Source organism: Nicotiana sylvestris, chromosome 4 (assembly GCF_000393655.2).
Source record: "Nicotiana sylvestris chromosome 4, ASM39365v2, whole genome shotgun sequence".
NCBI lineage: Eukaryota > Viridiplantae > Streptophyta > Magnoliopsida > Solanales > Solanaceae > Nicotiana > Nicotiana sylvestris.
In genome coordinates this window covers 37,268,423-37,340,364 of record NC_091060.1, presented here as the reverse complement: position 1 = coordinate 37,340,364, position 71,942 = coordinate 37,268,423, and the positions used below count along the sequence as shown (strand labels likewise).

Genomic DNA, 71,942 nt, shown 5'->3' with positions numbered 1-71,942 from the left:
TTTCATCATATCTTGTGGTAGGCGTACCACCCGCTCCCATTTTATTATATCTTGTGGTAGGCATATCACCCGCTCACATTTACGAGTGATCACAAAATTACAAGAAATTCCGGCAAGAGAACAAAAATAATATAATAACTTCCCAGCAAGGAAACAACAATATCAAAACAGTCATCCCGGCAAGGAAGAATCAGCTATAACCAAATCCTAACTCATTTTGTACTCAGCTTAATTAATGACAATACTCAATCACAACTAAGATCTACGAGGATAAAATCAATCTTTACTCAATATAGGAGATCATTAATTAAAGCATCTGAAGTGCCATCTAAGAGCACAACAACGTTCAAATTTAAGACTCACGGTCATGCTCGATAGCAACGTATAGATACTCGTCACCATGCCTATACGTCGCACTCAACAAGAAGCAAGTAGCAAATAGGACTCAACTCCTAATCTCTCAAGCTGAGGTTAGACCGAACATTTACCTCGAACTTTCACGGCCAACTCAAGCCTAGAACACCGCTTCTCCTCTCAAATTCGGCTCCAACCCAATCGAATCTATACATAATTGACTCAATATCATCAATAAGTGCTAAACAATCCAATTCCAATGTTCAATTATAACTTTTCAATCATTATTCCCAAAATCCCAAAAATCGACCCCGGGCCCGCTTGGTCAAAACATGAGGTTCGGACCAAAACCTGACCACACATTCGCCCACGAGCCCGAATATATAATTTATTTTCAAATCCGACCCCAAAACGATGTCTAAATCACAAATAATCAAAAAGCCCTAACTCTACCCAAATCCCTAATTTCTACCCTTAATTACATGTTTTAGGCCTAAAAATCTAGTGGGTGTTGGTGGAAAACGAAGAAAACAAGTTAAAGATTACTTACCCAAGAGATTATGGAGAAGACAAGCTTCAAAAATCGCCTAAGAGCTTTGGAGAAGAAGAGGTTTGTGAAATTTTTAAAAAATCCCAAAAGTGTTCTGTTTTTGGCCTTTTTAAAATCACTAGGCGAAAATGCCCTTCGCGTTCGCGACTGACCCTTCGTGTTCGCGATGGTCAGGCTGGGTGAGACTTCGCGTTCGCGTACACGGGCTCGCGTTCGCGGAGAGTAATCTACTCGAGCCCTCGCGTTCGTGTCCAAGGGTTCGCATTCGCGTAAGACAACTACTCCACCCCCTGCCCAGGCCCATTTGGCCTTCGCGTTCGCGTGGCCAGGACCGCGTTCGCGAAGGGTTATCCCCCCCCCAAAGCCTCGCGTTTGCGACCTGAGCTACGCATTCGCGTAGAAGGAAATTCCTTTAGCAACAATTAACCCATCGCGTTCGCGTGGGTACTCCCGCGAACGCGAAGAAGGAAGTACCAGAAGCCCAACAACTGAGAAACCTGCAACATTTTCTTAAGTCCGAAACCCTCCGAAACACATCTGAATCACACCCGAGCCCTCTGGGCTCATAACCAAACACACGTACTAACTCAAAAACTTCATGCGAACTTATCTATGCGATCAAATCGCCAAAATAACCTCAAAAACAATGAATCAAACCTCAAAATCAAAGGATTTTTCTCAAACTTCATAAAACATCAACTTTAGCAATTTAGGTCCGAATCACGTCAAACGGACTCCGTTTTCAACCAAATTTTACAGAAATGACTTAAACCATATATAAGACCTATACCGGGCACCGAAACCAAAATACGGGTCCGATACCATCGCTTTCTAATCAGATTTCATTTCAAAATTCCTTAAACATTTTCAGAAAACAATTTTACTTAAAAATTCATTTCTCGAGCTTGGAACCTCGGAATTCGATTCCGGGCATATGCCCAAGTCCCATATTTTCCTACGGACCCCCCGGGACCTTCAAATCATGGGTCTGGGTCCGTTTACCCAAAATATTGACCGAAGTCAAATTTATTCATTTTAAACTCAAATTTCATCATTTTTCACAGAATTTCATATTTAAGCTTTCCGGCTACACGTCCGGACTGCGTGCGCAAATTGAGGTGACTCTAAATGAGGTTTTCAAGGCCTCGGAAGCACAGAATATAATTAAAAACAGGTGATGACCTTTTGGGTCGTCACATTCTTCACCTCTAAAATAATCGTTCATCCTCGAACGGATAGAAGAAAGAAGTACCTAAGTTGGGGAAAAGATGAGGATAACGGCTCCGCATATCAGACTCGGACTCCCAGGTCGATGCCTCAGGAGGCTGACCTCTCCACTAAACATGAACAGAAGGAAAACTCTTCGACCTCAACTGACGAACCTACCGGTCTAGAATAGCCATCGGCTCCTCCTCATAAGACAAGTCTTTGTCCAACTGGACAGTGCTGAAATCTAACACGTGGGATGGATCACCGTGATACTTCCGAAGCATAGACACATGAAACACTGGATGCACGACTGATAAGCTCGGCGGCAATGCAAGTCTATAAGCTATCTCTCCCACTCGATCAAGAATCTCAAACGGGCCAATGAACCTAGGGCTAAGCTTGCCCTTCTTCCCAAATTTCATCACGCCCTTCATAGGCGACACTCGGAGCAATACTCGCTCACCAACCATGAAAGCCACATCTCGAACCTTGCGGTCTGCATAACTCTTTTTCCTAGACTGAGTTGTACGAAGCCTATCCTGAATGATCCTGACCTTGTACGAACCATCCAACCAGAGATCGACATCGCCTACCATACAAAGCCTCATAAGGAGCCATCTGGATGCTCGACTGGTAGCTGTTGTTGTAGGCAAACTCTGCTAAAGGCAAAAACTGATCCCACGAGCCTCCAAAATCAATGACACAAGCTCGGAGCATATCCTCCAGAATCTGAATAGTCCGCTCGGGCTGACCGTCCGTCTGGGGATGAAATGTTATACTCAACTCCACCTGAGTGCCCAACTCTCGCTGAACTGCTCACCAGAAATGCGAGGTAAACTGCATACCTCGGTTCGAAATGATAGACACAGGCACACCATAAAGACGAACAATCTCCCGGATATAGATCTCAGCTAACCTCTCGGATGAATAGGAGACTGCCACAGGAATGAAATGCGCTGACTTGGTCAGCCTATCAACAATGACTCATACTGCATCGAACTTCCTCTGAGTCTGCGGGAGCCCAACAACGAAATCCATAGTGATCCGCTCCCACTTCCACCTGGGAAGCTCAATCCTCTGAAACAATCCACCAGGCCTCTGATGCTCATACTTAACCTGCTGACAATTCAAACACCAAGCCACATATGCAACAATATCCTTCTTCATTCTACGCCACCAATAATGTTGCCGCAAATTCTTATACATCTTCGCGGGGTCCAGATGAATAGAGTACCTGGAGCTATGGGCCTCCTCTAAATTAACTCTCGAAGCCCATCCACATTAGGCACACAAACTCAACCCTGCAATCTCAAAACTCCATCATCACCTAAGGTAACCTGCTTGGCACCTCTACGTTGCACCGTGTCTCTAAGGACACACAAATGAGGATCATCATACTACCGATCACGGATACGCTCCAATAAAGAAGAACGAGCGACCGTGCAAGCTAATACACGACTAGACTCAGAAATATCCAACCTCACAAACCGATTGGCCAAAGCCTGAACATCCAAGGCAAGCGGTCTCTCACCGACCGGAATATAAGTAAGACTGCCCATACTGGCTGACTTCCTACTTAAGGCATCGGCCACAACATTGGTCTTTCCCGGGTGATATAAGATAGTGATGTCATAATCTTTCAACATCTCCAACCACCTCCTCTGCCTCAAATTCAACTCCTTTTGCTTGAGCAAATACTGAAAACTCTTATGATCCGTGAACACCTCACATGCCATGCCATACAGATAGTGCCTCCAAATCTTCAATACGTGAACAATGGCTGCCAACTCTAAATCATGAACCGGATAGTTCTTCTCGTGAATATTCAACTGCCTTGAAGCGTAGGCAATGACTTTGTCATCCTGCATCAACACTGCGCCAAGACCAATATGGGAAGCATCACAATAAACTGTGTAAGGACCTGAACCTGTGGGCAAAACTAACACCGGTGCCGTAGTCAAAGCTGTCTTGAGCTTCTGAAAGCTCGCCTCACACTCGTCCGACCATCTGAACTAGGCACCCTTCTAGGTCAACCTGGTCATCGGGGCTGCAATAGATGAGAACCCCTCCACGAACCGACGGTAGTAGCCTGTCAATCCCAAGAAACACTGAATCTCTGAAGCTGATGCTGGTCTAGGCCAGTTCTTGATTGCCTCAATCTTCTTCGGATCAACCTGAATACCCACTGCTGATATGACATGACCTAGGAATGCAACTGAACTCAACCAGAACTCACACTTCGAGAACTTAGCATATAACTGACTATCCTTCAGAGTCTGAAGAACCACTTTGAGATGCTGCTCGTGCTCCTCCTGTCTGCGTGAATATATCAAGATATCATCAATGAAGACTATCACCAACGAGTCCAAATAAGGCCTGAACACTCGGTTCATCAAATCCATAAAGGTTGCTGGGGCATTTGTCAACCCGAACGACATAACCAAGAACTCATAATGCCTGTACCGAGTGCGGAAAGTTGTTTTAGGGACATCGGAGGCTCTAATCCTCAACTGATGGCAGCCAGATCTCAAGTCTATCTTTGAAAATACCTTGGCACCCTGAAGCTGATCGAATAAATCATAAATCCTCGGTAATGGATACTTATTCTTGATTGTAACCTTGTTCAACTACTAGTAATTAATACACATTCTCATTGACTCATCCTTTTTCTTAACAAACAACACCGGTGCACCCTACGGAGAAATACTGGGTCTAATGAAACCCTTCTCAAGCAAGTCTTGCAACTGCTCATTCAACTCTTTCAACTCTGGCGGGGCCATGCGATACGGCGGGATAGAAATGGGCTGAGTGCCCGGAGCCAAATCAATGCAGAAGTCAATATCCCTATTGGGTGGCATCCCTGGCAGGTCTGAAGGGAATACCTCAGGAAACTCGCGAACAACAGGCACAGAATCAATAGAGGGAACCTCAGCACTAGAATCATGAACATACGCCAAATAGGCCAAACACCCCTTCTCGACCATACGCCGAGCCTTCACATACGAGATAACACTGCGGGTAGAATGACCAGGAGTCCCTCTCCACTCTAAACGAGGCATACCCAATAAAGCTAATGTCACAGTCTTAGCGTGGCAATCCAAGATAGCGTGGTAAGGTGATAACCAGTCTATCCCCAATATAACATCGAAATCAACCATGTCTAAAAGAAATAAATCTACACGAGTCGCAAGACCCCCGATCACCACAATACAAGAATGATGGACTCAATCAACCATAATAGAATCACCCGCCGGTTTAGACACATAAATAGGATCACTCAATGAATCACTAGGTATGATCAGATACGGTGCAAAATAAGACGACACATATGAGTACGTAGACCCTGGATCAAATAGCACCGAAGCATCTCTATCACAAACCAGAATAATACCTGTAATGACTGCATCTGAAGCCTCAGCCTCAGGCCTGGCTGGAAGGGTGTAACATCGGGGCTGGGCCTCACCACCCTGAACTACCTCTCTAGGACGGCCTGCTGTTGGCTGGCCTCCACCTCTGGCGGCCTGAGCTCCACCTCTAGGACCTCAACCTCCACCTCTAGCAGCTCTACCCCTACCCCTAGCTGACTGGATGGCCTGTGGAACACCTGGGGCCTGAACCATAGCACGAGAACCCTGATACGGAGAACTGCTCAAAGCTTGAGGGCAATACTTAGCAACGTGCCTCGTGTCACTACAAGTAAAACAAGCCCTCGGCTGCTAGGGCTGAGGACCCTGGAAACTCTGAAGCGGTGGTGCACTGATAGGTGCTGGTGGTGCACTGAAGGACTGCTGATCAGAATACTGCATCGGAGGACCACGGCTACCTGAAGCACCATGAGAAACCTGAAGAGCTGACTGAAAGGGCCTAGGAGGATGGCCTCTAACATATGAATCTCTACCTCCAGACGATGTACCACTGAATCTGCCTGAATGACGGGGCCTCTTATCCGACCCATGACCACCTCCCTATGATAGAACCATCTCAACTCTGCGGGCCACATTGGCCGCCTCCTGAAATATGATCTCATTCCCGACCTCCTTGGCCATCTGAAGAACGGGGAGAAACTTCTCCAAAAACAACACTGTAAACTGCTCTCATGTCAAAGATGGTGACCCGGCCGGCCTGGCTAAGCAATAATCCCTCCACCAAGTCTTGGCGGATCTCGACAGAAGAAAGGTAGCAAAATCAACTCCATTGGTCTCAACGATCCCCATGTTCCGAAGAACCTCGTGATAACTATCCAGATAATCCTGGGGATCCTCAGTAGATGCACCGTTGAATGTAGAAGTGAAGATCTTGGTAAACCTATCCAGCCTCCACAAAGCATCTATGGACATAGCTGCTCCATCGCCGGTCTGAGCTACTACACCCGGCTGAACTGCTCCAGCTAGCTGAACTGCTGGAATCTGAATCTGGGGAGCCACCTGCTTCGGAGTGCGAGTAGCAGGAGCCTGAGCCCCTCCTCCAGCCTGAGAAGCGGCTGGTGCTACAGGAAGCAAACCTGCTCGGGTGACACTCTCCATGAGGCCCACCAATCGGACCAAAGCGTCCTAAAGAACTGGGGTGGCAATGAACCCCTCTGGGACCTGAGCTGGGCCCACCGGAACTGCTGGGACCAGAACCTCCTCCTCAAAATCAACTTGAGGCTCCTCCACTGGTGTTGTTACTCGGGGATAAGCTCTGCCCCTACCTCGGCCCCTAGCACGGCCTTGGCCTCGCCCTATGCCCCTCGTAGGAGCTGTTGCTGGGGGCTTGGGCTACTGAGCGGTATATGAGAAAGCGCGTGTTCTCGCCATCTACGAAAGAACGGAGTAGAAATTCAATCAGTATTGGGAAACAGAACCGCACAACAAGAAAGAACAAATGTGAAGTTTTCCTCACTCTGTAGCCTCTGGGGGATAAATACAGACGTCTCCATACCGATCCCTCAGACTCTACTAAGTTGTCTGTGAACTGTGAGACCCATGTAACCTAGTGCTCTGATACCAACTTGTCACGACCCGGATTTCCCACCCTCGAGAGTCGTGATGGAGCCTACTAATGAGAGCTAGGCAAGCCAACCCTTAACTATCTAATTCCTTACCAAATTACTTCCTTTTAACAATTACGAGCAATAACATAAAAACAGCATAACTTTAAATAATTAAGTGGAAGATAACCATGAAATGTCTGAAGGCTGCGTCTATTACAATTTTTAAAACCTCAAATACCCCAAAACCTGGTGTCACAGTGTCACAGACTGTCTAAGAGTTTCTACATACAAGGTTTGAAGAAATGCAACACACTGTTTCTGAACAAAGGAAATGAAACAGAAAATAGAGATAGAGGGAGACGCTAGGGTCTGCGGACGCCTATAGGTCTACCTTGGGTCTCCGAGTGGACTGAATGAAGCCCTCCAACTACTGTCCGAAAGCTGCTCCGGGATCTGCACACAGTGCAGAGTGTAGTATCAGCACAACCGACCCCATGTGCTGGTAAGTGTCTGGCCTAACCCCGGCGAGGTAGTGACGAGGCTAGGACCATACTCCAGATAAACCTGTGCAGTTATATAACATATGGCAGAAAAGTAACAAGTAATAAGCAATTAAAGCTGGGGAAGGGGAACATGCTTCGGGGGTAGCAGATAAAACAGAATATCAAAGAATAATAAGGAAACTACAATTTAACTGCTAACACAGATAAAAAAAAATAAGGCAACTTTCACTTTCAGTTTCATCTTGTTGAAGGCGTGCAACCCGATCCCATTTCTCATATCTTGTGGTAAGCGTACCATCCGCTCCCATTTCATTATATCTTGTGGTAGGCGTACCACCCGCTACCATTTCATTATATCTCGTGGTAGGCAAGGGAACAACAATATCGAAATAGTTATCTCGGCAAGGGAGAATCAGCTATAACCAAATCCTAACTCATTTTGTACTCAGCTCAATTAATGACAATACTCAATCACAACTAAGATCTACGAGGATAAAATCAATCTTTACTCAATATAGGAGATCATTAATTAAAGCATCCGAAGTGCCATCTAAGAGCACAACAACGTTCAAATTTAAGACTCACGGTCATGCTCGACAGCAACGTATAGATACTCGTCACCATGCATAGACGTCGCACTCAACAAGAAGCAAGTAGCAAATAGGACTCAACTCCTAATCCCTCAAGCTGAGGTTAGACCAAACACTTACCTCGAACTTTCACGGCCAACTCAAGCCTCGAACACCGCTTTTCCTCTTAAATTCGGCTCCAACCCAATCGAATCTATATATAATTGACTCAATATCATCAATAAGTGCTAAACAATCCAATTCCAATGTTCAATTATAACTTTTCAATCATTCTTCCCAAAATCCCAAAAATCGACTCCGGACCCGTTTGGTCAAAATACGAGGTTCGGACCAAAACCCGATCACCTATTCGCCCACGAGCTCGAATATATAATTTGTTTTCAAATCCGACCCCAAAACGAGGTTTAAATCACAAATAATCAAAAAGCCCTAACTCTACCTAAATCCCTAATTTCTACTCTTAATTACATGTTTTAGGCCTAAAAATCTAGTGGGTGTTGATGGAAAATGAAGAAAACAAGTTAAAGATTACTTACCCAAGAGATTATGGTGAAGAGAAGCTTCAAAAATCGCCTAAGAGCTTTGGAGAAGAAGAGGTTTTGAAATTTTTATAAAATCCCGAAAGTGTTCTGTTTTTGGCCTTTTTAAAATCACTGGGCGAAAATGCCCTTCGCGTTCGCGATGGTCAGGCTGGGTGAGCCTTCGCATTCTTGTACATGAGCTCGCGTTCGCGGAGAGTAATCTCCTCGAGCCCTCGCGTTCGCGTCCAAGGGTTCGCGTTCGTGTAAGACAACTACCCCACCCCCTGCCCAGGCCCATTTGGTCATCGCGTTCGCGTGGCCAGGACCGCGTTCGCGAAGGGTTATCCCCCCCTCCCCAAAAGCCTCACGTTCGCAGCCTGAGCTACGCGTTCTCGTAGAAGGAAATTCCTTCAGCAATAATTAACCCATCGCGTTCGCGTGGGTACTCCCGCGAACGCGAAGAAGGAAGTACCAGAAGCCAACAGCTGAGAAACCTGTAACATTTTCTAAATCTGAAACCCTCCGAAACGCATCTGAATCACACTCGTGACCTCGGGGCTCCTAACCAAACACACGTACTAACTCAACAACTTCATGCGAACTTATCCGTGCGATCAAATCGCTAAAATAACCTGAAAATTAATGAATCAAACCTCAAAATCAAAGGATTTTTCTCAAACTTCATAAAACACCAACTTTAGCAATTTAGGTCTGAATCACGTCAAACGGACTCCGTTTTCAACCAGATTTTACAAAAATGACTTAAACCATATATAAGACTTGTACCCGGCGCCGAAACCAAAATACGGGCCCGATACCATCGCTTTCTAATAAGATTTTATTTCAAAATTCCTTAAACATTTTTAGAAAACAATTTTACTTAAAAATTCATTTCTCGAGCTTGTTACCTCGAAATTCGATTCCGGGCAAACGCCCAAGTCCCATATTTTCCTACGGACCTTCCGGGACAGTCAAATCACGGGTCCGGGTCCGGGTCCGTTTACCCAAAATATTGACTGAAGTCTAATTTATTCATTTTAAAATCAAATTTCATCATTTTTCACAGAATTTCATATTTAAGCTTTTCGGCTACGCGCCCGGACTTTGCACGCAAATCGAGGCAACTCTAAATGAGGTTTTCAAGGCCTCAGAAACACAGAATGCAATTAAAAATTGGTGATGACCCTTTGGGTCGTCACAGTCTTCCAGTCAGGTATAGCGTTTTTGTTTTGTACGCTATGTATAGCGTATGAATTAAGAACGCTATATATGCCAGTCAAATCGTCAGGCTATATAACGTCCAAATACAAGATGCTATACCTTAACGGCAAAAGTTGCCGTTAAGGTATAGCGTCTTGTATTTGGATGTTATATATAGAAAGATAACTTCTTTTTACACTTATTAATGTAAGTTGAGTCCAAAAAAAACAAGAATTAGGTTCCGAACTCTGTATGTTACTCTATCTTTTTTGAAAAGACTGATTACAAAATTAGGCATTTCCAAAAACAAAAAATATTAAAATATTATGTTACCCAAAAAAGAACTTTCAAAACTACAGAGCTATCAAAACAATCATAATGTCAGTCAGAGTGTCACTCACACAATGATTATGATTAGTGATTGTGTGATTGATATGACCACAAAAGGTCTGAATTTTAATTTTATGAGTTCTGAATTTTAAAATTTATAAAAAAATTATGGGTTTTAAATTTAGTTATTTTATAATTTTTTTAACACAAATATATTATTTGAATAAAAATTATTGTATTTCGCCGAACCCATACCAAAACTTCTAGCTCTGCCCTTGCTGTAGGAACTGTCTATTAGTTCTACTTCTTGAAATTCATATTGTGAATTCCATTAGGCTTTAGAATGAATGCAAAATCTAATTGAAAATTGAATTAAAGACAAATATTTCTGTACATGCAATTTAACCATCATATAGGATATAAACACCATGATCATAATTAATGAAACTATTATTAAAGACTAGTTGCATAAACTTGCATTAATCATGGATATTGTAACTGAAATTACAATTATACGACTTCATTGAGGGGTAAAATCATATGTTGAGCTGTATGCAATTATTGAACCGCATGTATTATTTGCTCAGTTAACCCGCTAACAAGAATTATTAAAATCTCTGTATTACATAAATTCTTGGAACTTGCGGAGTCTCTGAACCCCCTCTTCCCACAACCTACTCAACTACATTGTATGACTCCCCTTTTATTTTTAATTATCCACTTTTAATTTTACACTCTCTTTAAAAAATAATATATTTTATAATTTTACTCATAATAATAATAGCATTTTAAAAATAACAACTGAGTAAAATTTCATTAGTGGGGTCTGGGGTAGTGTGTACGCAAACCTTACCCATACGGCGAAGGAATAGAGAGGCTATTTCCGAAAAACTCTCGGCTCAAGAAAACAAAAAGACAAAAGAAGACAATATTAGTATCACCACAGAAATCATAGGAAAAATATGAACAACATGAAATCCAGAATAAAGATGCAAAGCAAAAGCGATAGCTAGTAAATATGTCCTACACCGAAAAGCGAAATAGTAAGATACAATATTACCACTAGCTATCTTAGATAAAAACCATACTAGACCAATCTCACAAAGGTACAAAGTAAGGCAAGACTCAACTACCTCCTAACCTACAGCCCTAATACTCGACCTTCACATCTTCCTATCAAGTGTCATTTCCTCGAAAATCTGAAGCCTCGCCAAAATCCTGTCTGATCATCTCTCCCCAATACTTCTTAGGTCATCCTCTACCTCCTCTCGTGCCCTCCACAACCAGCCACTCACACCTCCTTACCGGAGCATCTGGGCTTCCTTTAAACATGTCCGAACCATCTGAGTCTCGCTTCCCGCATCTTGTCATCAATGGGAGCCACGTGCACCTTCTCCGGAATATCATCATTCCTAATCTTTTCATCCTAGTGTGCCCGCACATCCACCTCAATATCATCATTTCTGCTACTTTCATCTTTTCGATATGTGAGTTCTTAACAGGCCAACACTCAGCCTCATACATCATAGCCGGTCTAACCACCGCCTTATAGAACTTACCTTTGAGTATCGGCGACACTCTCTTGTCACACAGGACTCCAGATGCTAACCTCCACTTCATCCATCCTACCCAAATAAAATGTGTGACATCCTCGTTGATCTTCCCTCTCCCCTGGATAGCATTTTAAAAAGTACTAAAAAATAATTTGGAGAATGAGTAGTTAATGATAAGGGTAAAACAAAAAAAAATATTGTTTTTTTTTATTTATTAAAATGGACAAGTAAAAGTGAACATGTATTCTTAGTATAATGGAAAAATAAAAGTGAACGAATAAATTATTAATATAAAAATTATTAATGGAGTATTAACTAGTGGTGTATATTTTCTTCTTTTTAACCTTGTGAAATTAAATAAATTGTAAATAGTTTTTTTTACTATAAAAGCACGCAACAAGAATAAAATAAAAAAAATTAATGTAAAATTATTAATATAAAAATATGTGATTCTCTTAAAAACAAATCAATAAGAAAATATAGACACAAAAATAGTAATAAAGGATTTGTGTACATATATTCAAAACAAGTAGTGTCTTTTTTCTTTTTAATAATTTCATGTAGTTTAGAATTCCCTGCATATTTAATGTAATATACTCCCCGTTCACTTTTACTTGTATACTATTTTAAAAATAAATTTTTAATTTTACTTGACCACTTTCGCATATTAAGAGAATTATTTCTGTTTTGCCCTTAACATTAATTACTCATTTCAAATTATTTTTTAAATTTATTAATACTATATACTAATTAATATGAGTATTATGGTAAATTATATATTTTATTTATCAAGGAGTGTGCAACGTGAATAATGGACGAGTAAAAGTAAACGGAGAAAGTATCTACTATCTAATAAGAGGTAGTTAGCAGGCAGCTGGACGACATGCCTGCTTGCTGAATAGGGGTAAAATTGGAATTTTCTCTTTAACATGTTGTGCTTAATAGGTACTTTCGTGATGTAATTATGGTACCCTCCAATGAATACTTTGAAGTTCCGTATGCGGCGCATCACCTTACATTGTATTGTAAACGCGTGTGGGTCCCATTGATCTATGGTTTATATCACAGAAAAAATTGAAATAAAAAAACATTACTTCATGATATATTTCTTTTCTGAGCAAATTTTTTTGCCAAAACATTTCTTTACGTATATTGAAACCGCACTCCTTTTGCCAACTATTTTCACGTATATCATAATATTGCACTCCTTTTTTCTATTTATGTATTTTTAAGTTTGATTAGGTATAACTTATATATATGCATAATTGGAAGGATAACATAATGCATCAGATTAAATCTCAATATTATAGCGTTACAAGTTAATTTATTTGCAGCCAAATTAAATTCAAATTATGTAACAAAACTTATACAAATTTACGTAATATTTTTTAGGGAAAACTGATAGAGCTATAAAGATTAAAAATGAAAATAAGAAAGGTTAAAATGTTTGCGTTAATGTTTAATTTAAAACCAAATTTACTTTTGATGGGTTATTCCCATTAGTTAAAAATACAACACAAATTCGTAAATATGCTCTAAAGAATAACCTTTAGTTAGATTATCTAATATGGTAAATGATTGCAAGTAAAGATAAAGAAATTATGAAGATATAAAATTGTATCCTACAAAACTACATGACCAACCCGACAAATGAGGTGAGAACTTGCATGGTTAGTTACTTGATTAATATTATTGAAGTGTAAATGCTTGGATATTATGCGAAATTTGTAGTGCTTTTAGACCAAATTTTTTGCAAACTTGGAGTATAGTTCAAGGATAATAGCAAATGTATCATAGCGTTACAATCTTATAATTTTAAACTTTTAATTGGTTTTAATTGGAGCATAGACTGTTGGTAGATACTCTTGATAACTTTGTATTATTTTTTTATAAGGTTATCTAACTATCTATGCAGATTGATCTTGTTAATCTTTTACGCTCTAAAGTTCGAACTTACATCGTATAAAATGTGAATAGTATAAGCCTAAATTCCTTTATTCTTATAATTCTTTCGGTATTCTTTATACTTCCGATGGTCCATGTTTTTATCTTGACCTGTTAAATATTTGACTTTTGACTCAACAATTATGTATTAGGGTAAGTATATATATTGGAGAGTTGATAACTCAGGAAGAAATGTACAATTCAGAACGACTTGAAAATTTTTCGTGTAGCAAAATATTTTTCTTTTAAATTCAAAATATTAATTTAGGACATTTAGAAAAATACTTGACATAATTTTTGTCAAAAATTTTGACGGAGCATCTTTTCAGTATTATGGTTGAAAAAATTGGTGATCGTCAGAATTTTTGGTGCTTCAAATATCGTTAAACGGGATTAAAATATAAACGATGATTTAGAAAAAATCCATCAAACATAATTTCTTGCTAATAGTAAGAGATGAAAACACACTTGCATATTGCCATCCAGCATCTAGTACAGTAATAAGGGTCACCTCAGAAGTGGCAAGGGTCATGAAGAAGTGGGAGGACGTGGCGGGGTGGTTTGGGGGTTCAAATTTGATACTGTATGAGAGTGGGGCTCATTATAAAAACGGAAAAGGGCCAAAAATGTTCTTACACTATTCGAAATAGTTCAAAAATATCCTTCGTTTGTTTTTTTGTGCCAAAAATATCCCTGTCGTCTATGTTTTGGACCACAAATGCTCCTAAACCGTTAGTCTTGCCATTGAAGCTGACATGACAGTCTAACTAGGTTAGATTTGCTTGCATGGCCATCCACCTAAGCAATCTAGTATGACAAAATAGTTTTTTTTTGAAAAAATTATTTTTCCGAATTTTTTTATTAAAATACAAAATCAACATTTATTCCCAAAAAAGTAAAAAATATTCGAAAAAATTATTTATTTTGGAATTTTTTTATTAAAATACAAAATAAACACTTATTCCGAAAATAGTAAAAAAAATTCATAAAAATTTCATAAAAATTATTTATTATTAAAATATTATATATAATATACAAAATAAATTATTTTGGAGCGTGCTTTAATATATTGTTCCGGAAATTTTTTACTTTTTTCGGAATAAGTATTCGACCGTAAAAATTTTAAATTTCACTTAAAGTTAAATTTCGGAAAAACTCCAAAAATTATAAGAACTTCGGATGAACCAATTGATACTTACAGTAGAGGTGTGCCTTTTGTGAAGCTATAACTGATAAGTATCTAAAAATTTAGATCAAACTAATCATAAATTCATAAAAGAGAACAATGGAGTTTTTTAATCAAATCATAAATCTCAATCAAGAAAAAAAAAATTGGAATTTTTTTACTATATTCGGAATAAGTGTTGATTTTGTATTTTAATTAAAAAAAATCGAAATAAATAATTTTTCTGAATATTTTTTACTTTTTTCGAAATAAATGTTGATTTTGTATTTTAATAAAAAAATTCGGAAAAATAATTTTTCTGAAAAAATAGTTTTGTCATGCTAGATTGCTTAGGTGGATGGCCATGTAAGCAAATTTAACCTAGTTGGACTGTCATGTCAGCTTCAATGGCAAGACTAACGGTTTAGGGATATTTGTAGTTCAAAACATAAACGGCAGAGATATTTTTGGCACCAAAAACAAACAAAAAATATTTTTGAGCTATTTCGAATAGTTCAAGCACATTTTTGGCGCTTCAGCGAGCATTCATTACTGTGGAGTAGCATGAAAAAAAGAAACTAGAGAAAAAGAGACCCCTTTTTAATTTGAATGGCTATAAACCTGAAAATATTTTACTAATACTGTAATTGTTATTCTCTATAGAGGGTCTCTTTCAAATTTTGTCTTTGTAAGGCTTCATCTTTGAGTATAAATACCATACTGTATCTCCTGTTCCTATTTAATTTGCTTTCTTCTGTAATTCTTGAATTTGAGTGCTGATCTCTTAGCTTGAAGATATACACTCCCTTTCTTGTAAGTTTCTCTCTTCTTTTTTCCTCTCTTTCTTGTTTTCCTTTCATTTCTCTGTATATTCTTTTGAATTCCCTTTTTTATTTGATGTTTTTTTGGGTTAAAAAACCTGGTATATATGCTAAAGATCACTTTTTGGCATCTGGGGTTTTCTTCATTCTCTCTTATTTCCTTTTTTTCTCCTTACTTTGTTTTGGTATTGCTTTAAAAGCTTCTTTTTTTCATCTGGGGTTTGCCCAAAGTTTCAATCTTTTCTACATTTAGTTTTGTTTCTGTGTCCTTTTATGCAATGTTAATTCAGGGATTTTCTTTATTTTATTTTTTGGTCATTTTCTTGGATCGCTGTGTATGTGGTGTTTTTGTCCCCATTTGAGGTTTCTATATGCTAAGAGCTTATATTGTCGTTTGTTAAAGTTGTCTCATTCTATTAAGTTAAAGTCTTCCTCTTTTTCCTCCTTCATTTCGTAGTGCTTGTTTCCTTGTAGTTTATACAGATGAAACTAATCAGCTGTTATGATTCTTAAATAAATATTTGGTATTCTTGTATGACTCTTGCCTTTATTTGATAGTGCTGCTGTTTATATAATCTGTTGGCTTTTTGATAATTCTTTAGAAACAACTTGTTGTGTTCTAATTTCAGACCATTCAGTTGGAGAATAGATTGAGATTGTTGAAGGCATAAGTTTCCGTCTTATACATATCACCAGAGGATGGGGGATCACTTTGTTTTCCTGGTTGATCGATTGCTGACAGAATCAACTTTAGAGGCTGCAATTGAGAGCAGGAATCAGAATCAGTTAGCATTATGGACAATCAATGATGTGACAGCGAATTGCTCGTCCCAAGATTCTGCTGCTGTTTTGACTGCAGGGAAAATGGTAGAATGTAGGATATGCCAAGATGAGGATATGGATTCAAATATGGAGACTCCTTGTTCTTGCTGTGGTAGCTTGAAGGTTTGTGGACCTTTGTCTGTCATGTTATTGTTTTTTCAGTTAGAGTATATAAAGATGTTATTAATTGATGTTTTAGTCTTTTGATATGCTTTTGCTTCTGACAGATTAGTGTAAAATTTGGTATTTTTTTTTCTCAGAATCAAATATGAATTAGGCATGCAAATCATAGTTTATCTTTTCTTCCTACTAAAGAATATTTCTGTTTCGGATGGGCGCGATAGGTTTGCTTTCACAAGCATATTTAAATTCAGACGAACCATCAAGTATTTTGAGTACCAAGAGATTTTGCCATAGAGTGAATATGGCCATGTATGGAGGATATGCTACTTCATATTCGTTCTTGCTTCTCAAAGAATTTGTTTACAAATGTGATTGAGTGCGCTTATATAACTATATTACTGCTTCCAAACATTGTATTTGTTGATACGTCTAGACTTGAAAGTTGGCTCCTCTGGGTTCCTCTTCCGTTTCTTCCTTCTCTGTTTAGCCCTTGAACCAGCTTATTATTGCTAAAATCTAACTGTCCACCTTAAATATTGAAGATGCTGAGTCCTACCTTTGTCCTCATTGTTTTGCTTTGAAGGTCCAGAACCTGTATAGATTTTGGTGTAAGGTGGAACGATATTGAAAATGCTTTGAAATTGCTCTTCGTTTACCTTCTTCTGCTTTCTGCGCCGCAGTCCCCTGGGGGTGGAGTTTGCATTTTTTTTTTCCTGGCTCCTTGTAGTAGACGAGGTGGAGCAAGTAGAAACGAAGATATTTAAGAGACTTGAACCTTCTAATTGTCGGGATTGGTGTACGAGTAGAACAAGCATGCATTTGAGCTCTCAACTAGTTTTGCATGTCTAGATGTTTAATAGAAGTGACATGGTGCATTTTTGGCTTTGATTGGCCAAATGGGTCCACATGTGTGCTGATTCACGCATCTTCTTGTTCCCGCATAATTGTCCCATGTTTCTCTATGTTTCTCCGAGTTCGAAATAGCATCAACCTTATGTAATTTCCATTAAAGTTTATCAATATCTTGCCAGAAACCTTTTGTGAATGGTAAAGCTGACACAAGTGGACAAGTTAGATTTACTACTGGAATTACATGATTAGGTTCGCACAGTGATCTGTTACCGTGCTCTCGGCTGATTAGTTTCTCTTCATGAAATTTGATGTTTGATATTGAAACACAGTAAACTTTGGGAGAGGGGAAAGAAAAGGGAAGTTACAATGTCCTAAGCCTTATTCTGTTAAATATATTAGGATGTCTGATTCCTGTATGGTGCTAATATACTACTCAAAGTCATTTTAGATTTAAACTTGATAGTCTTACTCTGGCTGCTCCGTCCTTTCCTAAATGCATTATTATCTTCTCCTTCCATCAATGTTACTAACATTATTTTCTACTTAAACGTGTTCTTACAACTGTTTTTGGATTGTTTCTTTTCTTCCAGTATGCACATCGGAGGTGCGTGCAAAGGTGGTGTAATGAGAAGGGTGATACCATTTGTGAGATCTGCCACCAGGTCAGATATGTTTCTAATTTTCTTTGTCTATCTTAAAGGTTAAACATGATTTGCAGCAACACGACCACTTTTGCTGCATCAAATGATCATTAGTATTTCTTGTTTGATTATTTGGGTTCATTTAGAATGTGCTTGATTGATTCAGTTAGTGTTGATTGCTTATTTACTTATTTTTGCATTTGTGTCAAGTAGCCTTTTAGGCCGGGTTACACAGCACCACCCTCTATTTTTCGCCTTGGTGGCATCCCAATGAATTTAAGGTATCTTTTCTTCTGTCATGCTTTTCCGAAATATAGTAAATATACATATTGGAAATTTGAATATCCTAGCGTCGCATTTCCTGTTGCTTTTCTCATTAGCTCACTTGAGAATGTATATGGTGTTTCTGTTAGGGGGAATTGGCGAATTGTCAGAAGGAACTTGAATAATCAACGTGTGATAGCGGTGGTTTCAACTGATCACAATCTCATTAGTGCCGACTCTGAGGAAGATGCAGTTTCTACATCAAGAAGCATGATGTGTTGTCGTGTACTTGCCATAATAGTAATCTCTCTCTCCCTCTTTCTCTCTCTCTCTCTACACACACACACATGAATATGTGCATAACAGGGAATGTGAGCTATAATAATTATCCTGTGAGCAACAAATAGCCGAACAGGAATGTAATTAGATTGATATGCGACACAAAGTGATCACTCCGGAAAACATGAAAATGTACAACGTTCACTAGATTCTGTGCTCAGTTGGAGAACAAATCAAACAAGTAATAGCATAATTTCTGATATGTAAAATAACATCACTTACCCATTTTGGAATCTGGAAGTAGTTCTTTGTACTCTGGGGAACCAGGTTTAGCAATTTCCTATTTTATATGGCTCATTCTAACTTTTTCTTTTCCACTTTTTCTTGATAGTTTATGCTGCTGCTTGTCATACGTCATGCTCTTCCCGTTGTAGTCAATCAAGCAGGGGATTACTCACTTCCATTGGTTCTGGTAAGGTAGTTGAGTAGGGAAAATGGGAATGTAAGTATGCTATAATACAGAATATCTTCTCAGTTGTTATGCATTGCTTGCAGCTTCTACTGCTAAGAGTTTCAGGCATTGTTCTGCCCGTCTACATCATAATGAAAGCATTGACCTCTTGCCACCACCGGCAACACCAACAGGTTTGCGAAATCATATTTTTTATTTTTATGTTTCACCTTAACATACTTTGCTCCTCCTAAGTATTACATTATTTGTTTGACCTTCACTACAGGCTACTTTGCCCATCTCCTCACCCCGTGAAGAAGCTAACTTGGTGACTCTGCAGCAGGAGCCTCCTGTAATTGCTATCCAATGAATGGTTTTCACTGTTGAACCAAAAAGAAAGTTCATTCTTCGGACATACATCTCACAGCACATGTCGATCTTCATTTACTCTACTGTTATTACTCTCTCTTGCTGCAATGACTATTATGCTGCAGGAGTTGCTGCGTCAAATTTGTGAAGGATGATGAATAGACAAGATGTTATATATCGACGAAATTCAGTGAAGGGATATTCGAAATAGAAGCATAAAGGTAAAAAAAGGACTCAAAGAGATAAAAAAAAGAAGGCATGATATCCATTTTTACAACTAGAGATATCTGAAGGTCTGAATTAGTCAGAGAAAAATCTTTGTACAGTTATGTATATGAACAATTGAACACGTTGAAGTAATACAAAAACTGGCAAAAAGTTGTTACTTTTAGTACTGATATGAGGTCGGAGTTGTATTGTTGGATAAAGTTTGTCAGCCCAACTTGGAAGATGGTAAACATTTGTATGTTGTACTGGTGTTTACACGAAACCAATATATACATAACATACGTCTCCGCATACACTCTTATTGCTAAATCATATTGTAGTTAATTAATACACATTTTCATCTCAATGATAACTTAGCCATGGTAAAGTGGTATAATTTGGTGTAAATATCGGATGCACGCAAGTTTTTACCCATGGTAGATAACCTCAAATCCTTTGGAAAAGCCAAATATTAAAACCTTAAAGGTTGTGCTTGTTATAAAGATCAAATGCCCTTTACAGTGATGAAAAGTAAACCTCATTCCTTTAGTGAGGAGTATATGAAGTTGGGAATCGGTATTTGAAAGTTGAAGGAATGTTTCTCAGACCATCAAAACTGAAATTAAAGCGAAACTATTTCTCCTATCTCTTCTTGATTCCATATCTTTCTAAGAGTTTGAAACATGTAAATAGACATCATGAAAGTAGACAACTTCTTAAATTATATGTGAATTTGTTTATATCAAATCCAGTTAATGCTAGCGTACATCTACAAGAGTACAACCTTAATAATTTCGAATGACACGAAGTTGAGAAATCTTTGGAAATCGATTATGACAGTTAATAAGTTGTTTTTATGTCACCAATAAGCAGTGTTTTAAAAAGCGTTTTCGGGGCGAGCCCTGGGGCGATGCGCACCAAAAATGCTCCGAGGCGGTGGTGTGAGGCGAAAGTCTCAAGAGGCGTACGCCCAGCAATTCGGGGCGTATGCCCGAGCGTTTGAGGCACGTTTTTGTAGTGAGGTGTACGCCCCAGAGTCTTTTACAAATTAAAATAAAATTTGCTGAATAAGTTTTTCATATAATACCCAATTCTCAAAAATCAGCTTGTAATTACTCAAAAGTTTTAAAAAGGAACTGAAATATCAAAATTTAAAAGTCAAGACCTTTTTTATTGATAGGAGCCCTAATTTGTGGTCTTTCCCAATTCTCTATCTTGTCTCCTAGTCTGCTACTATCTCCCAAAAGCAACAAATAGTCTTTTTTTTCGCAAACACAAAGAGAACTTTATTCTCCTTCATAGCAGCAAGTTCAAAGTTCAAATTGCAGGTTAGTCATCCTTTTTGTTCCTCCATGTAGAAAACTTTATTCTTTTCCACTCAAGTTATTTGTTGTTTTGACTAGTTTTTTGTGGGGATGAAGCACATCTATATATTTTCCATATATTTATAGTTTTCTTCAATTTTAATGCAACTTTACCTATTTATAAATATTTACTGTAATTATATTATTTTATGAAATATTAAAAATTAAATACTCATGGGGCTTATGCCCTGTGCCTCGGGGCTTATGCCTCGCTGAGGCATATGTAAAATGACTCGCCATACGCTCGCGCCTTTTAAAACTCTGCAATAAGAATTCATGTTCAGTTAATTCATACATGCACAAATGGAAGGATGAAATGTAAGGTAGCCCACTATAGTTTAGACTTTGTAATCATTCCAAGGGAAAAACAAGAATATATATATATATAGTTAGATATACATTTCAGAACCTACTATCTCAACTCAGAACCCGTAACATTTAAACTCTAGATCCACCGCTTTCTGAAAGAGACTAGCATATTTTATACTGTTACAAATATCTCTCCACTTGTAAAATCAAGAATCCAAGACCAAATGGAAAGAATAGCTGGGGCAGAAAACTACAGGCTCTCAAAACATCATCTTGCTCAGTTACAATTTAAACGTAAATCTGTACACTCCATTTGTGAAAATAGGAGAACTGGTACATGAAAAAGATGTATGAAAAATCTCTAGCAGTGGAGAGTCTCATTAGAATCCCTCTCAATTTGTTTCCTATTTTGAGCATCGTTTGACTTGCTTCTGAATTATACATACATCCATGTGTAGATCTATCTCGTTTAACATACTCAGTTCCAGCTTCTTCTTGGTCTGAAATGTTTCATGTAAGAGAAATAAATAAGACAGCAAGAATGTCAACCTCCAACAATCTCGATCTTCTTTTAAGTTCTTTCTGCGTTTCAATTTTTGTTTTTAAATTATATTGGTTTTTCTATACCTACTTGAGTGATGTCATTATTAATAGTCATATATTCTTCAAAGAGTGTAGATATTTATACTTCCGATTCTTTTGCTGAGAACGCCAAAAGCAAGCGAGCGCTCCAAATGCACAGCTAGCAACTGCGATTGCCAATGCAGCTCCAAGTGGAACCACCACTGCATTTGTTGAGGCCACCAACTCTTCATTAACCGTTTTCTCAGTCCCACCAACTGCTTGCAGTTCTTTCTCCTTGTAGAGATTCACTAGCTCTTTCCCATAGTAACTAACCAGAAACTTAAAGACCTCATCCTCATTCCATTCGATCTTACTATTTTCTTTGCTCTTTTCACCTGGGTTAAGATAGCACGACGGACAAAGCTGTTTTGAAGGCCAAATAACTTTTGGAAACTCAGGATCACCTGTTCCTAGTGATGCTTCATCTTTCATTAGTCTCTCATTAACTTTGTTGTGAGCTCTCCATAACCAAAGTGCATAATCACGCGCTTTCTTGAATGGATTAGATACACTGGAATTGCAAACGTTTAAAATACAACAGTTAAATGACCAGACTTTGATGGTCAATAACAAAAAGACAATGTTCAGAAAGTTTAAGTTGAGAAACAGAAAGAGCCTCGTTGACATTTTACCTTGAACACATGTCATAAAAGTGTTGCCTACATTCCTCACAGATGAAAAAGTTGTGTATAAAATCACATGTAGTTCTGAATGCCATGTTACTTTCTCCATCCTCAACTCTGATAGAGAGTGAGTGTAACAACACCCATAAACCGCAACTGCAAAAGGTAAACATGTGGCTAAGAAAACTGGCAAAGAAAATTAACATTGTAAGTTTGTAAAATCACGTGATTAACTTTTGACATCCACTACCTCTGCTACTGTATCGTTATAGCAAAGGCATTTAGCAGTGAACTGAAATAAATTTGAACCACTATCTTGAGTTGCTGATTTATGTGTGTGGCTGCAGGAGCATTAATCAATCCTTCACTGCCAGCATAGTTTTATAAGCCCCCCACCCCTCATTTCCTGGTTCTACAAACAAACTGCTATGTTGCTCAGACTCGGGTGCGGGTATCCAATCCGGGTGCGGGTCTAGAGGTCAGATTCCTCATCACATAAATTTTAGGATTTGGGAGTCCGAATGCGGATATGGGTGCTGGGATACGGCTAATAAATGTATATTACGACATACAAAGTATATATTTCAGTTAGTTAAAGTTATTGAACTAAAACTAATAATAAAACTTTAATTCTTTATAAACACCAATTTTTATTCATAAGATATCTCGCGTAATAGAAAAGCGAGTGTGTATATAGAGAGAGAGAGAGGGGGAGGAGGGGGAAAGAGTTGACCAAACCCGGTATGGATCCCACACCCATGACGTGCCGACATGGGTGCGGCCGGGATTTTGAAGAGTCCACGCAACATAGTCCAAACCCACCTAAGTTTGTTTACTTTCAAGCCCTCATAGTCTCCCCATCAAACAAAAACCTAGACCATAACTTTTGCTGGTGCAAACTTCACTCCCAAGACATTAATGCTATCAAAGAAGCAAAGTGTTTTGTAGAATACAGGCATTAAGTTCTGCGGTCCACCTATTGATTACACTGTTTTAAATTTATGAAATTTCTACACCACAAGATAAGCACATCCAATTCCTCAACTTCTCTGCAATTTACTCGAAGTTTTTTGAATCCCTGCATCTTTAACAGTACGTATTTAGATAATTGAAGCCTCCAAGATTTAAAACTCAACATGTATGTCATTCAGGCTTCCGATTTTTTTAGTAGAATGGCAAATTCATAATTCCGCATCCTTTGAAAGGAAAATATTTCTAACGTTGATCCATTTGGGAATATTCAACTATTCCCCATCATAAACCAAAATTCTGAATCAAAAAATAATTGAGACAAGAAAAGTGTAACAAATTAAAAATTTTAATATGAAGAGGCAATATGGGTTACAATATCTAGGATGTCTTCATGTCACTAGATCTACAAAGAACGTCCTCTGATTCTTCTCCTCACGAACGTCGATTCAAGGGCTCTTGGTTTGTTCTTTGGTGTATTAGGTCACATCCTTAAATGCAAACCAGCACCAGAAGTGAAAAATAAAAATAACCTAGACGTCGACCTCTCAAATACCCTATCCGATCCCACTTGGCCCTTTAGGCCATTACTCATACTGCCATTGACACAGTAACATCGAAAAAATACCTTAAAGACATCAATAGAATGCAAATCCTCAACTTAATATCTCTATAATGAATTATCTGACTACGAGTTTAGCTGCTTCACTACATTGTTTATCTATACAGATTTTCTACAATCATGAAATTGTAAATGATTTCACATATGAATAATGAGTACATGAATGATCCATTACCTGAAACCTCTGGTATCATTCTTGCTTCCACGACAATACATCTGCATGAAACAGATTATCATAAACGAATCAGAAATGCTTAAATTGCACAGCACAGCAAAGCAACATGCAGAATCTCCTACAAGCTAATATTATCGTATAAAGATGGGGTGTCTTCATGCACAAGACTATACACCTTACGAATTCCACCAGAATAGTGAAAGTTAGGGTCCATTTGGAGAGCTTTTGCTACTACTCCATTTCATGCAGCTTAGAAATATCACTCATGCGAGACCTTATGTAAGTCAAAATTAGGAGTAGGATGAGGAAGGGGACGAGCTATAGAACCACTAAGATACAACAAGCTAAATGAAACTCAAAGATATCTACACATAGACCATATCTCATCCAACTAAGCCATCCCCTTTCCCCATCTACCACCCAAACCCCCACACCCCAGAAGGAAAAAGAAATGAAATGAAAAAAGGGACTTAAAATTGAAACACATAAAAAGATTGGACAATCAAAAGGCTAGCATTCTTATATAGCCAATAGACAGTTACTGAAAAAGTTACAAAATAAGTTTATTAGTCCAGCCACAGATGGACGAACTAAATCAAACTCGATCTATACATATACAATAGATTTCTCATTCAACATATAGCACCAATCCCTCTCCTTCCAACCAACCCCCCCCCCCCCACACACACACCCCACCAAATAACAAAACAAAATAAAAGGACTGAAATATAAACACTTAAAAGGAGACGGTTGGACAAGCAAAAAGGTTAGCTGTCATATATTGCCAAGAGAAGATTATGAAAATAATAAATACTACCATGAGTTAGTTTTCCAGCCACAAAAATATTTCCTAAACACTCGTGAGGATTTATTTTTGTTTTTCGTTGTAAGAACAACAAAATTCACACTTAGTCTCCTTGTCATTTCACCGTGATTTCTATTGACCAGTAACTCTTATGTCATTAAATTTTCGTGAAGTCTATCAATTTCTGCTAAGATTTATGTACAAATTTTCCCAGAGAACTTCAGCTAAGATTGATGAACAATTGATATGAGTACACTCCAAATGGAAGAACTTAAAAATATATAATTTGAGATGCATGCGTTCTTAGTTAAATGTTAGGATTTAAAAATAATAGTGTATCTACTTACAAAAATAAATAAATAATGCGCCCACTCAATTTATATGACACTCTTTCCACAATGGACGTCCCAAAATGTTTTCACTCCATTCATTAAAAAATTCAATATAACTTTAACAAGTTTCAAGAATTTAAATTCATTTAACAAATCAATTTAAAACTTTGAAGTCATGTTTCATTTTTGAAATAATTTTCTCAACCATTACTTTAATATTTTCTTCCACTACCACTAATATAATTACATAAGCCGAATTAACATTTCAAACAACGGCATATAAAACGAGACATAAAGCAGAACTATGGGAGTAATAACAATAATAAATGTAGGAAGTTTTCATCTCAAAAGCTTCAATTTTGTTTCATTATATCTAGAGTTCACAATGTTTATTATTATTTTAACATCTAAGTGAGTTATTTTAACAAAAAGCACCAAGATCGTGTAGATCATTGCTTGCAGTTTATTTACAAATGGAACCCTCTACTAATAAATAAACTAAAGCAGAGAAAACCTGAAGAAAATAGGTGGATCATATGCACTGCAGATGTAGAAAGCTAGTTTATGACTGAGGTGTGGTTGATTGATTGATTGTGCCTTGAGTATAAGTTTCTTGCTCTAGAATATAAAATCAACCCCTCCAAAGCCAGGGTAGGGCAATGACCAACTTCAACTAAATAAACAAGTGAATAACGAGCTCAGTATGCATCAGCTACAATAAAGGAACAAGCTTATGTACCCACCCAATATCCACGAGGAACCTCTTTCCCACAAATTTGGTAATTTCCCAGTTCGCCCTTTTTGCTACAACTGTCAGCCTCCTCATTATTCACCGACAATATCTCTGATGGACACAGATTATCAAAGTCTACCAATATATTTGCACTTCCCTTCCGGCACCTAGCAAAAATATCCAAATTTTACAAGTCAATGAAAAGCAGGATATGCTTTTACAATTCACAAAACACTGGAATGTAGGAGCTAACCTCTTAGAAGGATGATGAGCCACCAAGAGTTGAAGGAATCTTATAAGTGATGCCCGTGTCCCTGATCTAATCATCTGCATTAATTGAGGACCAAATATATCGAACTACGTCATGCAAACCAAAGTTATCCATGAGAGAGAGAGAGAGAGTTAGCTTTTTACTTTATGGTCTAGAATGATGCCAAAGGCAGTGGATGTTGCCTCCTCAACGTCATATATAGCTGTGGCGATCTTCATAAGAAAAGATTTACAGAAGTGAGAGACACACATAAAATGGACAGCTTAAATTTGCAAAAATAGAAATCAGAATTTAATATCATGCTCTCCTATTAACCTGGGCAGGATCTGAAAAGTTCTTCTGAAGATGCTCATTTTCATACTTCCCATCATCAAAGCCATATGAGCTGAAATTTCAAGGTTAATGCAATGAAGAAAATAGCTGATTAGGCATTAAACTTGTGAAAGACGGAGACGTAAACAAATTAAAAGTGAAAACAGATTTTTTATGTAACAGCATACAACTGATGGGTTTACGAAATAACCAGGAACTTTTTTTCTTTACCTTACTGGAAAAAAAATCTATCAAAAAGAAAATAAATTATTCACTGACTATTGCTTAAGTTCATCATTTTTATAGCCAGTATATAGTAGGCCAAATACATAGACAGCCCATTAAACTTGGCCCAATTTTTCATTTTGGCACTTTAACTCAGCCTTGTTCCATTTTCGCCCTCCAACCCCATTTCTTTTGTTCCACTTTGACACAAAAGCTGACTAGATTCCATGTGTGATTTGTCCCACCCTTGTAGGCGCGTGAGAGCCATTTTTTAAGCCAAATTTCATACTCCCAACGTAGAGGCGGATCCAGAATTTAAATCCTATGGATTCAATTTTAATGTTTTTAACATTGAACCCATTATATTTTTAAAGTTATGGGTTTATATCTATTTTTTTTACAATTTTAATAAATTTTTACATACAAATTTTACTCCGCGTCGAAAGTTATGGGTTCAGTTGAACCCGTAGTTATTATTGAAAATATATATATAAAAATATTTTTTCCACGGGAGGAGGGCAGAAAAAACGAAAAAAATAATAATTTGAAATTACAAAAAAAATTGCGGGGGGTGGGGGTGGGGGTAGCAGCTAGGTATTTGCCCTCGCTGCATTTTACCTGGGATAAAAGTTTTTGTGTCAAAGTGGAACAAAAGAACTCATTATATTTTTAAATGTTATGGGTTTATATCTATTTTTTTTATAATTTTTACATACAAATTTTCAGTTAAACCCATAATTATTACTGAAAATATATTAAAAATATATTTTTTTCCCCGGGATGTGGGCAGAAAAAACGAAAAAAAATAATAATTTGAAATTACAAAAAAAAGTAAAAAAAAAAAAAAATTTGGGTTGGGGGGGGGGGGGGTAGCAACTGGGTATTTGCATGCACTGCATTTTTACTTGGGAGAAAAAATTTTGTGTCAAAGTGGAACAAAAGAAATGGGGTTGGAAGGCCAGAATGGAACAAGGCTGAGTTAAAGTGCCAAAATAAAAAATTGGGCCAAGTTTAATGATCTGTATATGTATTTGGCCTATATAGTATTATGTAGCTGTTTATCATGGAAAAGAGTATGTTCTGCAGATTTTCATCCTTGAATAGGAAGAAGCTCTTGCAGATTTTCATTCTTGAATAGGAAGAATCTCTACTTCTGTTAGAGTGCAAGTCTAATTTTACCATTGCATAGTGATTACTACCAATGAGGGTGGGAGTAACGATGTATAAGTAAAAGCATGTACAACTTCCGAAGCTAGTTTATGAGGGAGCAACCCAATTCAGGCCAAAACTGAACGACTTTTATGCTACCTCAGCCTATGGGACTAATGTTTATACTCTACACCTAGCACAACATTAACCAGAAGCCCCCTGGAACTGACTTTTATACTTTTCAAACTATTCATTACCTTTATACCCGTAAAACCCAAAAGTAACTTACCAGCCTTGCACTCTTCCATCAAATTCTATGATCATGTCTATTTCATGTATTCGAGGAACACTCCTTAGTAGACTAAATATTTCTATTATGTCAAAGGGCAATGACTATTAAAGATATTACAGTTTAATTTCCCGTAGAGCACAAAAGACCCAAAGGAAGGCAGCTCAGATGAATTATTGAGAAAGATAATGATTTATTCTCAAAATTGTTACTTTGTGACAGTAGCTACCACAAGACACAATCAGCTTTAGAGCTTTAAACACCATAAGACAGCTAATTTAGGACACGACTTCACCAGTGACTACAAAACTTATGAAGGAAATCATATATACCTTCCAAGTTGTTTGTTGATCCAGCCTAGCAAGATATCAGCTGTGCGTCCATTTTCAATGGAGCGTATTTCACTATTTTCTTGTTTTGGATCCCAACCAGTACCAACAAACTTCTTAGGAGGGCCCCATAGAAGCATCGGGTAGTGCTTCACAGAGAACTTATCACAAAGATTAGAATTTATCTGTGCTGCCAAAAAGATGAATGAGAGGAAAAAATCAGTAGGTATACGTTAAGAAAAAAGGCTCTTAACAGAGTGAAAAAAGAAAAGGCTAATAACAAGAGAAAGAAATAATAAAGAAAAAGTGTCTGCATTAATAGGAGGTAGCAAGTGGTAAACCCATTAAAAATTCACTACAGGTGAAAAAGTAAGGCAATGTAAAATGATTGAAAAGCAAGAATCCCAATCAAAGCAATATTGACTGAGTCCATGCTACCCAATTCAAATGGAAAGAGCATAAAAATGCTGATTAACTTATTAAAAACAAGGAGCGACTGATTAAACTTGTATCTTGTGGCAAAAGATATTACTCATTTGGAAAACTACACCACCACCGAAATAGCTTCAAATTGTCTTGTCATTTGTCTTTGCAAACTGACCCACATCTCTTCTTCCTGGAGGGTGGGGCCCGGTCCTCTCAGAGAAAGACGCAGACATAGAGATTGGGGCCCGGTCCTCTCAGAGAGAGATGCATACATAGAGGCTATGACCCTCAAAGTAACTTCCATATTATAATTTTTTTTTGAGAAGGTAACATATTTGTATATTAATATAAAGACTTCACTAAAATTGTGAAGTCACCCATAATTACAAAGGAAAGTGATCAAACAAAAATACAGACAACTTGTAATCCTTGGTCTTCTCACAAGGATTCTAAAACATCTTAAATGGATTCATGATCCTCCAAAAGCTTTCTTTTACACCAAAAATAAAAAAGAGCTAAACATTTCATCTTTATCTTCTGGATGTTACTGAACTTGTCTTCAAAGCATTTTTGATTCCTTTCTTCCCAAATTATCCACCATATGCAGGTTGGGACGGTTCTCCATCTCTTTTTATCTCTAGAAAGTGTGCCCTCTTTACTCCAGCATGCTAGAATATCAAGGATTCTTCCCGGCATTGCCCATGAAATTCCCCTTAAGCTGATGAAGATTCTCCATATCTGTATGATGAATTTGCAATGCAAAAAAAGATGGCTAATTGTCTTTGCCCTCTCTCCACATAAATAACTTTTAGAACACAATTGGAATCCTCTTTTGGTTAGGTTGTCTTGTGTTAACACTGCTTCTTTTGCCAATAGCCATGTAAAACAAGCAACCTTGTATGGAATTTTAACTTTCCATATCATCTTCCAAGGCCAGCAGCCTACCTGATTGTTGGACAAGTTGAATTCCCTGTAAGCTTCCCTAATTGAAAACTTTCCCTGCCTGTTCCTTTGCCATATAATAAGATCTTGATTAGAGTTGGTACCACTGAACTGCTCCAAAGTATTATGAAACTGGATAATTCTGTCAATTTCCCAATCATTTAGCATTCTTCTGAAAGTGAGATTCCAGCCCTGACCTAAACCTCTTCTATTGTTGCTTGCGGTTGCTAATTCAAAGCATGTATGTCAGGAAATAGCCCCTTCAAGGTTCCTTTGACCTAGCCAATTGTCTTCCTACAGAGAGATCTTCCTACCATTTCCTACTTTGAACTTTGCTTTGTTGATCACTTTTGGCCATAGATTCCTGATTGATCTCCACAAACTGACTCCATATGGACTTCTCACTGCCTTGGATGTCCAATTTCCTTCCTTTCCATATTTCTCCCTAATAACCCCTGTCCACAATGTTTGTTCATCTGCTGCAAATTTCCACAGCCACTTCATCATCAGGCTCTGGTTCTGTACTTTTAAATTTTTTATTCCCAGTCCCCCTGCCTTCTTGCTTGTAGTCAGGTTTCCCCATTTAACCAAGTGGATTTTCTTTTTCTCATTGTTACCTTCCCATAGAAAGTTTCTTCTTAGAATATCAATTCTTTTCAATACATTGACTAGAATTGGAAATAAAGACATCATATAAGTAGGTATGGCATCAAGCACAGAATTAATCAGAATCAATCTACCCCCATAGATAGATATTGATTCTTCGAATTTGCTAGCTTCTTTTCACATTTCTCCAGCACACTGTTCCAAATATCTTTTGATTTGCTCTTAGCTCCCAATGGCATCCACAGATATACAGTAGGTAATTCCCCTACCTTCCCACCAAGTATATTAACCAGACTTTGTAGATGCATAACCTCATTGAATGAGTAAATGAAACTTTTATGCCAGTTGATGTGCATCCCAGAAATAGCTTCAAAAAGAATCAAAATCACCCTCAGCACTTTCACTTGTTCTCTTTCAGCTTCACAAAAAACCAAGGTGTCATCAGCATACTGTAGGTGTGAAATCCTCATGTTGCTATCAGCCCTATTACTCACTTTAAAGCCCCTTATCCAGTTATTTGTCTAAGCTACTTTCACCATGTCATTTAGCCCTTCCATAGCAATTATGAATAAAAAAGGGGAGAGGGGATCATCTTGTCTCAGCCCCCTCTATGAAGTGAAAAATCCAACTGGCTCTCCATTGATAAGCACTGAGAAACTTACAGTGGAAATGCAATATCTAATCCAGCTAATCCATCTTCCCCCAAAGCCCATCCTCCTCAGAGTATCCAAAAGGTATTTCCAATTCAAATGGTCATATGCTTTCTCAATATCCAGCTTACATAGAATCTCAGGCTCTTTGCTTATCTTCCTTGTGTCTATACATTCATTGGCTATTATCACAGCATCCATGATCTGTCTGCCTCTAATGAAGGCCATTTGTTGATGATCCACCAATTTGTTAACCACCTTTTTGAGTCACTCAGTCAATAGCTTGGAAATAATCTTGTATATGCTGGCCTGAAATTTCTTAATTCTTTGGCCCCTACCTTCTTAGGAATCAAAGCCACAAATGTGGCATTCATGCTTTTTTCAAAGATTCCTTGATCATAAAAGTTCTGGACTGTTGCTACCACATCATTTTTAACCACATCCCAGCATTTATTGAAGAATGCCATTGAAAATCCATCAAGTCCTTGTGCTTTGTCACCTGCACATACCTTAACACTGTCCCATATTTTCTGTTCTCCAAATGGACTCTGCAGCATTAAGTTTTCTTCTATAGTGATCATTTGGTTGTTTCTGATGGAACCTGTTGGCCTTCAGTCTTCTTCTTCTGTGTACAGCTTCTTGTAGAATCTGATTATCTCTCTCTTGATGTCTTCAGGACACTGTAAGGTTTCCCCTTCCACTGTCAATTGATCAATGTTATTATATCTCTTGTGTGCATTGGCTGTTCTATGGAAATACTTGGTGTTCCTATCTCCCTCTTTCAACCAAAGAGCCCTTGATCTCTGTCTCCATGCTATTTCTTCTTGAATCTCCTCAAACTCCATGGACAAAGATGTTTTTGTGTAAATTTCCTCCTCAGTCAAGCTCATTTGTTCATGTACTTCTTCCAGTTCTGCAAGTTGATTGAGAACACTTGCCTTCCTTAATGCTAAATTGCCTTGCATAGTTTTGCTCCATTCCTTGAGCTTTGCCTTTAGAGCTTTGAGTTTAAAGGCTAGTATATAGTCTGGCCTTCCTTCACAGATGAAAGATTTCCAGCAATCTTCAACTCTGTCTTTGAAGCCTTCAGTCTGCAACCACCAATTCTCAAACTTGAAATATGACTTTACCGGTTGTTGATTGAGAACACTTGCCTTCCTTAATGCTAAATTGCCTTGCATAGTTTTGCTCCATTCCTTGAGCTTTGCCTTTAGAGCTTTGAGTTTAAAGGCTAGTATATAGTCTGGCCTTCCTTCACAGATGAAAGATTTCCAGCAATCTTCAACTCTGTCTTTGAAGCCTTCAGTCTGCAACCACCAATTCTCAAACTTGAAATATGACTTTACCGGTTCCCAGCTACCACATTGAAGCATTAATGGTGAGTGATCTGATGTAACTCTCAGCATCAATTGTTGTTTTATGTTCCTAAAGTTTTCATTCCATTCAACTGAGATCAGAAATCTATCCAATCTAGCTGCTATTACATGTTTGTCCCCTTTCCTCCAGGTGTAATCACCTCCTGCTAATTGTAAGTCTACCAATTCCATATCTTCAATAAAGCTTGAGAATTCCATCATTGCTCTTGTGATTCTGGAACAGTTCTTCTTCTCTGATGGGTACCTCACAGCATTGAAGTCCTCACATACCACCCATGGTCCATTGAATAGCCCTCTTGCCCCTGCCAATTCCCACCAAACTTCCTCCCTCTTTCTCCTGTCATTAGGAGCATACATAGCTGAAAGATGCCATGTATATTCCTGAATCTTACTTGAGAATTTACAAGTAATTGTGTGAGCTCCAGTACAACAAACTTCCCCCTTCCATATTCTTCCATCCCACATTACTACAATACCCCCTGGTCCCACTAGCCTCCGGTTGTTCAAAATTTACCCATCTACTGTCCCATATCTCTCTGACTAGTTCCCTAATATCCCCTTCTATTTTGGATTCTTGTAAACAAACAATCCCTGCCTTCCAACTTATCAACTGACTTTTAATTGCCCTTATTTTCCTAACTCTATTCAGTCCCCTCACATTCCATGATAATATATTCACTATCATTGATTATGACTAATAAAACTACCCCCTGCTTCTAGTTCCATTACTCTTGAAATTACTTCCAATATCCAATCCCTTCAGCTCTTTGAATCCTTTTTTCTTAGGTGTTTGGCATACCATAGACACTTCTCCCCCTTTGTTTGTTTGTCTTCTACTATCAATTTTCATAAACAATTCTAAGGCTTCTCTCTCGCACCCACTAAATTCCACCCCAAATTCTTTGCTCAACTTGATGATGTTCTGATGCACCCATATTGATGTTTCTAATTCCAGGTCTTCTTCTGACTCTAAGTTGTGATGGTTTAAAGGCTCGACTTCTTCAATTGCCCAATCCACATACCCATCTGTTTCTGCTGTCTGTATGTGCATGTTATTGAATTCCTGTTGATCATCTTCTTTCCTTTCATTCTCAGCAATAATTATCAAGGCATTATCCTCAATCAAATCTTCTTGTTGTTTTCCTTCTTCTTCGTCTTCTTCCTTCTTTTCTTTTTCTTCCTCTGAACTGTCATTGTAAATGTTTTCCTTGAGTTCCTCCGTCACAGTTGTTATTTGTTTTCCCACTGAATAGTCAAACTGCAGGGCCTTTATCTCCTCATCAAAAGGGTCTGTTCTGTGATTTGACATGGGCTTTTTAAAGGCCCTTTCTTCAGAGATTATTTGGGCCAATGAATCTGAGCCCACTTTCTTTGTGTTATAAAACTGGTTGGTCTTATTAGTAAAGATTGAGATGTCACGTGCCCGGTCACATGCCTTTATACGGTTAGGCTGATTTGAACTTCCCACGTGTCCCATCGCTGCTTTATAGTATCGAGCCCCTCCCCCTGCAATTATATTATAATTTTCAAACATTCCAAATGGCGAATGAGGGGGCAGGAGAAAACATAATCCATGGATTGTAGTTAATTGAAAACAACTATAAATTTGGGAAAATGAACATCTAAGAAAGATGAACGCTTTTCATAAATCCCAGAAACCACCAGGAAAAAGGGAAAAACGTTCAAAATACAGTTACTGACTATTGACAGATGTGCACTCAAACGAGGCGATTATGTAACAATAGAGGATCAAAGTAATTTTGAGAAGCATAAATAAAGCATAGAGTAATACCGTCAATGCACAGTCTACCCTTGACATTAATATGATTCCTGGATGACTAGCATCTGCCCCATTGAAGAGTTTTGCAACCTTTTCATAATGTGGCTGCAAAAGTATTGCCTCATCCATTAGAAATATTACAATGGAAGTTCATACACTCTCTCTGTTCCACTTTATGTGGCATAATTTGGAGTGTGAGGGTCAAACCAACTAATATTTTGTGTGAATTGGGACATAGGATCTTCAATTTTTTTGAAATAAAATTTTACATATTTAGAAACTACGTAAAAATTACTATAGGTTACAATTCAAAATATTTAAAAAAATATTTGCAAACACGTAGTAAAAAAAAACTCATTTGATTCTCGAAATAGTAATTGTGTCATATAAAAGTGGAACAGAGGGAGTAATAAGTAGCAGATTCATACCTTATAATTTCTACAAGCAGGGCACCTACGATACCAATAAAAGAGCTTCAAGTGAGAATCACATGGATGCAAACTCGGTACAAAATAATATGTTTACAAATTTAAGATAGAACTTGAACAACATGGAGAAGTTGATCAAAGTATTGGTAAACACACACCAGTAAAACAAGTAGGCAACATATTACTTTTTCTCAAAGTTATGGTGGTGTTAAATTTGCTAATCTTTTCTTACTCCTCTAGAATGTTGATATGAATTCCACATCAAGTAGAGTATAACATATTACATAACCAAGCAAAAGAAGAACTAGAATACACAATGAACAATTATTAGAATTCCCGGATTGCGCAAACACGTTTCTTGGTGAATAAAAAGAACACAACTAACTATATATGAATCATAAAATCAACCAAATTGCAGAATTCTAATAACCACCAAACGCTTTTCTTACTCCTAACAAGTAAAACTTTTTAGTTATTATGAGGTCCTGTTAATTTAGACATGCTGAAACCACAGCACCAACAATTTTCCTTCCCCCAATTAACAAGGTTCCTTTGGAATCAGTAGAGGATGTAGCCTTAGTGCTACTGGTTCAACCAAACCTAGTATTTCTGCCACAGAACATACATATATATGTGAAATATAACAAAATTTCAACAAATATTAGATTCTGAACTCATAGTCTTAGAAGTATAGTGAGTTTAGTGTCAAGAAGTTTAAAGATTGAACCCGTCAAGTTAAATCGTGGATCCGCCTCTATGTGGATGAAATGGGAGTAGAGTTAAATGAGTTTGAATGAACTGGACTCCACTATGCAGAATGGATGTAGAGGTATCATACCCAAATTATTGATATAGCCGACCCCAACCAGTATGGGATTGAGGCAAAGTTATCATTCTTGTGATCAACGAGATTTATTTGAATGAAATTGTTGTACCATTAACTATTCTGTGAATGAAGTAGCCCCTATGGAGCTGACTGGATACAAAAATTCATATAGTCAACCACAACAACTAGCTCAGGGTTGATGTGTTCTTCAAGGTGTAGCTCGGGGTTGAGGAACGAAAACCATGTGAGATAAGGGCTCAAGCCCCTTCTAGGGCAAAAGAAGCTAGCCGACTTCATTCCAATGAGTGTATAAGTTCTATGCACTAACAATGTACAAAATATCTATACAATTAGGTTACTTAAAAGGTAATTGTAGGTAACTCTAATTAATAGCATTGATTGATAAACTAGATTAAATGGTAAGTAACCAAATATAACAGGTCAAAATTACAGCGATGGTGTAAAAAGATCCTTACACTGTCACTCAATGTATATAACTTAAATGTTCGATTCTGATGGACAGAGTTACCTGGTATCCCTACTAGTTGGCCATGACACCACGGTTATAATAAATAAAACTAGCTTGGGATCAAGGGCGTAGTTATTAACACAAGGTTAGATAAAGCGACAGCCAAAAAACTATCAATTCTCCAAAAAAATCAGTAAACTGACCAGTGAGCAAAGAATTCAACAATAGCATAAGGGGCAGGAGTGTCTTTGAGCACTGTATCGAAGTTGGTGGCGTTCAATTCAACACCAAAATCAGGTTTTTCACTATCTTGATTATTGCTAATTGCCCTAAGAATTGCACGCTGAGATCCAGCTGAAATAGAAACCGATTGTTCTAAGGTTGATATAAATAGAGCCAAAAAGAGCATAAATATTGAACAAGACATGACCAAAGATTTCAGTAAATGGAAAAATGGTGTATATGAAGAAACATAGATAGGGAAAGAGGGAAAGAGGAAAAGAGGGTCAAATATGAGTTTTGAAGTTTTATAAGGGAAGACTTCGATCTGATTTTGGTAATTGGCTAATAGAAAATGGTCCTTTTCGGATTTCGTTAGAACAGAGGGACAGATTACCTAACTCCACTGTCCTTATTTGATAATACCTTACAGATTAATAAATTTATTTTTTAGCATTAGTTAGTAATGAAATTGACTATATTAATCTTTACTATCTCACATAAATACTCCTAACACATATTCCAACACTATTTACTCCAAGTACAATATAGGAAAAAAAAAATTAATTAATTCTTGAAATTTGAAAAAATTACTTATTTTGGACCACAAGAAAAAGGTCAAAAAATCATTTATTTTGGACCGGAGGAAGTATGTGCATTAGGTTGGACAAATCTCAGGTTCAAGTTTAGGGAGGCTTTATTTGAATTAATTAGGTCCCAAGGTAGATATGATGAAAAACTAAAAGAATAAATTCATGAGATTTACCTAATAAAATTAATGAAGAAATTCAAAATTAGCTTGATTTATTGCTAATTGAAAATTAGCTATAATTTCAAAATTAATTAAAATTTCGTTATTCTTTCCTACGAAAAAATCTAAATTACAAGAAAATACATGTGATTTCACATCATAACAAAAAATGACCCATATTTTTAAGTTTTAACCGACCTAATCCATATTGTACATATTTTAAAAGAACTAGCAACAACATAGTTGACAACTCCTATTTCAAAATTTATTTTCTTACAACCACTGCTTTTAAAACCTATGGAGTTAAGTGTAGTTGGTCAAGTTTCTCATTTCATTTGATGTTACGGCAAGAAAAGCTTACTGCGAAAACTAAGAGTATTTTTGTTCTAGAGCGTGATGACTTTTGAGACTCTTCACGATTTAGTTTTTTTATTTTCTCTTTTTAATCTTTGAGTTAGATTTTAGATCTGGGTTTTTAGAGTCTGTTAGTTGTTTGGATTAGGTGTTGCTCCAATTGATTGAAAATATCAAGAGGTGTTCAAAACTTAAATGTGAAGTGATTTGCGGTAGATTTGAGTTAAATTTCAAAAGAGGCTCAAGGACGAAGACTGTCACGCCTCCTTTTTACCTACACCCGCAAGGGCTGTATAAGGGAGTTTTTCCAATCAAAGGACAATCGAAACGAGATTCGTTTATTTAAAGATTCAGAGTCGCCACTTGGGATAATTTATGGTGTCCCAAGTCACCGGTTCGAATCCCAAATCGAGGAAAAGATTGACTCTGTATTGTAGCCTGCGAACCAGAAATCCGGGTAAGGAATTCTGTTAACCCGGGAGAAGGTGTTAGGCACTCCCGAATTCTGTGGTTCTAGCACGGTCGCTTAACCATTTATACTTGGCTTAAATTATTTAATTATGTGTTTAGAAACTATATGCATTTTACCTTTACCGCTTTTAATTACGTGATTTACTCGTACTTAAAGAATTATTGAGTTACGCAAACGTATACTCGTGTGGTTTGGCGTGTCAAGAGTCATGTCACGCGTACGTGTACACAATTCACAACACTTAATTTATTTAAGAAAAAAAACTTAGTCAAAGTCGCGCGGACGCGGACCTTAATTTATTTTTTAAAATTCGTAATTATGTCACGCGAACATGTACGCAATCACGATGACTGATTTATTAAGATCATATCTAAAAGCATACTATCGATTTTGTTTTGATGTAAATATGTGAAAGCAAGATTTTCATGGATCAACAGTGAGCCTTCCTCATCTTCGCATTATGGATTAAAATTTCAAAAAAAAAAATTAAATACTTGCATTCTTAAGAACTATGTTAACAGAAAACAAAATATTACCACACAAAGCAACAAATTTTGCTAACATAGAAAACTGAGCAAAACATAAAAAAAAATGAAACTTTATAGTCTTTTGATATTAAAACAAAACTTCAAACAAGTTACCTAACGCACTTTATGGATTATATATCTTAAGCACATAATCTTTCTTCTCCCCTTTTTTTAAAAAAAATATTCCTACCACATTAACACTTAGAAATTTTCAACTTTCATGGATAAGCAGTTTAAAAATTGTATACTCAGAGAGAAAAAATTTTCTTTACGTGAAAGAAACTTACTATAATCTTATAAAAGAAAATTAGTTAGTTTATGGTCTATTCACAAGAATGATTAGAAAAAAATTTAACCAATTTATGACTTAGGGATACTATATAATTATTTCGCCCACGATTAACGATGTTCTATTATTATGAAAGTTTAGCCGAAGTTACGCGAACGTATACTCTGATTTATTTTTAAAGAAATCGTAACCGTGTCACGCGGACGTGTCCACAATCACAATAATATTTTAAACGGCCCTAAAGGTTTCTCTAGGAATATTTATTATTTTACCTCTACATTATGAAATTAACACAAGAGCCATTTGTTACTAAGTGTCTAACTATGGCTTGCCTCAAATTTTTATTTTTTAAGACCCTAATTATTTAACACTAAAGTACTTGAGAAGTCCCTTCCAAACAACAAGGCTTTATTAAACCATTTTATTAGCGGAAGGGCCTGAATATTTTGGCAACGCCGGCTGCAAGCAAGGACTTCAGGATCGAATCCCTGAAGCCATACCTACCAGTGATCTCTCATAATCTTTTTAACCGTTGAGGAGGGGAGAAAAATGAGTCGGGGCATGAATAAGAACTTTATATATATCAATCAACAATAATCCCCTTTTAAACTAAGGCATAAACTATATGGAAACATCAATTGGTTACAGTTAAGACCAGGCAATCTATACATACATAGCCAAAATTTCAGCAGAAGCTATTGTTGTATACAATCTATACCTTGAGCACAGTTGGACAACTTAACACATGAATCATAACAAGAAAACAAAAGTATAAACAGCAGAAGCTAATAGAATTTAACATTCAAACAAGACTCTTATTCAAATTCCAATTCGAACATCCAAATCTGTATACAAATTCAATCTGGTTCCAACTTGTGGCACTTCATTTGTTAGCAAAGAGTATGAAGGAATACCTGGAAATAAAAGTCAAAAGGGGGTGAGATCAGAAGTAAAAACAACAGCAATCACCAGCAACAACAAAACAGTCCCAGTTTTAATCCAAGAAAAACAACTATTAACCCCAGATAGTTCAATGAAACACTATATGGAAGATGGTTTCAGCCAATTCGAAATTGAAAACCAGAAAATAGAAATCAATGAAACAGTAAATTCCATTTTTTTCAGTATTTTTGCAGAATGTTTTCTTGTCTCCCTCTCTCAGAATCTCTTGCAAGTTTTCTTAGCTCTCTGCCCCTGTATATCTAGTGTATCCAGAGTGTATATCGAGTGTATACCGCTCTTTCCGCCCCCTTCTCTTTTTTTCTTCCTCTCTATCTATCCCTTCTCTCCCCCAGAATGTCCCCTCTTATAGGCACTCAATTAATGTCATCCCCATTACTAGTGTCCCTTCCTTTATTTTAATTATCCCCACTAACTTATTTTCTCTAAATTAATCAATTAGTGTTATTCCCATTATCATTTTCAGCTTTTTATTTCTTAATTGTCCACTTAAACTAGCTAGTGTAATTCTAACTCTACCACTATTGAGAAGCTTCTCAATTAGGTGAATACCCTTTTTATTAAACAATCCCCAATATTACCCTTAAGTTTCTGTTTTTAACAATCTCTTAAGTTCTGAATTATCACAAATAATTAAATGCCAAATTAAAAGAAAATCACACAATTTGACTAAAATTACAAAAATATGTTATTTTTTTGAATTTTCATTTTTGTAAAACACCTAATTATTAATTAATTCCAAAAAATGTAAAAATCAAATCTTAAATGTCAATGCTATATTTTTGTATTTTTAATGCATTAATAAAATTAAACATGCCCACAAATATATGCAAACAATCAGGAAAATCGCACAGTAATTCCTAGAATAACACATAATTAAAGAAAAGACCTAATTTTGGGAATTCTTTTGGAGTAATTCATATGAGGCAAAAATCACGTGCTCACAGCTGCCCCTCTTTGTCCGGAAACACGAAGAGTTTTCGTGCAAAGATAAAGTGAGCGGATAAGAGCGATTTTTGCCTGTTTGAATACTCCGTGGGAAGTATTTTTTGAAAGATTTGACCGAACCTCTGCTTCAAAGGTTTCCTACATATCCTTGTCTATAAAGGAATCAGGTCAATGTAGTTCGGAAAGTTTTGGTAGCTGGGACTACCATGAAGCTGTGGTTTTACTGTTACTGCTGCTGCTGATACTGCCTACTGACCTCCTTATTACACCATGACAAAAATGAAGAAGCTAGTACTAAGCTATAATCTATGCTTTACAAAGATTTATTTCCAAACTTGATCTTGTGACTGATGTTGCCTCGTTGACTTGTATATTCCTCATAAGTTCCTTTGTGGATGACTTGAATGGTATTCTTTGAAATGTCTTCCCTTCTTCTCCAGGCGGGCACCTGATTGCTGACCCTTTAAATGTCTTCCCTTGTTACTTGACACTATTTTCCCTTGCACCTTGAACCATTTCCCCTGAAACTTGAACTGCCTTCCTTCGAAACTGCTTTCCCTAGAAACTTGAGTTGTCTCCCTTGTTCTCCAGGTGGGTGCCTGATTACAACAAAATAAACAAATCAAAGAAAATTTTCTTCCCCCAGTTTGCACTAGGAAGATTTGTGAGTTGTCAGCAATATTGTAAATCAAAATATAACTTGAAATACCAAGACTAGGAAGTGCGTCTCCTAAGGGTGGAACATTAATGACTTAAACTAGGAAGTGTGTCTCCTAGGAATAAATTTAAATGACCGAGACTAGGAAGTGTGTCTCCTAGGGGTGAGAACTTCAGTGACTAAAACTCATACGATCCAAACTAGGAAGTGTGTCTCCTAAAAGTGTATCCTAAAAAAACCAGGCTAGGAAGTGCGTCTCTTAAGGGTATAACTTTAGTGCGTGGAACCAGGAATTGCGTCTACAAGGGGAAAGCTCAATGTAGGAAGTGTGTCTCCTAAAACAAAAATATAACCTGAAAAACCCATACTAGGAAGCGCGTCTCCTAAGGGTGAAACTTCAATGACTCAAACTAGGAAGTGTGTCTACCACGAATGAACTTAAATGAACCAGACTAGGAAGTGCGTCTCCTAGGAGAAAATCTCAATTTAGGAAGTGTGTCTCCTAAAACAATAATACAACCTGAACTACCCAGACTAGGAAGTGCGTCTTCTAGGGGTGAAATCTCAATTTAGGAAGTGTGTCTCCTAAGGGTGAAATCTCAATTTAGGAAGTGCGTCTCCTAAAACAAAAATATAACCTGAACTACCCAGACTAGGAAGTGCGTCTCCTAGGGGTGAAATCTCAATTTAGGAAGTGCGTCTCCTGAAACAAAAATATAACCTAGACTAGGAAGTGCATCTCCTATGGGTGAAACATCAATGACTCAAACTAGAAAGTGCGCCTCCTACGGATGAACTATCAATTTAGGAAGTGCGTCTCCTAAAACAAAATGTAATTTGGAAAACTTAGACTAGGAAGTGCGTCTCCTAGGGGTAAAACCATCAGTGACTCAAACTCATATGATCCAAACTAGGGAGTGCGTCTCCTAAAGGGTAAAATCTCAGTTTAGGAAGTGCGTCTCCTACAACAAAATATAACTTGAAAACCCAGACTAGGAAGTGTATCTCCTACGGGTTATGTGTGATCTTCTCAATAGCCTTTGAGTAAGCAGAATTGGGGCATTACACCTGAAAATTTCAAGCTTTCCAGCTTTGATATGAACACAGCTTCTGTCCCTGTTTCAGACAAAGAAAACTTGTGAGTTTAAATATGGTGGTTGGTCTGTGGCCTTGACTTTGCGACCATTGCTCCTTCACTTGCCATTATAACTTTGATTTCACTTTGAAAGACGTTGCTTGCTTATTGACTAACCAATTTCTCTGTCACCCATATCACAAAAAATACCTCTTCTCCGTTCAGACCCAATACCCTCTATCTATTGCATTGCTCATAAACCGACATTTACCAAACCCTTGTGTTTTCACATGAATCTCAAAGTACGACAATTTCCACCCACTTAGTGCGTATGCTGTTCTTTCTTGAATTAAACCACTGGCCTTGGCCTTGAGGTCTATTGCTCCTTCACTTGCCATGCTAGTTTTGATTTCTACTTGGAAAACCTCGCTTGTCACTGGGTAACCATTTTTGTCAATCTTACTACAGAAGATACCTTTGATCTTTTCACCTAATACCATCCACCCGTTGCATTGTCCATGACTTGATATGTACCAAACCTTTGTGTTTCACAAGGATCCCAAAGTATGTTGATTGTTACCAGCTCAGTGCTCTTGTTGTTTTTCCTGACTTGTGACACTTTGATGTGCTAGCCAGACCCCATTTTGTGCAATTGGAAAGCTGGTGGCAAATTTTAAAGTCATTTCTCACTTGTTTTGACCAAACAGACTCAAAGAGAGGGAGTAACCTAGACAAAAGGCATAGAGTATAGGACAAAAGGAAGAGATTATTCCTAACAAGAAAACTACAAAGTAGAAACCTATCAGACGTGGATACCAACTCTAATGGCCATGACATGCACTTGTGGCCTATTTTGTGAAGCAAATATGATGTTCAACTCTTGTTGTACCCTTAAACCATGAAACTGGGCTTCAATGCTCCGATTATCCAATCTGATTCACAATCCTTATTTGGCTTGTAGTGCCCGGAGGGTTTTCACCATCAAGCCTCTCTCATTTTGTTCTTTTCTCTCATCTTACAGTCGCCTCAAGGTGCCCGTGAAAGTTTTCACTAATAAGACTCTCTCACTTTTTATTTCTCTCAGCTTTCATCGCCTTGCGGTACCCGTGGGGGTTTTCATCAATAAGATTCTCTCCTTTTTTTGCTTGAACCAGAGTGTTGCCCCTCATATGAATCACCTCTGCTTGCTCGACTTGGCATGTCTCGAAGACTGGTCGGAAGGTCTTTCTTTGGATCGTAATATGGGATTTTGGATGGAGTTAGGAAGAAATGGTATCAAAAGACTCAAAACAACTCAATTGGGTTCAAAATAACAACTTTCGGAATCAAATTTCTTACAACTACCACAACTTCTGCCCCATTTTCTTGCATGGGGACTTTTGAATTTTCTTTTGATGAGATCGAACCGTGAGGCTGCCTACGTATCCTTAAAAGGAATCAGGTCTAACGTAGTTCATGTCATAGAAATTACTTTGTTGTTGTGATTTTTCTTCTTTTTCTTCCTCTTCCTCTTCTTTTCTTTTCTTTCTTCCTTTTCTCTTTTTTGTTGTTTTATTGTTTTCTTTTTCTTTTTTCTTTTTCTTCTCTTTTTTTTTTTCTTTTCTTCTTCTTTTTCTTCTCTTTTTTTTCATTCTTTTTCTTTTTCCTTCACTTATCTTTCATGCTTGCGTTTCTGATCTTTGCTACTGATTCCGAGGGGTATGAAAGAAAATAAATAAGGCTCAAATGGGTAACGAAGGATAAAGTGTTTAGATAGCAGAACAAAATGTCTTCGTCATTCCAATCTCCAAAACATGTTAAGTGCAAACTACACAATTAAACAAACCAAGGAAAACATTTGTATCATCTTTTGATTGTACCAGACTTGATAACCATATCCACGCATTCGCTTTCTACATCTGTTAACTACAAAGAACTATTAGACAACACCCTCACTCTCATTACCATGAACGACCCCTGTCAATTTGGAGCAAACTTGCTGTTGGCTTCAACCTGATGCGACAGGATGCATTTCAATAGGGTTTCTCTATGTTCTATCTGCCCCAGTTTCACGCAACTCGGGCTTGAAATGATCTCAAAATGCCTTTACTTATTTCTCTCAAATGTCCCTATCATCTATAAAATTGTTTCATTGCTTCATGACTAAACTGACTCTTTTTTTTAAGACCAGGTTGAGAATTACGCATGCATGTCATGTCACTAGAGTCAAGAAGGAAAGAACTGTAAAAAGAAAAGACAACTAAACAAAATGACCATAAATAATAGAAAACGGAAACTTGCATTAGATAGATGGTGAAGGCTTTTGAACAACAAAACAAGCACTAAACTGGGGTTACAAACCTGGAACAACCTAGACAGCACTAAAGGAGTTACTACGACTAAACAAACCAGGCAAAAATAAAAGGATAGAAGGGTTGAGTCACAAGACCATATCCGGATTACAACCCTTGGAATAATCCGGACAACAGAAATGACAACAAAATAAACCACCAAACTCCTTCCTGGCTAACCAAGAAAAGAGCGTCTTTCCAATCACCAAACTCAACATCTTAGCCACTGACTTCTGCATCAACAATACTAGGACCTTCACAAGTCTCCATCACATTGTTCTTAGCAAATTTCTTTTGGGTTCCCTTTGCCTGCTCTTTCTTAGGATCAACCTCTAATAGCGCTGAAAGCTTTGTAGCATGTGGACCTCCGAGGTTCTCAGAAGAATTCTCATATTCCTTTTCAAAATAAATCATACCCATCATATGCATCTCATTATGCATAGGCGATGGACTTTGGCTAGTGTCTGCTGCATCTGGATTTTGCACAACAATGTCGCCTGCATCAATAAGCTTCTGAATTGCTTTCTTCAGATTCCAACACTTCTCTATATCATGCCCCGGGGCATCTAAGCAATATGCGCACCTTTGAGAAAAATCAAACTTCTTTGGAAGAGGGTTTGGCATTTTTATCTGGATCGACTTCAACATGTCGAATTGCTTCAACTTTTGGAACAAACTGGCGTATGACACTTCCAATGGGGTGAAAACCTTTTCTTTTTTCAGCAACATCTCATTCTTAAATGCTTGATTGGGCCGAAAACCTGATCCAGGGGGGTTTCGATAGTCTCGTGGGGGTGGATAGACATTTTGTGAAGCTGGGTACTGAGAGAGTGATGTACGATTTTGGGAGTTCCGTGTAGAGAAGTGGCATTGGGGAGGATCACCAGGTGCATCAGGATATCCATGGGGACGATGTCGAGGCTGGAAGTGTTGATCGGGAAAGCCCATCGGATCATTTTTTCTATTTCTCTTTCTTCCACCCAAGCTTACTGGGATGTTCTGAATGTCTTTCGAACAACTCATGATTTTGCCTGACTTGATTCCCTCTTCTACTAGCTCCCCCATTTTTAACACATCTTTGAAAGGCTTTTCCAAGGTCAGGATCAAATGACTAAAGTAGGTGGGCCCTTGGGCTCGTAGGAAAAGCTCAACCATTTCTTCTTCACCGATCGAGGTATTGACTCGAGAAGCCTGTTCCCTCCATCTGAGCCCAAACTCTCTAAAGCTTTCCTCCGACTTCTTTTCCATTCTAGATAGGGAGGAGCGGTCTGGGGAAACACCTGATCTGTACTGAAAGTATCGAACAAAATCTTGAGCCATGTCTTCCAATGTAGGCCACTTACCAACATCTTGACGAATATGTCAGTCCAAAGCTGCCCCAATTAGGCTCTTACTGAAATATGCCCTCAACAGGATATCTTTCTCTCCAACGCTTCTCATTTCACTGCAATAGACCCTCAGGTGGGCTACCGGATCTCCACACCCATCATACAAGTTAAATTTTGGCACTTTGAACCCCGCGGGCAGGTGATAACTGTGATTTCTACATGTTTTATACCCATTCTTACCAAAGCTTTGTGCATTAACTGCTATAAATTAGTCCCAAAATGCTTACAAGTTGCACTTGATTGCAGGTTTGAGCGACAAGATGACAAATACCAAAGATCGACTCAAAAAGGAGTGAAATCTGCCAAGTGTCAAAAGACAACTGAAGCGGGGAACAAAATGACCTGTGCGGTCCGCACTGATGTGTCACGCGGCCGCATAGGAGAGTTCAGAGGCTGGGTTATTTCAAGGTCAACCTGCGCGGTCCACACTGCTTTGCCACGCGGCCGCGCAGGATAGTTCAGAGACCATGCAATTTCCAAGTCAAGATGCGCGGTCCGCGCTCCTTTCCACGCGGTCCGCGCCCAAGAGTGTCAGAGACTTAGTCATTCAAGGCAAAAGCCCACGCGGCCGCACACCTAATCAGTGCGGTCCGCGTGGATGAAGTTCAGAGAGGGTGGATTTGGACCAAAACACCCTACGCGGCCGCGCGTCACATTTGTGCGGTCCGCGTCCCCAGTGTCAAAAGCAAGATATGAAGACCCAAACCCCTACACGGCCGCGCCAGACCCTCAGGGGTATTTTTGTCCAGTTTTTCCTATGTAGTATAAATAGGACATTTTACTTTTTAGAGGGAGAGTTTTTTTTTGTTTTTATGAGATAGCAGTTGAACTCGAGACTTCATAGTTTTAGCCTATTTTGGGCAATTTCTTCTAGTATTAATGTGGATTTGAGTAGATTAGCATTGTAGTTAATTATTATGTCAATTTCATCTACTATTTCTTCAATTTTTATTTCTATTATGGATAGCTAAACCCATTAGCTAGGGTTGTGGCTCAACCCTAGTGTGAGTAATTAATGGATGTGATTGTTTAATGCATGAATGATGTTGGGTATTTGTTATTGGGATTAATCTTATGTTTTCATTAAGATTTGGTGGTTGCAAACACTAAGTCTAGCGTAGTGAGTCTTGACTCTTCTTGAAAAAGAGAGTCTATGACTCCAAGATTAATTCCAACAAGGAATTGGGATGGACCCATGAGAATGGTAGTCCCAATTAACGGGTTAAACCTCGAGAGAGTAATTACCCAACCTGAACCATAAGTTGCTTGGGCAAATTGGCCTACCCAATTGGTCTCGAGAGAGTCAATTGGGCAAAATCACTCTCTCTACCGAGAGGTGTGAGAGTGGGTGCAAAAGTGCAACGATTATAGTATAAGTCCCATATTCATCATTCTTGCATTAGGAATCTCTACCCGTTAGTTGACCACCTAGGTACATGCCACGACCCTAGTGCCTTTCTCTATATTGCATACAACTTAGAATCAATATCTTAGCCTAACTTAGCTTTAAACTTGTAGTTGATAAATTGTAGTTGATAATCAAAAGAAAACAAAAAATGTTAGAAGATCAATTCGGAGCTAAAACATAGTCCTAGACCATACAAACACTCAACTCCAAATTGAAGCTCCCTGTGGAAAATTGACCCCGATACTACTATTGGGTAAAAGTATTAGCGCCAACTCTTCCTTAGGTTGAGTCCGCTGCGATCACTTTTTGGCGCCATTGCTGGGGAGCTTTACGGTGTTTGACTATTTGTTAGCTAGTTTTGTGTTTTGCTTCTTTTTCCTTCTTTTTACTTACTCTATTTGTGTTAATTCACTCAGGTACCACTGGCTTTAAACGCACAAGATACTATTAATGTGGGAGTGGAGGAGGTGGAAGACGTAGAACAAGAGGAGGTTTTACCCCAAGCACAAAGATGGGGTAGAAATGCTAATGCAAATGTTAATGCTAATAACAACATACCAGACCCTCCTCCACCTCCACCAAGAGTTCTACCCAATCAAGGGTACGCAAGTGCAATAGTTCCTCCCCGAATCCGGGCGGGGAACTTCCAAATCACCAATGTCATGCTCACTTTGCTCGAACAACGAGGGTACTTCACAGGCGCCTCGGACCAAAACGCATACAAGCATTTGAAAGGGTTTGTGGATACTTGTTGGGGGAGCAAGCAGACAAATGTTTCGGAAGATGCACTGAGGTTAAGGCTTTTCCCCTTTTCACTTCGGGGGAAGGCATTGGATTGGCTGGAGAGACTCCCAAATCATTCCATAACTACGTGGGATGAGTTAGCCGATAAATTTATTGCCAAGTTCTTTTCTCCTAGTCATATGGCGGCTCTTCGAGATGAGATTCTAGCCTTCAAGTAAGAGCCGACGGAGCCTTTACATGAGATATGGGAGAGGTTTCGGACGATGCTAAAGGAGTGCCCCAACAATGATATGAATGATGTTATGATCCAACAGACGTTCTATCGGGTTATAAACACAACAAACCAGTGCATTGTCAATCAGTTGGCCGGTGGTAATTTTATGAAGCTTCCATACAACGAAGTTTGTGATGTTCTTGATGAAATGGCCGATACTTCTTCGGCATGGCAAAACCGGGCTAATGTTCCTTAAGGTGATCCTAATGTTATACACTTGCATAAGGAGTTGCATGATCACGGCCAAGCCATTACCGAACTCACAACAACAATGAACCAATTGGCTAAAGCGCAACTTCAACAAGTTCAAAATCCACGCCAAGTCAATGCCATGGAGGGAGTGAATATGATGAAAAGAAGGCAAAGAGGGCAACAACAACGTCAAGAAAATTTTGACAACTATGATGATGGTGGTGGATATTCGAATGAAAGTTTTGATGACCAAAGTGAGGAAGTCCAATATGTCAACAACTACCAAGGGAATAGAGGTAGTCCAGGGAATCAACAATGGAGACCCCAAGGTAATTGGGGCAATCAACAAGGTGGCAATTGGAATTACAATAGCAATCAAGGAGGCAATTGGGGGAACAATAATTTGGGAAATCAAGGTAATTGGAACGGGAACAACAATTGGAACAACAATGGTGGACAAGGTAATAGGGGGCAAGGCTTTCAAAGGCCCCCAATGTATCAACTGTAAGCACGTGATTTTTGCCCTATATGAGAATTACTCCAAAAAAATTCAAAAATAAAATAATTTTTCTTGGTGTGCAATTTTTGTGATATTTTGTGGTATTTTTGTGTAATTATTTGTATGTTTGTCTGTGCATGTTTATTTGTTAAATTAATAAAAATAAAAAAATATGTCGCATTTTGCATGTAGGATTTAATTCTACAATTGTTAGTAATTAAGTTTGTTTTACAAAAAATAAAAATTACAAAAATAGGCATCGTTTGCATTTTTAGCATTTAATGTCCGAATATACAATTTTATGCTTAATTATTACTTAATTGTGCGTTAATTGTTATTGGGAGTTAATTTGCGCTTTTATAACTTAATTTAGTTCTTAATAATAGTTTAAGTATTTTTATAATTTAGTTTTAGAAAAATAAAAGAAGAAAAGAGAGCAAAAAATAAAGAAAGTCGGAATTGGGCCTCTTCTTCAAAATTCAAGCTACAGGCCCAAATAATTGCCCAACTTTCCCCATGACCCGGTCCACTTCAAACCGGATCGACCCGGTCCGCTCCATTAACCCAACACCCCTTCTTCATTTTTGTCCAACACAAAACAAAACCAAAAAAATAAAAAATAAAAGGTGAATTATCACTATTAATAGTTTTATTTTTTGTTTTTTTTATATATAAAAAAAATCCGAAAATATTTTTTTTTATTAAAATATATAATAATTTCGGGAATGATTTAAAAAAATAAATAATAAATAAGAAAAAGGTAAGTATTGAATAAAAAAATATAAAAGTAAAAATAGGTGAAATTCTCTTCTTTTTTTATAAAACAAAAAGTAAAAGAATGTAGAAAATTTTAAAAATAAAAAGTTTTGTGGAAATTTTTAAAAAATTTAAAAGTAAAAGAAGGTTGGGATTAAAAAATAAATATAAAGGTATCTGAAAATTTAAAAAATTTTAAGTAATTGAAAGTAGCATTTTTGAAAGAAAAAGAAAAGATAGTGGTTTGTTTTTTAAAGAAAAGTTAAATAAAGTGAGATTCTCTTTTAAAAAAATAAAAAGTGGGATTTTAAATAAGATAAAGTAATTAAAGTTGGAATTTTAAAAATAAAAGTAAATAAAGGTGGGATTTCTTTTTCTAAAAAAATAAAAGCAATTTGTAAGTGGGATTTCTTTTAATTAAAAAAATAATAAAATAATAAAAAACAAATCTGAAAATTTCGAAAATTTTGCTATAAATAGAAGAGAAAATTTAGGAAGAAGGGTGGAAAAAAAGAGAGGAAAAACTAGATAGAGAGAAGAAAAAAAGAGGGGGCGGAGACAGCAGTATACACTCGATATACACTCTGGATACACAGAATATACAGGGACAAAATTCATTTTGGAGAGAGTAAAAAAGATATAACCAAATTTTCTGAAATATTGAGAGCGGAAGAACACCATAGAGAGTTCAAATCTAGAAAGAAAAACAAAGAGAGATTTCCGCACTATTTTTCTTCTCCATTTTTACTAGTTTTCTCCGTGTTGCTGGGATTTCTGGATTGAGGTGTTGAAGCTACTGTGTTGGGCTTTATGCTGCTGTATGTTGCTGTGTTACATACTACTTTGCTGACCTTCTTCTTCTTGTATTGACAATACCAGGTACACAAACGATACACTGGTTCATCTTGTAAGCTACTCGAAACATGAATGCAAAAAATGAGAAAGATTTGAAGTTGTAGTTTAATGTAGTCTTTTCTTTCTTTTACTGTTTGTATGTAAAACATTCTATGCGCTGCCCATGTAAACTCTTTAAACGACTCACTTTCGAAACTTAACTATAATAACTCGAAAGTATGTAAATAAAGTAGGACATTTTTCTTCATTTATTTTAGAGAAAAACGAAAAATAAAAAATGTAGTCATTCTAAGATTATTTTTTTTAAAAAAAATAAATAAATAATGAGACGAGCCTCGCCAAATAAAAATGCAAATTGCGGGGCCCTCAATAATTGGTCATAATAAATACTTAGAATTCGGGATGGACTGTTTAGTGAATTTCACTGCCTTCCCCAAAGATAATAACGCGTTAGACTCTTTAGACGCGATTTAATTAAATTACTTTCTTAAACTCTGGTGCACATTTATGTGACCCAAATCTAAATCTCAACGGAGTCGAAATGTGTCTCTAATCACGGGTACATTGATTGTGACGTGATCCGAGATGCATGTCCATGACGTTGCAAATTCCTTTAAAAAATAAGAATGAGATGAGCCTCACCGAATAAAAATACAAAATTGTGGGGCCCTCGGTAAATATTTGCTTTAAAATTGCTTAGACTTCGGGATGGACCGTTTAGCAAAATTTCACGGCCCTACCCAAAGTAAATGATACGCTAGTCGCTTTAGGCACGCCTTTTAATAATTTAATTTTCTTAAAACTCGGGTGCACATTTATGTGACCCAAATCCAAATCTCAACAGAGTTGAAATGTGCCAACAACCACGGGTGCATTGATGTGACGTGGTTGGAGATGTATTTCCATGATGTTGCAATTCTTGAAAAAATATATAAATAATGACGAAAGCGGTTAAAAGTTAAAACTTGCACATTAGCTCATAATTGTATAAAATCAGATAAACAAGCCGAATATGACAGTTGAGCGACCGTGCTAGAACCACGGAACTCGGGAATGCCTAACACCTTCTCCCGGGTTAACAGAATTCCTTATCCGGATTTCTGGTTCGCGGACTGTAATACAGAGTCATTCTTTTCCTCGATTCGGGATTAAATTGGTGACTTGGGACACCCTAAATCTCCCAAGTGGCGACTCTGAAATAAATAAACAAATCCCGTTTCGATTGTCCTTTAATTGGAAAAACTCCCTTGTCCCCACGCGGGGGCGGAAAAAGGAGGTGTGACAGCTCTGGCGACTCTGCTGGGGATGATAACCCAGAACCACTGGTTCAGGGTTCAAGAATTCGAGCTTAGAATAATTGTTATATTTGGCTTTATTATCTGATATATATTGCATGTTCTGACATAACATACTAAATGTTGTCTTTTACCGCTTTGATATTATCTGAACTGTATATAAACTGTGCCGAAACCCTTCTCTTCTTACCTCCGGGGAGAAGCTCGCTGGTCGAGGCTCCTTATTCTGTTAGTGTCAATACCTTAAATAAGAAAGAGGACGGATAAGTTACGAAGCCGGATGGCCTTTTGGTTCCCGGTAAGTTGCCCCTCCTCGACTCGAGTTGTCCGCTCGGGTACACAGTCTAGAACATATACCCAGGTTATAAACCTAGTATAACGAAACCTCATTCCGGATCCCTAGTAGGAACGATTATTTGCATCACGTTACATTTGACTTAGGGGACTCAACACTGGGGTTGGGTCCGTCTAGGACTAGCAACCTGAAATGAAAAGACCATTCTGATGCATCCTACTTGCTCTGTACATATATTTGTTTCAAATTTGCATGTTGACCGGTTTCTGAATCTCGGGAATGTTGGAAAATTGAAGAAAAAAAAAGAAAAAAAGGGAAAAAGAATATATCAGTTAGGGAGTTAATTGATTATTTTAGAAAAAATCAATGACCAATTACTGGCGAAACTCTGCCGAAATTTTGAAAAAAAAAGAAAAATATTTTATTTTGTTTTACTAAAAAATATATATAAAAAAGAGTCTTTTATTTTTTGGAAAAATAGATTGTTTTATTGTTTGTTGAAAATGGAATAAAAAAATCGTTATTTTGTCTTTTTCAAAAATAGAAAAGGAAAATAGATTGTCTTGCCAGGAAAAAATAAAAATGGAAAAGAGTCATGTTTTAAAATAGTTCGGTTAATTTGCCCGAACTACGCGGGTTTGATTCTCACCGGATGTGAGATACGTAGGCAACCCTCATCGGGTCCAACCCCACCTTTTGCTAAAATAGCCAAAAACAAATTAAAAAAAACATGTCAAAATTTCAACTCTGTCATAAAGAGGTCGGGTGATGCTGTTTTGTCATAAATAGCCGAATGTTCCCGAAAGGGACGTCGGAAGACTGACTTTGCATAAACAGCCACCTTTGGGTCATTTTTTAAGGTTTGGTCCAGTTGACCCACACAGCCTTAAAATCTTCGTCACCGAGGCGTTGAAAGGCCGTGTTGGCAATATTGAGTTTTCTAATTTGAAAAACGATAAAAAGAGTCATAAATAAGTCAGGTGATGCTGTTTTGTCATAAATAGCCGAATGTTCCCGAAAGGGACGCCGGAAGGCTGACTTTGCATAAACAGCCACCTTTGGGTCATTTTTTAAGGTTTGGTCCAGTTGACCCACACAGCCTTAAAATCTTCGTCACCGAGGCGTTGAAAGGCCGTGTTGGCAACACCAGGTTTTTATTATTGTTTGAAAAAAAAAACAAAGAGTCAGCGGTCAGGTGAATACCGTTTGGATTTTTGTCAAAAATAAGTCGAGCCAGCTTCGGCCGCGTCTTAAACCGTTCTTGCCGAAATAGCCTTAGAGTATCTTTCAGTTGTCGAAAGGCTATTTTCGTAAAAGAACGGACAAGTTTGTAAAGTGTCATAAAATAATCCTCCCCGGCCTCAAAATTCATGTGGAATTTTGAAGGGGCCACGTTTGCAAAAATAATCGTTCAGTTGCATTCGTCAAACGGAGAAAGGAAGCTAGCCATTTGTTTTTGGAGTTTGTAAATCTTTTGATTAAGATATGTGGGTTGTTTGATTTTCCAGTTTGTAGGTCATCTTCAAACCTTTGAAACCCAATTTGGTTTTGATATGAAAATTAAAAGAAAAAATGTTTAGTCTTGTTTATCTTTTATTGGTCCGAACTACGCAAGGTCTGATTCATGCGGGGTCATGATACGTAGGCAATCTCCATAAGATTCGACCACAACAAAAAAAAATTGAAAAAAAAAATCGAAAAAAAAAGGAAAAAAAGAAAAAAAAATCGAAAAAAGAAAAAAAAAGAAAAAAAAGATGTTGTTAATAATGAGGACCGACCGAGTCCATTCTAACCTGTTTTGTTTCGCAAAGAAAGTTAAGGTGGTTGGTTTGTGGTAAGCCGGACAATGACACTCATAATCCTTTACTTGCATCTCATGATACACACTCTGCGGGGATCAGGCCTGATAACAAAAGCACTCGAATCCTATTGGGAACTTGTTGACGGAGGTTGATGATATTGAAGCTGGTAATGGTCTAGGCAATACTGATGCGAAGCTCAGTGGCTAAGATGCCAATTTTGATAAAATGGGAGGACACTCCGTTCCTTGGTTAGCAAAAGAGACGCTGGTGGTGGCTTATTTTGTTGTCATTTCTGTTGTCCGGATTATTCTTAGCGTTGTAATCCGAATATTGTCTTGTGTCAAACCTTCCTATCTTTCCATTTTGTCATATAAGTTTGTTTAAGTTTTGTCGAGGCTGTGTTAGGATTTTATTCTGGTTGTTTTGTTTGTTTTATTATTCAAACCATTTCGCCGGTAGTCTAATACAAAAGCCGATCTTTTATTATTTCCAGTCATCTTTTTGTTTAGTCCTTTTATCATTTTTGTTCAATGCCGATTCTAGGGACATGACATGCGCACACAGTTTGGGCCTAATCTTAAAAGTTAATCATAAAACCCTGGGAAGGTGATCAAAGCATTTAAAGGAAATAAGAACGGTTTGAGATTATTTGGATCCCGAGTCATGTGGAACTTGGGGCAAGTAAAACACAAAGAAAACCGTTAAAAGCAAGATTCACCTTTCATGATAACGAGAGTAAGAGTGTCGCCCAACGGTGCTTTAGAAATGACAAAGGAAAAATAAAATGTGTGAATATAATTGTCAAGTCCAGCACCATCGGGAAAGCTACAAATCTATGTTCAATTGTGTTGTTTGCACTTGGCATGTTTTGAAGACTGGAATGACGAAGGCATTTTGTTCTGCTACCTAAACACTTTATCCTTCGTTACCCCTTTTGAGCCTTATTTATTTCCTTCATACCCCTCATTCGGAATCAATAGCAACGACTAGGAAATACGAGCCTGGAAGGTAAAGAAAAAAAATCAACAAAAAACAAAAAAAAAAGAAAAAAAGAAGAAGAGGAAAAGTGCTAACAAAAAAAAACAAAACAAAGGAAAGTCAAATGAAAAAAGAGGAATTGGGAACTACGTTTGACCTGATTCCTCAAAGAGGATACGTAGACGCTTCACGGCTCGGTCATGGTTTTGAACAATGAAAAAAAAAATCAATTAAGATATCCCCCAGCATGAAACTGGGGCAAATATTGCGTTTGTCGTAAATAAATCTAGTTCCGAAGGTTGTAATTAATAACCCAAAATCGATGCATTTTTAGCCTTTAATACCCTTTCTTTCTAGCCTATCCAAAACCCACATTACGGTCCAAAGAAAGACCTTCTGACCAGTCTGCAAAAAATGCCAAGTCAGACAAATGAGAGTCTTACCGGCGAACATAACATTCTGTTCCACAACATAAAGGACTCTAATCTCCAGCAGAGAGAGTCATACCGGCAACACTCCAAATCCCCAGCTGGAAAGTGATACAAATGAGAGAGTCTTATCGGTGAAAATCTTCACGGACACCATAAGGCGATGAAAGCTGAGAGAAAAACCAAAATGAGAGAGACTTGATAGTGAAAACCCTTCGGGCACTACAAGTCGAATAAGATTGAGAATCAGATGAGGAATTGCCAATTGAAGGTCTTGAAAGACGATTGACGACGGAGGATAGGCCACATATGCATGTCATGACCATTAGAGTCGGTGTCTGCGTTTGATAGGTTTTTATTTATAGTTTCTTTTGTTACAGAGTCATCTTTTTCATTTGTCTTTTATTCTGTTCCCTTTTATCTTTTCCTTTCATAGAAAATTCCCCAGTAGAGTCTGTTTGGTCAGAACCAATGGGAAATGATTTCAAAATAGGCCATCAGTTTTCCAATTATGCAAGATGAGATCTGGCTAGTATATCCAAGTGGTATAGTCAGCAAGGAACAAGCGCAAGACCAGTGTCAAGAAAGATATCCCTAGCAAAAGGGAATTGTCAAAAGGATTGACGAGTGTCAAGAGGGATATCCCAGCCGAAATCAAAGGTTGTTAAACCTCAAGACCAAGGCCCGTGGACAAAGCAAGGAGAGCAGTGAGCATGATTTGGGAAATTCATACGATACTAAAAGATCGGTGAAGTGCAAGTTTCCAGGCTATGTCACAAAAGAAGAGGGATATCCCCAACAAAAAGGGATTATCCCCAGCAAATAATGTCATCTCCAACAAGTTGTGGAATACAGAGCAAGGAAGGAGAAAGGGAAAACCATCCCAGCAGGAGTATCACAACCAACCACCGCGTTTTAAACTAACAAATTTTGTTTGATTTGAAACATGTAAAGGAAATGGCATTGATGACAAAAATGCATGCCACAAGGGATATTGTCAAACTGGGGCAGAAAATTTTCCTTTCATTTAGAAAATTTTCTGGAAGTCAGGTACCCATTCGGGGAAGAATAAAGATAACGCCAGTCTCAAGGGAAGTGGTCTTAGAACCAGTGTTGCCCCAAATATAATAAGTTTCAATGGAGGAAGTTGTTCCCCAGCAAAGGGATGAAACTTGAGCTCAGAAAAAGCAAGAGGCCAGCATCTTTCACAACAGCCTTCCGAAGAGTGAAGCACTAGTTCTGAAGGAATCAGAATCCCTCAGCAGTGTTATCCTCAACAGCATTATCCCCAGCTGATAACATTTTACTCCCCAACAGGTAAGTAAATAATTCTCCAACAGTGTTATTCCCCAACAGTCTCGAGGAGTCCAACACAAGTTTAGTGAAAATCGGTATCCTCAGCGGTTCCTTTCGGGGAAAGGCAAAACGAGTCGTAAGGGAGGTAGTCTTCGAAGGAAGAAGCTATGTAAAAAGAAAAAAAAAGAAAAAAGAAAAAAAAGAAAAAGAAAGAGAAAAAAAAAGAAAAAAAAAGAAAAAAAGGGAAGTAGTTTGCAGAGGAATGAAACATCCTACTTAAAAGGAAGTAATTTTGGAAGGAGAAAGATAACATATTTACTCAGTAGAGTTATCCTCAGCAGTGTTATCTCCAGTGGTTCATCGAGATGCAGAAGCATCATCGACAGAGTTTCGGGCAACCCTGAGTGGGTAAGGAAGAAAATGAAGAGTCATCCCCATCAAAATAATCCCCAGCAGTTTTGAGGGAAGACAACACAGGTAAGTAAATAATTCAGGAAGAAGGAAATGGTTCACGCATAGGAGATGCATTTCCTCCTAAGTTTGTTTTACCCATAGGAGATGCATTTCCTCCTAAAGTTTTAGTTTTACCCATAGGAGATGCATTTCCTCCTAAGTTTTAGTTTTACCCCTAGGAGATGCATTTCCTCCTAAGTTTGTTTTTTACCCATAGGAGATGCATTTCCTCCTAAGTTTGTTTTTTACCCATAGGAGATGCATTTCCTCCTAAGTTTTTTTTTACCCATAGGAGATGCATTTCCTCCTAAGTTTGTTTTACCCATAGGAGATGCATTTCCTCATAAAAAAATTTTTACCCATAGGAGATGCATTTCCTCCTAAGTTTATTTTTACCAATAGGAAAGACATTTCCTCCTAAGTTTTGTTTTACCCATAGGAGAGGCATTTCCTCCTAAGTTTAGTTTTACCCATAGGAGAGGCATTTCCTCCTAAGTTGTTGTTGAAATCAGGAGTCCGCCTGAAGAACGGAGACATACAGTTTAAATTTCAAAAATCAGGAGTCCGCCTGGAGAATAGAGACATTCAATTTCAAATTTAGCAATCAGGAGTCCGCCTGGAGAACAGAGACATACTTTTCAAGTTTGACGTCAGGAGTCCGCCTGAAGAATGGAGACATACAGTTTAAATTTCAAAAATCAGGAGTCCGCCTGGAGAATAGAGACATTCAACTTCAAATTTAGCAATCAGGAGTCCGCCTGGAGAACAGAGACATATTTTTCAAGTTTGATGTCAGGAGTCCGCCTGAAGAACAGAGACACACAGTTTAAATTTTAAAAGTCAGGAGTCTGCCTGGAGAATAGAGACATTCCATTTCAAAGTTAGCAATCAGGAGCCCACCTGGAGAATAAGGGAATACAATTCAAATTCTAAGTAGTCAGGAGCCCCCCTGAAGAATAGAATGGCGATTTATTGGTTGAAATCTCGCCAACCTAAAGAAAGGAGTGGCATTTTTAAAGTTGTTGTTGAAGTTGGGAGCCCGCCCAGATAACAGAGGCATACATTTCAGTCTTTACATTTCAAGTGTTGAAGTTGGGAGCCCGCCCAGATAACAGAGGCATACATTTCAGTCTTTACATTCCAAGCGTTGAAGTTGGGAGCCCGCCCAGATAACAGAGGCATACATTCAGTCTTTTCATTTCAAGTGTTGAAGTTGGGAGCCCGCCCATAGAACAGAGGAATACATTTCAGTCTTTATATTTCAAGCGTTGAAGTTGGGAGCCCGCCCAGATAACAGAGGCATACATTTCAGTCTTTTCATTTCAAGTGTTGAAGTTGGGAGCCCGCCCATATAACAGAGGAACACATTCAACATTAATTTTCAAGTATTAAAGTTGGGAGCCCGCCCATACAACAGAGGCATACATTTCAGGATAAAGTCAGAGGACAATAAAACATAGGGTTACAATAGAAATCCCCAGCAGGAAACAATAAAATTCCCCGACACTGGGAAGCAGAAGGTTGCAATAAGAGGTCCCAGCAAAAACTCAAATGCATGTGTCTAAAGGAAGAAAAGCATCGGAAGAAAAGCACCGGAAAAAAAATGCAAGCAGACAAGAAAGCAAGGCAACAAAAACAAATTGCAGTCTAGCCTAGCTTCTTGTTTTCTTTTAAGCACGGTGTAACAAGGAGATCGGTAAGCAGTAGTAATAGCATGCAACAACAGTAACATTGCAGTCCCACGGTAGTCCCAGCTACCAAAACTTCCCGAACTACATTGACCTGATTCCTGTTTAGCCTAGGATATGTAGGAAACCTTTGAAGCAAAGGTTCGGTCAAATCTTTTTCAAAAAAATGCTTCACACGGAGTACTCGGATGGGCAAAAATCGCTCGCTTTATCTTTGCACGAAAACCCTTCGTGTCTTCGGGCAAAGAGGGGCAGCTGTAAGCACGTGATTTTTGCCCTATATGAGAATTACTCCCAAAAAATTCAAAAATAAAATAATTTTTCTTGGTGTGCAATTTTTGTGATATTTTGTGGTATTTTTGTGTAATTATTTGTATGTTTGTCTGTGCATGTTTATTTGTTAAATTAATAAAAATAAAAAAATATGTCGCATTTTGCATGTAGGATTTAATTCTACAATTGTTAGTAATTAAGTTTGTTTTACAAAAAATAAAAATTACAAAAATAGGCATCGTTTGCATTTTTAGCATTTAATGTCCGAATATACAATTTTATGCTTAATTATTACTTAATTGTGCGTTAATTGTTATTGGGAGTTAATTTGCGCTTTTATAACTTAATTTAGTTCTTAATAATAGTTTAAGTATTTTTATAATTTAGTTTTAGAAAAATAAAAGAAGAAAAGAGAGCAAAAAATAAAGAAAGTCGGAATTGGGCCTCTTCTTCAAAATTCAAGCTACATGCCCAAATAATTGCCCAACTTTCCCCATGACCCGGTCCACTTCAAACCGGATCGACCCGGTCCGCTCCATTAACCCAACACCCCTTCTTCATTTTTGTCCAACACAAAACAAAACCAAAAAAATAAAAAATAAAAGGTGAATTATCACTATTAATAAATTTATTTTTTGTTTTTTTTTATATAAAAAATCCGAAAATATTTTTTTTTTAAATATATAATAATTTCGGGAATGATTTAAAAAAAATAATAAATAAGAAAAAGGTAAGTATTGAATAAAAAAAATATAAAAGTAAAAATAGGTGAAATTCTCTTCTTTTTTTATAAAACAAAAAGTAAAAGAATGTAGAAAATTTAAAAAAATAAAAAGTTTTGTGGAAATTTTTAAAAAATTTAAAAGTAAAAGAAGGTTGGGATTAAAAAATAAATATAAAGGTATCTGAAAATTTAAAAAATTTAAAGTAATTGAAAGTAGCATTTTTGAAAGAAAAAGAAAAGATAGTGGTTTGTTTTTTAAAGAAAAGTTAAATAAAGTGAGATTCTCTTTTAAAAAAATAAAAAGTGGGATTTTAAATAAGATAAAGTAATTAAAGTTGGAATTTTAAAAATAAAAGTAAATAAAGGTGGGATTTCTTTTTCTAAAAAAATAAAAGCAATTTGTAAGTGGGATTTCTTTTAATTAAAAAAATAATAAAATAATAAAAAACAAATCTGAAAATTTCGAAAATTTTGCTATAAATAGAAGAGAAAATTTAGGAAGAAGGGTGGAAAAAAAGAGAGGAAAAACTAGATAGAGAGAAGAAAAAAAGAGGGGGCGGAGATAGCAGTATACACTCGATATACCCTCTGGATACAAAGAATATACAGGGACAGAATTCATTTTGGAGAGAGTAAAAAAGATATAACCAAATTTTCTGAAATATTGAGAGCGGAAGAACACCATAGAGAGTTCAAATCTAGAAAGAAAAACAAAGAGAGATTTCCGCACTATTTTTCTTCTCCATTTTTACTAGTTTTCTCCGTGTTGCTGGGATTTCTGGATTGAGGTGTTGAAGCTACTGTGTTGGGCTTTATGCTGCTGTATGTTGCTGTGTTACATACTACTTTGCTGACCTTCTTCTTCTTGTATTGACAATACCAGGTACACAAACGATACACTGGTTCATCTTGTAAGCTACTCGAAACATGAATGCAAAAAATGAGAAAGATTTGAAGTTGTAGTTTAATGTAGTCTTTTCTTTCTTTTACTGTTTGTATGTAAAACATTCTATGCGCTGCCCATGTAAACTCTTTAAACGACTCACTTTCGAAACTTAACTATAATAACTCGAAAGTATGTAAATAAAGTAGGACATTTTTCTTCATTTATTTTAGAGAAAAACGAAAAATAAAAAATGTAGTCATTCTAAGATTATTTTTTTTAAAAAAAATAAATAAATAATGAGACGAGCCTCGCCAAATAAAAATGCAAATTGCGGGGCCCTCAATAATTGGTCATAATAAATACTTAGAATTCGGGATGGACTGTTTAGTGAATTTCACTGCCTTCCCCAAAGATAATAACGCGTTAGACTCTTTAGACGCGATTTAATTAAATTACTTTCTTAAACTCTGGTGCACATTTATGTGACCCAAATCTAAATCTCAACGGAGTCGAAATGTGTCTCTAATCACGGGTACATTGATTGTGACGTGATCCGAGATGCATGTCCATGACGTTGCAAATTCCTTTAAAAAATAAGAATGAGATGAGCCTCACCGAATAAAAATACAAAATTGTGGGGCCCTCGGTAAATATTTGCTTTAAAATTGCTTAGACTTCGGGATGGACCGTTTAGCAAAATTTCACGGCCCTACCCAAAGTAAATGATACGCTAGTCGCTTTAGGCACGCCTTTTAATAATTTAATTTTCTTAAAACTCGGGTGCACATTTATGTGACCCAAATCCAAATCTCAACAGAGTTGAAATGTGCCAACAACCACGGGTGCATTGATGTGACGTGGTTGGAGATGTATTTCCATGATGTTGCAATTCTTGAAAAAATATATAAATAATGACGAAAGCGGTTAAAAGTTAAAACTTGCACATTAGCTCATAATTGTATAAAATCAGATAAACAAGCCGAATATGACAGTTGAGCGACCGTGCTAGAACCACGGAACTCGGGAATGCCTAACACCTTCTCCCGGGTTAACAGAATTCCTTATCCGGATTTCTGGTTCGCGGACTGTAATACAGAGTCATTCTTTTCCTCGATTCGGGATTAAATTGGTGACTTGGGACACCCTAAATCTCCCAAGTGGCGACTCTGAAATAAATAAACAAATCCCGTTTCGATTGTCCTTTAATTGGAAAAACTCCCTTGTCCCCACGCGGGGGCGGAAAAAGGAGGTGTGACATCAACAACCCAATAACCCGCCTCCGTTTCAATCTCAAGGGTCGAGTTCGTCGGGCAATGACATGGGTCGAATCGAGAACATGTTTGAGAAAATGATGAAGAAGAATCATGACTCCGATGCTCAATTGGCCTCCCATAACACTTCAATCCGTAATTTGGAAGTACAACTCGGGCAAATTTCGCAATCTCTCAACACTCGCCCAAAGGGTGCTCTACCAAGTAATACGGTAGTAAACCCCGAGGGTGGGCATAATAATCATGTGATGGCGGTGACCACAAGAAGCTGAAGAGGCGGTGATGTGCAAGCCTCAAGAGGTAATCGAGTTGTGGTTGATGAAGAAGAGTTGCAAAATGATGAGATCCCGTTGGTAGTTGAGGATGTTGTTGAACAAAGTGCAAGTGATGATGTGAGAATTGAAATTGATGAGGGTGAGGAGGAGACTCAAGAGGCCGTGAACCCATCTAGGGAACACGTTATTGATATGCCCGAACCGGTGGTGCCAAAAGCCAAGGCACCCTTTCCTAGACCTCCTCCGCCATATCTTCAAAGGTTGGCCAAGCAAAAAGGTGACAACCAATTTAAAAAATTCATTGAGATGATGAAGAGTTTGACTATAAATGTGCCCTTGGTGGAGGCACTTGAACAAATGCCGGGATATGCAAAGTTCATGAAGGACTTGGTTACTAGAAAGAGATCGATGGAGTGTGAGACAATCAAGATGACACACCAAGTGAGTTCCATTGTACATTCCATGGCTCCAAAGCTAGAGGATCCCAGAGCATTCACAATACCATGTACCATTGGAAGTGCCGATTTCACAAAAGCCCTATGTGACTTGGGGGCAAGTATCAATCTCATGCCATATTCGGTCTTCAAGACCTTGGGTATAGGACAACCTCGTCCAACTTCTATGAGGCTTCAAATGGCGGTCCGGTCAATAAAGCGGCCTTTGGGGATTATTGATGATGTCCTTGTTCGTATTGATAAGTTCATATTGCCGGCCGATTTCGTGATCTTGGATTGCGAAGTGGATTTTGAGGTGCCTATCATTCTTGGAAGGTCCTTCCTAGCTACAGGGAAGGCCTTAGTTGATATGGAAGCGGGAGAATTGACCTTCCATGTTGGAGATGAAAAGGTGGTGTTCCACAAGTGCAAATCAATGAGGCAACCAAATAGCACCGAGGTATGCTCGTTTGTTGACATTGTCATGGCGGTGATAGTGGATGACACAAGCGCAATGGCAAATGTTGAGGACCCACTTGAGGCCGTGCTATTGAACATGGATGTTGATGATGATGCTGGAAGGCTGGAGTGTGTGAACGCATTACATGGCATGGGCTCGTATTCTTATGAACCGAGGAAGTTATCTCTTGATCTTGAAAATCGCAAAACTCCACCCACCAAGCCATCTATTGAGGAGCCACCGGTGTTGGAGTTGAAACCATTTCCTCCTCACCTCAGGTATGAATTTCTGGGTCCTAATTTCACTTTGCCGGTTATTCTTTCTTCTTGCTTGACTAACGTGCAGGTTGACGCCACTTTGGCAGTTCTTCAAAAGCGCAGGCGGGCGATTAGATGGACCTTGGCGGATATTCGAGGTATTAGCCCCGCGTTTTGCATGCACAAGATAATATTGGAGGAGGATGCTAGGCCGTCTCTTGAACATCAAAGGAGACTCAATGAGGCCATGCAAGAGGTGGTCAAAAAGGAAGTCATCAAGTGGGTTGACGCCGGTGTAGTGTATCCAATTTCTGACAGTTCGTGGACTTCTCCGGTACAATGTGTGCCAAAGAAGGGAGGAATGACGGTGGTGACCAATGACAACAACGAACTTATTCTGACTCGTACTGTGACGGGTTGGAGGGTATGCATAGACTACCGGAAGTTGAACAAGGTGACTAGAAAGGATCATTTCCCATTGCCGTTATTGGACCAAATGCTAGATCGTCTTGCGGGCCGGGCTTTCTATTATTTTCTAGATAGGTATTCAGACTATAACCAAATTCTCATTGCCCCGGAAGACCAAGAAAAGACAACCTTCACATGTCCTTATGGCACATTCACCTTCTCTCGAATGCCATTTGGATTATGTAATGCACCGGCGACCTTCCAACGATGTATGATGGCAATCTTCACCGACATGGTGGAGGACATATTGTAGGTCTTCATGGATGATTTTAGTGTGGTTGGGGACTCATTTGTTGAATGCTTGCAAAACTTGGATCGTGTGTTGGCCCGATGCGAAGACACAAACTTGGTTCTCAATTGGGAGAAATGCCATTTTATGGTAGAAGAAGGAATTGTGTTGGGTCACAAAATTTCAAAAAGAGGGATTGAGGTTGATAAGGCGAAAATTGAGGTTATCTCAAGGCTCCCTCCCCCTACTTCTGTCAAAGGGGTGAGGAGTTTTCTTGGACACGCGAGTTTCTACCGAAGATTCATCAAAGACTTCTCTAAGGTAGTTAACCCGTTGTGTAAATTACTAGATAAAGATGCCAAATATGTGTTTGATGAGAGATGTATGGAGGCTTTAGAGCTTCTAAAGCAAAAATTGATGACTACCCCCATCATTACCGCACCAAATTGGAGCTTGCCCTTTAAGCTCATGTGCGACGCTAGTGATGTTGCGGTGGGGGCGGTTTTGGGCCAAAGAATCAACAAAATGTTCCATCCGGTGTACTACTCAAGTAAGACAATGAATGAAGCTCAAAGGAACTACACGGTTACCGAGAAGGAATTACTTGCCATTGTTTTTGCCATGGAGAAGTTTCGCCCATACCTTATGGGGGCCAAAGTGATTATTCATACCAATCACACCGCCCTTAGGTACTTGATGACGAATAAAGATTCAAAAGCGAGGTTAATGAGATGGGTACTTCTTCTTCAAGAATTTGATTTGGAGATTGTTGATAGAAAGGGTAGTGAAAATCAAGTGGCGGACCACTTGTCTCGATTGGAGGAGGAAGGGAGGCCTTTGGACGGCCTTGAGATAAATGATGCTTTTCCGGATGAACAACTCCTCTCGGTTTCAATGCTAGACATGTCATGGTTTGCCGACATTGCCAATTATCTTGTTACTAGTGTGGTTCCGTATGAGCTCTCTTCTAACAAAAGGAAGAAGCTCAAGCGGGATTGTTTGGACTACTATTGGGATGAGCCGTATCTTTTCAAAATTTGCACCAATGGTGTAATTCGTCGGTGTGTTCCCGAAGAAGAGCAATTGAGTATTGTGGAGGCTTGTCACTCTTCGGGCGAGGACGACGTCTAAAGTGTTGAGTTGTGGTTTCTATTGGCCTTCTTTGTTCAAGGATGCTGGTGACTTTGTGAAAAGATGTGATGAATGCCAACGTGCCGGAGGAATTTTGAAGAAAGATGAGATACCCCTTAACACGATTCTAGAGGTTGACATTTTTTATGTTTGGGGGATAGACTTTATGGGACCATTCGTAAGTTCTTATGACAACACCTACATCTTGGTAGCGGTTGATTATGTGTCAAAATGGGTTGAGGTCATAGTTTTGCCAAATAATGAAGCTCGAAGTGTGGTGGCGTTCTTGAAAAAGAGTATCTTCACGAGGTTTGGCACTCCACGTGCTATCATCAGTGACGGGGGTTCTCATTTTTGCAACCGGCCATTTGACTCTTTGCTAGCCAAGTATGGGGTAAATCACAAGGTGACTACTCCTTATCATCCTCAAGCGAGTGGCCAAGTTGAGGTGTCCAACCATGAGATCAAGAGTATTTTGTCCAAGACTGTCAATGCAAATAGGACCGACTGGACGAAGAAATTGGATGATGCTCTTTGGGCTTATCATACAACTTTCGAGACTCCGATTGGTGTGTCGCCGTATCGGTTGGTGTTTGGGAAGGCTTGTCATCTTCCGGTAGAATTGGAACATAAGGCTATGTGGGCCCTGAAAAAGTTGAACTTAGAATGGGATGTCGCTGCAAATCTCCGAGTTGACCAATTGAATGAACTTGATGAGTTTAGGTTTCATGCTTACTCCAGCTCGTCCTTGTATAAGGACAAGATGAAGTACCTTCACGACAAGTATGCCCGAGGAAAGGAATTCAAAGTTGGTGACATGGTTCTTCTTTTCAACTCCCGGTTGAGGTTATTTCCGGGCAAGCTGAAGTCTAAGTGGAGTGGCCCATTTGAAGTGGTTGGTGTAACTCCTTTTGGTGCCATTGATCTCAAAAATAAGAATGGTGAAGTTTTCCGGGTCAATGGGAATCGTGTCAAACACTATTTGGGCAAGATTGATGACAGCCACGTGGTGGCACTCATTTATTTGAAATGACTGTGATGGTAACATGTGTCGTGTCGCGACGTTAAATCAGACGCTTCTTGGGAGGCAACCCATGTCTTTTTCTTTTTCTTTGTTTTTCTGTTGTAGAGTAGGATTTTTGAGCTGATAGTTTGTGAAGTGTTGCAGGGATAATGTTGAACCAGTGCAGGGCAAAAGTGCAAAATGGTCAGTCTCTGAATATTGCCTACGCGGCCGCGCAGCAAAACAGTGTGGTCCGCGTAGGTTTGAGCAATTGAAGGGTTAAGGCCTAGAAGACCCAGCGCGACCGCGTGACATTTCTGTGCGGTCCGCGCTGGAGGACCCAAAATTACATGCTCTCTGACAAAGTTCCCATGCGGCCGCGCACCAAAGCAGTGCGGTCCGCGTTGGGATGGCTGAAAGTACCAAGTCTCTGAAGACTTCCACACGGCCGCGCACCAAAACAGTGCAGTCCGCGTGGATTGAACAACTAATTTGTAGGATGCAAAATCCAGCGCGGTCCGCGTCCCTTTTTGTGCGACCGCGCTGGTAGGTAGGTACTGGGTCCCAGGGCTTTTCTATAAATAGAGGCCTTGGGCCTCATTTTATCCTTTCGCCAAATTTACACCTGAGCTATTGTTTTCACTGTTCATCAAGACTAATTGTGCACATTCATTAATCCCTGGTAACAACTCTCATTCATTTCAATCATAGCCTAATTTTTGTTTCGTTTAATTGCCTTCTACTAGTGTAACTTCTTACTTTCGTCTTTTTCTTCTTAGTTTAACTGTTAGCTTAGATTTTTGTGTATTTTAGTTTAATCATGGGCATGGAATCTTGTTAAATAACTGAGTAGGGACACTTAGGACCCAAAAAGGTGAACAAAAATTGGATTTAATTGAACAAATACCCGGCTCAGTAAGATTAGCCCTACGCGGCCGCACAATATTTGTGCGCGGTCCGCGTGACTCTGGTTAAGAGATGATGAACCTCTTTGCGCGGTACGCGTGCCATTTGTGTGCGGTCCGCATGAGCCCAGCGCGGCCGCGGTCCAAAATAGTGCGGACCGCGTGTGAAGAGTTCAGAGAGGTCAACATTTGGGTATTTCACCTGTGCGGACCGCGTACCATTTTTGTGCGGTCCGCGCTGAACCAACACGGCTGCGGTCCAAATCAGTGCGAACCGCGTCGGTTTATTCAGAAAGGTATGTGTGGGTGTCAGTATACTGCGCGGACCGCGTGCCTTTTGGTGCGGTCCGCGCCCCTCTGTCTGTGTCACTGTGTCTGCACTCTTTGCATTCAACTGAATTGTCTACTTCACCTTATGTGCTTCTACTAACAATGTTATACATGTATTCCTTGCAGACAATGGTTCAAAAACAAGCGAGCAAAGAAAAACAACCCGGGAGAGGTGGTTCCTCCCAAGGGGGGAAAATCAAGAGGATTGTGAAACTCACTCCTACAACTAGGGAATTGATAAAAAAAACCTGAAAGATAATCTGGGAAGCTAATAGAGTTGTATCTCATTCCACGGGGAGTGAGTATGCACCTTCACGGAGCATTACCTTGGAGTCTGCTCCCACCCACATGTCCACTTCATTTCAGCTCTGTGATTCCCCTTCCCCGGATCATGGTAATGTAGCCTCCTCCAAGAAGTCGGTTAATGTCATCTCGGACTCGTCTGATGAGTCTGTAGCAAGAGAAGAAGAGCAATACTCCACATCTCCCACAGCTTCATTATCAGGGGAGAGTGGAGGGTATGCTGAGGGAGGTGAGCCACAGGTCGGGGGGATAGAGCGTACTAGAAAACCGGAGGCATGTGCAGACAGGTTTGTTAGTGAGGTTGCTTTCCACAAATTCCGGGAGTGGTGGCCCAAAAAGAAACTGATTCTAGAGAGGCAGTTCATAGATGTCGATCTTGTCCCTCTCAACCCTCATGTGCAAGCACAATTCCGCACTAGAGAGGGTTGGGGCTTCTTCAAAGAACGTGTTGAGATGGCGAATGAGCATATGGTGAAGGAGTTCTATAGCAATGTTCACCATATAGTTCGAGACTCAAAAGCAACTAAAGTGAGGGACAAGACAGTTGTATTTGATGGCAATTCGTTGAATGAATTCCTGGGGTTCGAAGAAGAGGATGAATCGCAATATTTAGAAAAGCTAGCAATGAAAGAGGAGGTTCGTCCTTAGTTGGCCGAGCACTTGGCAGCCCTGGGTACAGTCTCAGTCTGGTTGAAAGCACAAGAAAAGATCTTTAGGAACACCCTGAACTTTGAAGCCTAAGGGTGGTTGACTTTCGTGTGTAGTCGACTTGACTCGTCTACACATGATCACTCCATTCCCCTTCCTCGTGCTGTCTTGGTAGCATCTATCATGGCAGGTTTCCCTCTGAATGTGGGTAATATTATGTCGAGAGTGATTTCTACAGTTGGTCAGGAGACCCAAACAAACTACCCCTTCCTAAACACACTCTCTTTGTAATTCAAAGAATTGAAAGTGAAGAAAAAGAAATATAATGTCAAGGTACCTTCGGTGGCCCCGTACTCATGGTATAGTCAGTTGGGTCTAGACAACCCGAAGAGGGGCAAGAAGAATGTGGCATCCACTTCCACCGCACCTGGCCAGTATGAGGAGCTAGCGGTCATTGAGTAGCCCAGTGAGCCTTCCACCATTCATGCTACTGATGAGGCATTGCCTCCAGGTCTGTCGTCAGCAACTGGTCCTTCTATTGCAGCTGACCCGGTAGTCCCTTCATCAAAGACTCACCGGTTCACCGCAAACCAGCTCACCCATTCCTTTGCCAGTTTGAACAACTGGATGTCAGCTGCGACATCCAAGTTGTCTACATTGACCACTGTTGTACAGGCATATGGAGCACCAGTTACTGTTGAGATTCCTTCCTCCATTGAGGATGCACTGAAGAAGATCCTGGCCAACTAGGAAAAGATGATGGCGACGCAGGATGCCTTGACTAAGGCGGTTGGGGCACATGGCAAAGCGTTGGAGAAATTGGCTCGGGAGCACAAGAAACTGAGGAAGCAAAAGGCTTCTAAGGAGTCAGTGACACAGTTGAGAGTGGATGTGGACAAGCTCATGGCGGATCAGTTGCCAATTGACCTACTATTTGGGGATCCGGCTGTAGAGCCAGCAGTAGCATAGGTACATGAGGAGGAGCAGAGGACGAGGAAAAAGAGGAAACTCCCTAGCACTAAGGGAGTTGTAATTGAGGTAGCACAGGTTCAGGAGAGTCCCTCCACTGCCCCACCAGTTGATGAGCCAGTTCTTGAGCAGGCACCTGTCCCAGCAGCAGGTCGGGGACCAGTTTGAGGTCCCCGCCAGTATAGAGGACTTAGGAGCCACTGACCAGCACAGGGTGACGGATGAGGCTTGAGGGGCCTTTCTATATCCTTTCTTTCATTTTGGTGCTTATTTTGATAGTTAGCATTGGGGACAATGCTAGCTTTTATTCATGGGGGTGTGGCCCTACTATTTTGATTGACTGTTGGATTACTGTATATATTCTTTTACTTTCAGCACATTCGTAGTTGTAGATGGCTTGTATATAACTGTTCATTCTAGATGCTCTTAAACTCTATGTATATATTCATTTCCCCTAGTTGTATATTCTACTCCCCTTTTGTACATATTCATTCGGTTTTCATTTTGGTTTTCTATTTTTCGTTAAAAATTTTCGTTTAGTTGCAAAGTTAGGCTCGTAGCCTTTTTGTTTTGTTTTGGCGTTTGCAATAAGCCCTTGATTTTCTTAATGCCACGGTTCTTTCCAAGGGTAGAGTGTTGTGCGAACCAGGTGGCTCTTCCCAATAATAGATGGCGTGACAACCTTCTTAAGGGTTTGAGTCCGTTTTTGATTTTTCTTTTTGATTTTCAAGTTTTTGTAGTTAAGGGTACCTCAGGCAAAGCTTCACTTGGGCCTAGCACATTTGCCTTTGATCCTATGGTCAAAGACATTATGTTGTGTTTAGGATGGTGAAAGTTGTGGCCTTGAGACTCTTGTGTTGACCAAACAATCATCATGTGGTCATTTTGGGCCATTGTGCGCTTGAATCATATCTAAGGTCGTTGTGGGCCCTCGACTCCGTCTTTGGCAATCCTTGAGTGTGTGTAGTGAGAATTCGAATCGTGAGCCCAAGTACTGAGCCGATGGCCTAGAACTTGCCCTGAATGTTTATTGAGGCGAAATTATAGGTGGAACTTGACTTGAGACGTGATTATAGGCTCTCCTTGATCCAAAATGCAAAATTGGAACAATTTTCATGACCTACCAATGAAATAATCCATAGTTCACCCCTTTTAAGCCTTAAACCTTTTTCTTTCATGAACCAAGCTACAAGTCTATACCCGTTCTTAATGAGACCCTCTCTTGGCACCCAAATCTTCCCTTGAGTAAATGGCAAATGTCTAAGTTTGGGGGGAGAGACAAGAAAAGCATCAATGTGGTAAAAAGGCGCAAAATCAAAAGAAAAGGAAGGCAATGAAAAAGAGAAAAAGACAAAAAGAAAGACAAAAATGAATAAGAACCAAAAAGGGAATCCAAGGACAAGAAAAAGTGAAAAAGGTGTGGAAAAGTGGTAACAAGGAGAAAGGGTTTGAATTGCAAAAGAAAGAGTGATAATGTGTCTCTCTAACCCCTTGAAAGAAGTGAATTACTCAATTGAGTCAAGAAAGTGTGCAAAAATAAATCAAAAGAAGTGTTTAAGGGAGGATTGACCAAAAACATGTCCTACCGTTACCCAAAGCCTTCACAATGACTCCTCAAAAGCCCTATATGATCTTGAGTTGAAGGAAGCCTACATTAGTGGATACTTACATAAGGGGCAATCATATGGTACTTAGAGACGGACTTAGGGCCTTTTCTTTGTGAGAGATGAGAGAGAAGTCCATTCACCTCGATTTGTGTGCAAATACTCTAAAAAGGTGAGGTTCACTTAAAGAAAGTCGAGGATGTGTGAGTTTGGGTTCCACAATGACCAAAGAAATTGAGAAAGATTCCTTGATGAAATGTGTCAACTCTTGATGCTCTTGTGTCACACTTGATCCACAAGTTTTCAAAGTTTAAATGTGTTAATGATGCATTCGCATTGAGGGCAATTGTTAGTCCCAATTGATGCTTGTTGAGGTTACTTTAGGATAAACAGGAATTACTTGGGTGTTTTCCATTGAGGGGTAGGTCTCATTTTATTTGCTTGAGGACAAGCAAAGGTTTAAGTTTGGGGGAGTTGATAACTG

The 71,942-nt window shown here is 38.5% G+C and overlaps 3 protein-coding genes across 5 annotated transcripts; 2 read left to right on the top strand and 1 right to left on the bottom strand.

The window, feature by feature from the left end:
- The first annotated feature begins 15,603 nt into the window (after positions 1-15,603).
- LOC104235135 (uncharacterized) lies at positions 15,604-19,913 on the top strand. Its single transcript, XM_009788821.2, has 8 exons — positions 15,604-15,704; positions 16,342-16,657; positions 18,100-18,171; positions 18,364-18,431; positions 18,564-18,714; positions 19,085-19,165; positions 19,249-19,338; positions 19,431-19,913. The coding sequence occupies exons 2-8, from the start codon at positions 16,412-16,414 to the stop codon at positions 19,512-19,514; spliced, it is 792 nt and encodes a 263-aa protein (XP_009787123.1). The 5' UTR covers positions 15,604-15,704; positions 16,342-16,411; the 3' UTR covers positions 19,515-19,913.
- Positions 19,914-21,438: 1,525 nt separating this feature from the next.
- Positions 21,439-36,914, bottom strand: LOC104230639 (sulfhydryl oxidase 2-like). 3 transcript variants are annotated; one of them, XM_009783502.2, is made up of 12 exons: positions 36,558-36,877; positions 35,060-35,084; positions 34,644-34,736; positions 28,855-29,036; positions 26,863-26,932; positions 26,691-26,759; positions 26,530-26,603; positions 26,287-26,443; positions 24,407-24,447; positions 22,650-22,796; positions 22,082-22,528; positions 21,439-21,893 (listed from the first exon to the last, which is right to left on the bottom strand). In XM_009783502.2, the coding sequence occupies exons 1-12, from the start codon at positions 36,779-36,781 to the stop codon at positions 21,872-21,874; spliced, it is 1,551 nt and encodes a 516-aa protein (XP_009781804.1). In that variant the 5' UTR covers positions 36,782-36,877; the 3' UTR covers positions 21,439-21,871. The 3 variants fall into 3 exon arrangements, with proteins under 3 accessions (XP_009781804.1, XP_009781802.1, XP_070027992.1); XM_009783500.2 differs by lacking the exon at positions 21,439-21,893 and having other exon boundaries at positions 21,929-22,528; positions 36,558-36,914; XM_070171891.1 differs by lacking the exons at positions 21,439-21,893; positions 35,060-35,084; positions 36,558-36,877 and adding an exon at positions 34,287-34,357 and having other exon boundaries at positions 21,929-22,528; positions 34,644-34,718.
- Positions 36,915-63,074: 26,160 nt separating this feature from the next.
- Positions 63,075-68,145, top strand: LOC138889432 (uncharacterized). The gene is made up of 5 exons (XM_070172740.1): positions 63,075-63,611; positions 63,957-64,026; positions 65,909-66,005; positions 66,198-66,464; positions 68,061-68,145. Exons 1-5 carry the CDS (start codon positions 63,075-63,077, stop codon positions 68,143-68,145), a joined length of 1,056 nt encoding a protein of 351 aa, XP_070028841.1.
- Positions 68,146-71,942: the final 3,797 nt, after the last annotated feature.

What these genes read in the sequence shown, in the direction of transcription:
- LOC104235135 (XM_009788821.2), top strand. Translation starts at nt 16,412, where the DNA reads ATGGGGGATCACTTTGTTTTCCTGGTTGATCGATTGCTGACAGAATCA. An exon ending in GTCGTGTACTTGCCATAATA is followed by an intron (nt 18,715 to 19,084) that starts GTAATCTCTCTC and finishes TTTTCTTGATAG; the next exon opens with TTTATGCTGCTGCTTGTCAT. An exon ending in ACTCACTTCCATTGGTTCTG is followed by an intron (nt 19,166 to 19,248) that starts GTAAGGTAGTTG and finishes CATTGCTTGCAG; the next exon opens with CTTCTACTGCTAAGAGTTTC.
- LOC104230639 (XM_009783500.2), bottom strand. Translation starts at nt 36,781, where the DNA reads ATGTCTTGTTCAATATTTATGCTCTTTTTGGCTCTATTTATATCAACC. An exon ending in GCTCATCATCCTTCTAAGAG is followed by an intron (nt 26,444 to 26,529) that starts GTTAGCTCCTAC and finishes TATTTTTGCTAG; the next exon opens with GTGCCGGAAGGGAAGTGCAA. An exon ending in AATGATACCAGAGGTTTCAG is followed by an intron (nt 22,797 to 24,406) that starts GTAATGGATCAT and finishes TACCTTTTGCAG; the next exon opens with TTGCGGTTTATGGGTGTTGT.
- LOC138889432 (XM_070172740.1), top strand. Translation starts at nt 63,075, where the DNA reads ATGCCGGGATATGCAAAGTTCATGAAGGACTTGGTTACTAGAAAGAGA. An exon ending in GGCAACCAAATAGCACCGAG is followed by an intron (nt 63,612 to 63,956) that starts GTATGCTCGTTT and finishes ACTAACGTGCAG; the next exon opens with GTTGACGCCACTTTGGCAGT. An exon ending in GACCTTGGCGGATATTCGAG is followed by an intron (nt 64,027 to 65,908) that starts GTATTAGCCCCG and finishes ACATCTTGGTAG; the next exon opens with CGGTTGATTATGTGTCAAAA.